General features: G+C 35.9%; 5 protein-coding genes across 5 annotated transcripts; 3 read left to right on the top strand and 2 right to left on the bottom strand.

The window, feature by feature from the left end:
* The first annotated feature begins 30,131 nt into the window (after positions 1–30,131).
* Positions 30,132–41,117, top strand: LOC124383790 (soluble guanylate cyclase 88E-like). Its single transcript, XM_046846095.1, has 17 exons — positions 30,132–30,178; positions 31,726–31,866; positions 32,774–32,906; positions 33,105–33,279; positions 33,667–33,758; positions 33,876–34,133; positions 34,753–34,894; positions 35,603–35,728; positions 35,918–36,038; positions 36,346–36,475; positions 36,945–37,091; positions 37,329–37,475; positions 38,421–38,577; positions 39,888–39,961; positions 40,186–40,275; positions 40,462–40,580; positions 40,754–41,117. Exons 1-17 carry the CDS (start codon positions 30,132–30,134, stop codon positions 41,115–41,117), a joined length of 2,463 nt encoding a protein of 820 aa, XP_046702051.1.
* A 3,415-nt stretch (positions 41,118–44,532) lies between these two features.
* On the top strand, positions 44,533–50,778 carry tnfaip8l2b (tumor necrosis factor, alpha-induced protein 8-like 2b). The gene is made up of 3 exons (XM_046846991.1): positions 44,533–44,810; positions 47,586–47,902; positions 49,632–50,778. Exons 2-3 carry the CDS (start codon positions 47,588–47,590, stop codon positions 49,872–49,874), a joined length of 558 nt encoding a protein of 185 aa, XP_046702947.1. The 5' UTR covers positions 44,533–44,810; positions 47,586–47,587; the 3' UTR covers positions 49,875–50,778.
* A 127-nt stretch (positions 50,779–50,905) lies between these two features.
* lysmd1 (LysM, putative peptidoglycan-binding, domain containing 1) lies at positions 50,906–54,388 on the bottom strand. Its single transcript, XM_046846990.1, has 3 exons — positions 54,209–54,388; positions 53,824–54,119; positions 50,906–52,692 (listed from the first exon to the last, which is right to left on the bottom strand). Exons 1-3 carry the CDS (start codon positions 54,386–54,388, stop codon positions 52,539–52,541), a joined length of 630 nt encoding a protein of 209 aa, XP_046702946.1. The 3' UTR covers positions 50,906–52,538.
* Positions 54,389–54,828: 440 nt separating this feature from the next.
* Positions 54,829–57,871, top strand: scnm1 (sodium channel modifier 1). The gene is made up of 8 exons (XM_046846989.1): positions 54,829–55,005; positions 55,517–55,587; positions 56,314–56,402; positions 56,495–56,586; positions 56,676–56,776; positions 56,975–57,090; positions 57,189–57,312; positions 57,500–57,871. Exons 1-8 carry the CDS (start codon positions 54,955–54,957, stop codon positions 57,609–57,611), a joined length of 756 nt encoding a protein of 251 aa, XP_046702945.1. The 5' UTR covers positions 54,829–54,954; the 3' UTR covers positions 57,612–57,871.
* Positions 57,872–59,118: 1,247 nt separating this feature from the next.
* tmod4 (tropomodulin 4 (muscle)) lies at positions 59,119–67,869 on the bottom strand. Its single transcript, XM_046846987.1, has 10 exons — positions 67,753–67,869; positions 63,909–64,071; positions 63,478–63,634; positions 63,276–63,398; positions 61,302–61,394; positions 61,038–61,168; positions 60,438–60,545; positions 59,877–60,020; positions 59,640–59,784; positions 59,119–59,334 (listed from the first exon to the last, which is right to left on the bottom strand). Exons 2-10 carry the CDS (start codon positions 64,014–64,016, stop codon positions 59,312–59,314), a joined length of 1,032 nt encoding a protein of 343 aa, XP_046702943.1. The 5' UTR covers positions 64,017–64,071; positions 67,753–67,869; the 3' UTR covers positions 59,119–59,311.
* Between the last annotated feature and the right edge of the window lie 4,220 nt (positions 67,870–72,089).

Genomic DNA, 72,089 nt, shown 5'->3' with positions numbered 1-72,089 from the left:
TTAGCTACAGTTCTAAAGTATGTTTTTGTCTGTCACTGCTCACAGTAGTTAAAATTGACGGCTGTAAAGCTCAAACAGGACGCTGTCTGTTCATTGTGTAAAGGATATGATTGGCAGTTTGGTACTGTTTTTCCTCCCATCAGCACTCTAATATCTTCTTCATCTCATGCTCTTCTTTCTCTCTCTCTCTCTCTCTCTCTCTGTCTCTCTCTCTCTCTCACTCTCTCTCTTAAACACACACACACACACACACACACACACACACACACACACACACACACACACACAACACACACACACCTTGGACAAGAATAAAATCTGTCCTGCTCTGTTCGTTTAGCAGCTGGAGGTTAAAGGATTTAGATAACATATAAACATGCCTTTATTTGCATGCATGAGTATACATCTAAATTAATTTGTATTCAGCAGAACAAATCACAGCTACATGTTAGCTCAGAACATATACAAACAAAATGATGTGCACTCTCAATTTAAAAAAGCATTTAAGAATCATATATAAATATATTTATGGTTATTTAGGTATATTTCACATATAAAACATAAGATCAATTAAATGAAAATTAAAACGGAAATAAAAGTTTACTGGGACACGTTAATTTTTTGTCATTTAATATGCATACAGTATATTTATTTTACATTTACATACAGCACATAATGCTTTTTGACTTAAGAATATGAAATAAAGTGTTCTTATGAACAAAGATACTATATGCTATATGTAAAATGCAAGTATGCAGACATTAGAAAAATGACCCGTGTTTCCTTGATAAAAACATCCATCTTCTCTGCAGATTCAGTTTCATGCCTAATGAGATTAAAATCTCCTCCGCTCAATTCATGTTTCCTTTGATGAAGCGTAATGCCTCAGTGCCGACTGCAGAAAAACATTCCCATATGATCTTGCTCTTACCCCTATGGGTGTAGTGTTTTTTGGCTCATATGTCTTACCCTGCTTTCTCCGGTTGAATTATAAAGTTGAATTATTGCCAGAGTTTATTTTTTTTTCTTTTTCATCTGACCAGAGTGCATTATTCAAAAAGAATTTTAATGTGTGTAAATGCTTTTAGGCTCACACCTCTGTGCTTCTTCTGTACTGCAGGAGAATTGCATGGCATGTAGGAACAGAAACTGTGGTGCAGCTCATTCTTTATTGTCGTCCATGTTCCCTGTTGTTACTCCTTCTTGCTTGTCAAAAATTAGAAGTACATAGTAAAAAGTTTTCCTGTATCAGGTTGATATTTGCACGGAAGTATGTGAAATAGCAAAAAAGTGTCCATTTATTGCAATAATTGAATTTACTACATATTCTCATAATGCTTAATAAGAAGTTGAACACATAGAGCGAAGAATTAAAGTCATCTCATTGAATTTTCTCTTCAGTGCACCACAAAGATTTAATCTGGTTTAGGTCAGAGTACTAGGATGGTCATATCAATAGGCGTAGATCCCCAACCACAAACCAGTTGTAACTTTTTGTCAGAGGCAGCCAGATGCTTATTTCAAATTTCCAGATACATCATGGAGTCCATGATGCCATACATGCTGCCAAAACAGTCCCATTAACTTACTAAACACAACCCCAAAACATTGATGATGTCTCTACCATACTTAACTTCTATTTAAGTTTTTCTTTTAATGCCAAATGCATCTTGAGTTTTGTTTGCCAAAAAAACTCTATTTTGACAGACGAGCCAAAGTTCTAGTAGTGTTTAATGAACTTTAGGTGCTTACATTTATGGTGAGATAAAAGAACATATTCTGCTGGCACATGTTCCAAATAGTTTATTGGCACAGTGATTGCATCTAATTGTAGATTTGGAGGCACATTGACCCCCAAAATGCTACTATCTTCTGCCAATCTTCAACCGTGATCCTTGGAGAGAAAATCTTTTTTGCCGTCGCCCATCCTCCTCACTGTGCGTGGGACGTACTTCCACTTGCATTCCATTCCTTGCGGGTTTATTAAAGAAATGGTTATTTTAAACTTCTCAATTATTGCCCTAACAGAGGATATATATGTGAGAAATTCCTTAAAAATGTAATGAAATTAATAATCCATCTTATACTGAGCACAGCTCTTGACCCCATAAAGTTTTATTGCCATTAATATTTGATTTGATTACAGATATTATCATCTGTAATTACAAACTGTTTATGGTAGCTTGAGTCTCAATTGGTTTGCTAATTGAATGACTGTGTAGCATTATAAAGAGACTAAATAAGAATGGAGTAATTTAATGTCACACTCCATCAGTAGCTGACATTAAGGACATGGCAAGAGCCAGTGACTTGGTGAGTAAATAGTGCCAGATTTTATGAAAACACATAAACAACTGTTCTCTTTATTACTAAAAATATGCAGCTTAAGGAGAGTTTTATGAGCCAGTGGTATCTCTGGTGCCACAGTAGCATTGGGTTTATCTCAAGAACACTTTCCCCAGAGCACAGATGCATGGTTACCTTTCTTTTTATTGTCAGATGGGGTGGACATTCTTCACATGGCTCTCTTTGATGCTTGAGTTCTTTGGTAGAGAGCACCAGTGCCAATGAAGTCTGTGTCTATTCCTACCTCTTCTGGAAGGAAAGGATTTAACAGACATAATAGGAGAACAGCAGGAATAGACTGCCTTCACTTTTAATGAGGAAAAAAATAGGCTTCTCAAATCAGATTCCCCGGATTTGGGCTGAGGAGGAGGCCTGTCCTAGATGATAGCAAGAGAAAAAAAAAGTTTCCTGTCTGTAGAAGGTTGAAGCTCAGGTGGAGATGGAGAGGTCAGAAATAGCACAGACTTGATCTTGCACTCAGAGACAAATGGAGATCTTTTTATGTCAGTTCTGCATTATCTCTCAATTTCAGAGAACTTTTCTCTCATTCTTGCATTTCTTGCATCTTTTGAATTCCCATCCTTCTTTAATCTTGCTCTATTTTCTGCTCTTTGGAACATGCTGTCACTTATGTGTCACTTATTTTCTGCTCCAGCTATTGACATAGGCTGCCATGATCTATAATTTATAGGTGAGCAAGTTGTGTAGTATATGTATTTCTGATAAATTCTGAGAAACTGGAATAGCAAAACAACTCTAAGATGGAAATACTGAGAGAATACACTTAAACATGAACTGATAATAAATGCTCTAGATTCAATAAATATGCTGCACTTTGTTCATTATATCTGATTATCTGCAGAAAGACAAACAGTGTATTTCTGTTCATGCCTGACTTCCTACACTAGATTTTTTTTACATCCACAGTATGACAGATTGTTCATTTCAGGCAATTATGTTTTACAAAGTACAGAGAGGTGCTTTCATTAGGCTACTGAGGAGCAGCGCTGTAAATTACAGCCCATTTGAATCCCATCATTACGGAAACACACTGTCCTGCTTCTGGTCAGCTGTTCCTGGAATCAGTGTTTGATAAGCAACACAGGCTACAAATTGAAGCAAAGAGAGACATGAATCAGCGTATCATTAGTCTCACAAAAGCACCACTAAGCTTTTGTTAACATGAAATAATAGAACATGTGGATAATGTTTTAGTTCTGCAAAATTGTATTTCCTAAAATATTTGAAGGACTAAATCCAGGCCCCTGCGATTGCTCTTAATTTCTCAAGAATGCCCTTTGCAATAGAAATTAGTAATGTAGTTTAAGCCATATTGTACACTGAGATTACCTTCAGACACAAACAACATTTTGCACATTGCACCTCCTTGGTTCATCTGCCTTCCTGCTTTCTGTTAGCAGTCAGGCACAAGTCTTTGTTTGAGGTTATGAGGCTTTTAAACGAATTGTATAAATACAACTAACTGCCCTAACTTTACTGACAAATTAAGTGAATAACATTTAATTATCTTTTTACAGTGACACTAGACTACAAGTGTAAACAGTAAGTTTCAAAGTTAGTGTGTCAGAAGCAGGAAAAATGGGCAAATGTTATTGACTTTGATATTGGCCGAATTGTGGCGCTAAATGACTGGGTCAGAGCAGTAGGTAGGTCTGTGAGGTGTTCCCATATGCAATGATTAGTATCTGCAATAAAAACTGGTAAACTGAACAACAGGTTAATTGGCACCCAAGATTATCTGAGGCACATGTGGAAACCATGCCTCAGCAGGCCAGAGCAAATAAGAATTGTTTCAAAGTATGAAGTACAATATCAGTGTGAGAATTGTTAAATATCCTTGAGCATTTGTTAAGCATTAGTCACAATAATAATACTTGTGTGACCTAGAACATTTCTATCTTTGTCTTCTTCTATCTCACACCTAAAACTGTAGCCTTTTGGTATGTGTTCATCTGCACGTACCCCCTTGGGTGGTTCCTGTTTTTTGTGGCTTCTTCTTTTAACGTATAACATGATCATATATAGAGTTGTCATGTTCAACTGTCTCTTCTGTTCGTACACACACTGACTTTCCCCTTCGTTGTGGTATATATTCATGTATGACACAATAAAACTTTGGAACTTCACTCTGAAAGCTGACTCGTGTGTTTAATTGAGATTTTCCCAAACTTTTGTATGAGAGCAGAGATCGAGAGGAGAGGCTGAATTCGAGAGCATCCTGTCCAGGCGACAGAGGACATAAGAATTCCTTACAATCAGTAACCCACTTGTTTCTTCTTTTACGTAATATGCGTATTTAACATAACACTAACATACCCTCATATGCCGTACATTAAACATTCTAGCACATGTTGCTAAGTAGCTACATTGTATTCACCTGCAGGCATTGATTAAAACTCTATTTAGCTAGGCTGTATTTCTTTAGAACCCAAAAATGTCAGATTTCACTAAAGTCACATTTGACAAAGCTTTAAAACTTTATTTACAAACAAATACATAAATAAATATAAATTCCATGAACAAATCCTCATTTCATTTAAAGAAATGCAATGCTAAAAGAAAAAAACTCCCATGTCTGGTGTGCTTGTTGATAAGAAAAAAATGTAATAAGCTCAAAACCCCACCAGGATATCCGAGCGTCTTTGAATAGCCCACCTGCTCCAGGGTGCCTTTTATATACAAACATATCCAAACTGAAGGACTAATGAGCAGACAAACATCCACTTCTTTGTGAATTCACATTTACAAGGTACACAACGACACGTAATCTTATTCATTACCCACAATTTAGTTCCTCTTACTGTGAGTGCAAATGCTTGCTATTTTTGTTATTGCTTATATTACTCAGCATATTATACTTGATATAATTATTCACCGTTTGGATTTTGAATATTTTAAATGCAAATCAAACATTAATGTTGTTTTTCAACAAACATTTGCACTCCAGTCAAACTTGGGTTTGAGTGAACAGACATGTCAAAGGTATATTAAAATTAATAAAGAATTTCAGAAATAAGGAAAGTGTTAATGGAATTTTTGTTTGCTTGTATCAATTTTGAGCATCAGCAGATTTGTATAATACAAGAGCGAGTCTATTGTAACATGAATGTAGTTTCTCCCTGGTTCTCCTACCTTGTTACATCCAATTTCATTCGAACAAATCTGTGGAAGTGAGAGAATGCATAAAATAAAAAGTAAATGAAAAATAACACTATAAAAGAAAAGGGGATTAGATCTTCGTCTACTTGAAAGGTCTAAGGCAGACTGAAATCAGAGTTGCAGGGCCATCTTCATATTTACATATTTACTCTAAAATAAATTTTATATATATATATATATATATATATATATATATATATATATATATATATATATATATATATATATAACAAAAAAAAACATAAACAATGATAGTACTGTTATGCATTTTTTCCACAGTTTCATACTGCTTCTGGATGAAGACAGAACTTTCAACAGACTAGTTGACAGATGCACCAGTTTCCATCATTCTTCAAATGAGCACCTGTCCCTGAACAATTCATTGCACATCTCAGCTAAAAAAATAATAAAATAGCAGACATGTTTCTTAAACCTCTCATTGAGACACCCAAGTTACATAAAATTTTATATTGTTTCAACATAATAAACCATCAATGAACTGACCCACAACTGAACCACTGATGCAATATGTGCAAACATAGAGTAAATGCTTAATGTTTAAAAATACTCCGAGAGCAATCATGTGCCAAAAAATACCATTTTAATTGTCTGAAATGACTAATGAAAACCCACGCAAACTAATAACATGTAGGGGAAATAACTGAGCAATAACTAAAATCTGATGAACAGTAGTTTTGAGGTCCAGAAAGCAATCTAGTTAAATGCTTGTTTAGCATCTGCCAGAGTCAAAGTACACATTTAAGCCAAAGTACACACTTAAACTGTGAGCAGCAGTCATCCAGAAATATTCTAGGAGGCAAGTATTGAATCGAAAAGACCATTTTCCCCAGAATGGCAAACCAGAAGAGATTTCAGTAGGCTAACAACCCTAAAGCATTGCATGACACGCAGTGGCAGAAGGTCTTTTGAAGCCATAGGCCAAACATGGATTAGTCCAGATTGTTGGTTTTTCAAATGTACCAGTATGTCAGAAGAAGTGCTGGCATGAGGTGTAAGGCCTCTGCCTATGTCTTCAGGGATGGAATAGATTTCAGCCATGATGCAGTGGTTGTGGAGAGAATTATAAGTGTTGTGAAATCTAAACAGAATTTGATTCATAATTATGTAGTTTATACATATTATTAAGATAAACAGCAGTAAAGCATTGTTTTTTCATGCAAATAGGTTTAAAATGCACAGAATGCAAAAACACCAGTGCATATTTAATTTCAACATTCACTGTGTTGTACAAATGACTAGTAATATCCAAAAGCATTTAATTATGTGTGATGTTCAAATCAGCATGGAATTTACAGGATCTTTTCACAAATACGAATATGCCTAAAACACAAGGAAAAAGACAGGTTAATAGAATTCTCCTTTTGGGAGTGATTTATATACACCTAAGAATCGTTTTTGGCAGGCCATGAAACCTAATTTTATTCATCTTGCTTTAGGCACAATGTCAGTTTAATAACATCTTTACAAGGAGCTCAGAGGACAAACCCATCTTCTCTAATGCCAAATATGCCGAGGACATATAAAAAGATGAAATGAGCATGGTGTTTGACTATTTCGAGAGACTTATCAAACAAATTATTTTAACCAATGTTATGTTGACTCAGGTATGAAATGAAACTTAATTCTACGTCATTCTAAATAATCACTAATTTCTAAAATCACATTTGTGATTTGTGACTTCACATCATACTTTTCACTGTGCAATCGTAAAATAAAATGTGTTTGATTTTTGCATTTTTTCTGGTTAACAATAAAATGTAAAGATAAACAAAACAACAAAACAATATTAATGCTGACTGATTGCACAGCTGTCTCAGTTGTTACTCAATCCACATGAGATGAGGCACAAAGTTATTACCTGCATGAATATGAGCATACTTCACAGCAAGAATAGTATCAACTTTTAATTTTCTTTTGATTATATTAATCTATCTAACATGAAATTGAAATAGAAGGCACTATAAAACAGACAGAAAGTGTTGGCTCTCAGCATCTTTTATTGTGTTTTGATGAGGGATGATTTAAAACCCCTGAAGTGCTAGACCCTGGTTACTGTGCTTTGCCTGGATTTTGTCAGCTGGTAGAAAAACAACTCTCTCTAGAGAAGTAGTTAAAGCCTCATGCTGTATGTCTCACAGAAACAGAGGAAAATTGGAGCTAAAGATGTTTGTTTTTGTTTTCCTACAGTAAAAATAAATAAATAAATAAATAAAATTATATATAATCCCCTAAAATATAATGTAATCCCCTGCTTCACTGCGATTCAAATTTCGCACCCCCAGTTTATCACAAAATTGCGTTTGCCACATAACTAATTTGTTTCGCTGATTTTCCCGGTCTCTCGTGGATTGACCAAAAACTTATTGGGGATTGTTTTTATTGAGATAGATAGATAGATAGATAGATAGATAGATAGATAGATAGATAGATAGATAGATAGATAGATAGATAGATAGATAGATAGATAGATAGATAGATAGATAGATAGATAGATAGATAGATAGATAGATAGATAGAAAGATAACATATATATATGCTCTAAATAATGATGTGCTGTTATTAATTATAGCCTAAGTAAAAAACTACTTACTCTTCTTGAGTGCACCTCTATGAAAAGATGGAGGCCATGTGAGCCTTCAGAAGAGGACCTGTATATGATTTTCATTCAGCTGACTATTCTAACTTGTTATACTGTATATTTCATACACATTTACACAGTAATACAACCCTAAAGAAGATGCATTAAGAAAGCGGCTATGTGAGGTATTGTGTTCTTCACTCAACAACAGCAACAGATTCTACGATGCTTATACTGCAAAAAAGGAAGCAATCATGTATCATTTCAGTTAATATATTTTACACTTGCTAGACTCCCAGTTAGACAGGAGGACCATCCGAGACCTTGAACCCAGCGTTCCTAGATTCCACCACATCCCAACTAGAATAAAGCAGTTACTGAAGCTAAATTAATAGAAAGTGCAGGTGAGTAACTGGGTTGGGCTTTGACAGGACATCAATATTCTATATTACAAAAAAATATATATACAACTATTTTCGTTTATATGCAGCAATTCAGCCAAGCTACTAGCATCCTTCCGAATGAGCTGTATATGTTAGCTAATAGACTTTGCTTTTGTTCATTTCCAACGACATGCTGGTATATGTATGCTTCACATCAATGTTTTTCATAAAGTATTAAAATGAGTACCACAGCACACAGCACTCTAATACAAAGAAGAAAAAATGAATGACTCTTTAAAATGGGTTTTGCATTTAAAAGTAGGTTTAAAACATGTATTTGTCATTTCATCATTTTTGACACCCAAACAAAAAATACATATACTGTATGTATATGCATATAAGATGCTTTAAAACTACATCTTTAGTAATTTTGTCATTGTAACATTAACATTAAATTTGAGAAAAAAACATAAGAGCACTTTAGAGCACAGTGTTTAGAAGAGTAAATGTGTTGTCCTTGTAGCCTGACAGCACAAGAGACAGAGGAGAAGGAAAAGGTTGAAACAGATAAATTCTACCTAGGTTTAAGGTTAACAGCCTGTCACTGCCACATTCTTATCAGATCACCTGCGATCGATAGTGGCGTCAACCTTAAACACAAATACATTCATCTCCCTTCAGCAGCACTCAGATCTTAGGTTATCTCGGGTTATCTGTGTGTAGAAACAGCTGATGTATCATTTCATTTTTTTTTTTTTTTTTGATAACATCAGCAGGCAAGATCGTAGAAAATTGTAAAATGGATGTATTTGTATGGATTAAAACAAAACAAAACAAAAAATATACAGACAACTTTTTTGTGTAATCTTAAAAAAATGTGTAATGATTCCAATCAGAGATCTTTTTTATATCTATTTTTATATTCCTTATAAATAAATCACATAGGATATTTTTGTTATTTTATAAATTCTTTCACTCTATTTTAAAATGATGCATAAGGCTCATCCTAGATCTCAGGATATTAATACTGAATCTTTATACAGTAAACTAAATAAAAAATATCTTTACAGAATTATTGATATATAATCTATACAATAAAGTACATTAAATTGGGTTAATTCAATCATTCAAAGGTGAACCATAAATCCAGTGTTACCTAATGTAATTTTTAATACAATATCATTTTACAGATAAACATTTTATGCAGCACTGCACACTATAAATTTCCACTACATTTGATGGCCCCTGCTCCACTGTCTTTTAAAGGGCACCATCATGAAGGTCAGCTTAGCTCTTACCATTTCCATGGGTGTGTGATCATCTATCTTTTTACTGATAATACCGTGAATTGATGGAAAGGTTGGAGACAATTGTACAGAGAAAACTAGAGCATTTGTAGCTGCTGCTAAAAACCTGTCTGTATGCGGCTCCAGAACATCAATTGCTCACAGTTAAACACAGTGCCAGGAAATGGATGTAGTGGTAAAGTTATTGTTTTGCGTCTTCTGGATATAGCATCTTTGTTGCATATGATATTAAAAAGTAAGAAAATAAACAAGCAACCTTTTATTGCTGCCTCCAGCATTTTAATATAGCAATTGTCTCAGACAAAATGAACACTAAGGAGATCTGGATGTTTTTTTTTACCTAAATGTAGGAGTTTTATGTAAAACTATACTGTTCTTGCATTTGGCTTGCACAATAAGGTGTAATGAAAGCTACCAATAAAGCATTACTGTAATATGTCCCCTTTCACCCTTTCAGAATCGTACATAAGTAAACTATTTAAGTGCTAGTAATATATTGTCAGATTTATGGAAGTGATGTACAATAAAGCAAGTCTTAGTTGGAAAAGACAGCAGCTCGTCTGTTTCTGGAGGGCAGTTCTGCAAACACAAACAGTCGAATGATGCATAAGCACTGTAAACTCTGAGCAAGTGCAATTATGATATCATTCTTTCTATAAAGAAAGCGATATGGACGGACGGACGGACAGACAGACAGAGATAGATAGATAGATAGATAGATAGATAGATAGATAGATAGATAGATAGATAGATAGATAGATAGATAGATAGATAGATAGATAGATAGATAGATAGATCGACCGATTGATCGATCTAGCCCAATGCCCACCCTCCTCCTATCCAGCTGGGCTTGGGATCATCCATGGGGTTGTACTTTTATCCCCATTCCCACAATGAATTGTGAAGATGTGAGAATTCATGAACTTTGCAGTAACAAATCCTGAACATCTGTAAACAAAGACATTTTCCATTTTTTTAATTTATATGGCAATTATTATCATATCCATCACAGTGAATCATATGTAAGGTTTATTATACACCAATCGGGCATAATATTATGACCACCGACAGTTGAAGTGAATAACACTGATTATCTGATTATTATTATTAGAATGCAGTGGCGGGTGGTCAGGGCCAGCAAAGCCTTCTCTGCTGGTCTAAACACTATCAGAAACACTGACCTACATTTACAACCTAAATTCTTATATTTGTTCCATGAAATTGTATTAATTTATTCACAACAGTTTATTCTCTTCATTTCGTAGTGTTTCTCTTGGCTACACTGCTTCCAGTACGTGTATGTGGATGTTAGATTTTTTTGTCCAATCAGATTTCAGCCTTTATGTGCTGCCATGTCAATCTAATCTGCCCAGGGTCTTCAAAATCTGTTCTGCTGGCCCTTTTAACATAGAGAATATTATGAATGTGTCTGTTTCTTTAACCAATCAGATTTCATATTCGCCTCACAGGGGCAGCTAGCTAGCCCAGAATAGCATCAGCATTTTTCTGTCCTCTGATTGGTTGGTCAGAGGGAAACTGTTACAGCCAAGTTCTGGCAATACACATGTGTAGCGATCTGCACACATGAACACATCAGAGTTAGACTTTTTATGTCTACAGAGGAAGATACATTGACTTGGTCTTGGACATACTTAAAAATACATTTAGAAGAAAAGCTAGACATCGTGAGGAGGTCAGACAACCCCGAAGCTAGCTAGCTTGTCTCAGCCCGGGAAAAGGTTTGTTCTCCACTTCTAGATCACTGAATACGAGTAGTACCACTGGCTTACAGCCTCTGAGGAGCGGTGCAAATTATGAGTCTGGTGAGTAGATTGCATTTTTATATACACTTTAATGTTTTTGTCATGTTTTTAGACAAATATTGATTCTGAACTGCTCCAGATGATGTAGGTGCACAGTTGTGGTGGTAGTGTAGAGGTTTGTAGTCTTAACTGGGTTTCTTGCTTTCATCATCATGGTACCTGTTATATATTAGGCAACAACTGGACATTTTGTTCTCAAAGTTGATGTGTAAGAAGGAAAAATGGCTTCGGGATTTGTGCGAGTTCGACAAGAGACAAATTGTGATGACTAGACGACTTTGGGGTGTTCCCGGTCTGCAGTGGTCAGTGGTCAGAGAAGGTGGCCTGGTCTGATGAATCACATTTTCTTTTACATCACACGGATGGGTGGGTGCATTTGCGTCACTTATCTGGAGAACACATAGCACCATGATGCACTAATGCAAGGCAGTGTAATGCTTTGGAAAATGTTGTGATGGGAAACCTTTGGTCTGGTTATCCATGTGGATGTTATTTTGACATGTACCACCTCCCTAAGCATTGTTTTTCAAAATGAAACTAAATTCTTAAATTCTTTTAAGTTCCAAGACATAACATGTGTGCACCCAAAGAAACACACAACCATGCACATCTGCTGTCAAAAAGGTAAAATCCACTACCAGGCTGCATGTTAGCTAAAGAGTCTTAGCTGTCCCTGAAGTGATAAGAGCAGATGGTGCTAGAAAAAATGATGGAGATCAACTGGAGGGTCTAAAGGGAGCTGTAGGAGAAAGCATCAAGTATTGATATGTAAGTTAAACTAGGTTTGCAGAAGGCTATGTCTGTTTACTTCCAAATCGATTCACTTCAAACTCATGCTAGAGAGTCACGTTGACAGGGAAAAAAAGGTAGGAAAAAATGGAAAGAGTTTTAAATATTAACCAAAAAATCGCATTACAAACAACCTCTGTAATGAATTGAATTTTCCACTGAGCATTGGAATAATGGATTGATATTGATTACATATGTCTGGTTTAAGAGGATGTCCTGGGTGTGCTGTTTAATATGACAGTTTCTTGAGGTTAGAAATTTCAAACGTTATGATTTTTTGCCTCAGGATATTCCTTTGGTTCTCTTTTTTTGGTACGAGCAGAATATGCATAGTCAAATAATTACAGGTGACTTTTTTATTGCATTAAGTTGAAACATAATTAAGGCATCAAATTTGGCTCTGTTCTAGAATGAATCTTGCTGTCATTAAAAAAAAAAAATCAAGGCATTGTTTTTGTAATATTATGTTTTGAGCCAGGGTTGTTCCCAGGCAAATAATGTCAACTCTATCTCATCTAATGATTTTGAGAGCTGTGAATGCAAAATGAATTATTTTCTCCTGGGGCAGCTTATTTTTAATAAAAGCCTCACCGTTTTTCTATCTGTATTTACATAGATACAAGTAAAGAATATATAATATAGAATGGAAAGACAATAAAAGAGAACATAATTATTCATAGCTTGTAGGGTTTTAGATGTGAATTCTTATTTGCAATATTCAACAATTCAATTTAAACACGTTTTAGTACTGCAGTAATCCCATAACTTTGATCATTAACTTGAAAAATGGAATAGCTTTTATGTTTTTTTTTTTTATTATTATTATTTATGCTATTTGTAAAATGGGGTCAGGCACTGGGTTTAGCTGTTTATCTGTGTGTTAGAGTTTATTTGCAAAAGCTAGATTTACATGAATAGATTTAAAATCTTTAAATCAGAAAACAGATTATAAACCAATGTTTTGGAAATAAGGATTTAGAGATGATCACAATAGTAGAAACGTACCAGGAGATAATCTCAGGCAGAAAAACCCCACATAGAACTAGAAATAAGGACAGGAATCATGAACAGGCAAATTTACCAATTAAGATGTTCTTGGGCACTGAAGCATCATTTTAAAGGGACTTTAGTGAATTCATTTCTTGATGTTTTCCAAATGTATTATAATGAGTCTGGTTATACAGAACAGTGATTACATAGGAAATTATCCTTAATTATAACAATTATTATTGCACATGAATTGCACATCACCTGCTTAAATGTTGATGTTTTATTAAATCACCTCACGTCTTAGTTTTAAAAAAAGAAAGTCATATTATTGGGAAGCACTTGCTGCTGCTGAAGATGGCTCATTTGAACAGCCTTTAAGATACATGGGGTTACTATAGAGGGTTAAACTCATGAATAATCATGAATATGGATTTGGATTATAATTAACATTAACAGTTTGATACAATGGTTTAGGGCTCGATTCCCCATCAGGACACAGATTATATCAATGATGGAACTAAAATGAATGGACATTCGTTGTCACCCAATCATGCTTATTCTTAAGAGTTCTTCCTCATACCATCTCAGAAGGCTTTCCTTGCCTATCACTCCACTGGCTTCCTCATTAGGAATAAAACTTATTGGGGCAAAATAATATTTGTAATCTAATCATTTCAGCTTTGGGACAGTGTTAATTAGTAAAACCACTACAGACACTGCCCACCTTACTAACGAGTTACGTTCAGAACAATCGTTCATACAATGAATTTGTTGGTAAGTTGTTACTGCATAGCTCCTAATGAGGTAAGAGCTATAAATACAATCAAATAAACAATAAAATATACTAAAACAAATCGAATTATTTAATCAATATTTTGTATTAAGTAATAAAAAAAATAATACAAATTAATAATAATAAAAAAAAAATTCACTTAAAAAATGTATTCGCTCTAGTCCAGTGCACTCGTTACGGTCGATGACTAGCTAGTGGCTAGTGGCTCTTCTCCATTTTAAATTTTTTCGACTCCGAACAATTTTACTTTATAAACTTCACTGCCATCTCTCCTAAACACCTCCATGCTTCTACTGGTATTTCATCTGGGACAGACGACTTTCCATTCCTAATCCTCTTAATAGGTGCAGGTACACTTGGAACCAGGAAGTATAATCAGGACTTCAAGAACGGCTCAGTATTTTAGAAACGATTATTACCTGTGGCTAGGAAAGGTACTGGTTTAAACTGGAATGACACTGATATTTTTATACTGTTACATGTGATAAACAATCTATATTCTATATTGTTTGCTACTATTTTATTCATTTTACATAAATGATAAAACCTCCTAACCATGTCCTCATTGCCTTAAAACACATAGGTAGCATCTTACATGTAGAATCGCTGGGCTATAGTGGTCAATGTTGTGGAGAAGTGCTTTTATGTTCCTTGGCAGACCACAGTTATAGCCAAACACAATCCATATTAAATGTGATTAAAGGAATTTACACACTGGAAATATAGTACAAAGTATCTCCACAGACTTAATGAGTATAACACTAGTTGTTTGAAATTCAGAAAAATTGGTCCTTTGAGGGCTTTTTACTGAAGAAAATTACCACAACCATCTTTAACTAAGACAAAACCTCTATGTTGATTACTTAAGAGGAATACTGCTCTGTCTGTCTCAAGAGTTATTACAAGGACACTCAGCTTTATGAAGTATAGAATAAAGATGCTGTTTCTCTCAAATTCCACTATAGACAAAGTAATCTCAGTATGACTGCAGTGGAGAGTCGGAAAGAAAAAAAAAACAGCCAAAAGTGTAATTTACTAAAAGGACCTTTATATAAAATAAGACCTATGAGGATCTTTTATATTTCCTACTTTTCCCATAGAAGACAGTTTCTACAGAGGATGGATCATTCCAGAGCGTTAACAGGTAGATTAGTAAAAGTACTTGTACCATATGTTTTAGCTGCCTTGAGCAGAAGACAGGTGTTGCAGGGGATGTGGGAAGACAAAATAACGTGGTTATAACCTTGTCAGGTGATGTAGACAGCAGACTATTCTCAGAACATCTTCCAAACACACAATTATAGAAACACCTACACATACAGAATTGGTGAGTGTCAGCATGAACATCCAGAAGTGTAATTCAACCAAACTCAAAACAAAGACTTCCTGCAGTGAACTGAGAAATCCATGCTACATGCTGTTCACGTTCTGTGCCAGCACATTAAGCATTAGCAGTAATATCCCATCTTTTAAATGGACGAGAGAAGTGCAGACATCTTGAAGAGAGCTTCAATGTACACGAGAGTCCAAAGAGAAGACACAATGCAGCTCAGAATCAGAGGTAGCATAAATTGGCCCATTTATCTCAATAAATTCAACACTCAGGCTAATAGAGAGAAAAAAGGAGGAACATAAAAGTACAGGAAAAAGTTGCTTTAAATCACATACAATAGTTGATTGTAAATCGGTGTTAATTCCACATAAAAATCTTTAAATACTAACTAACAAATTTTTATTTCTATTTTATAATGGCAACTCTAATGATGCAAAATAGTTGGGCACTAACCGTTATCTATCCGAAAAAAAGGTAAATTTGGTAGAAATTTAGAACCTGTCTAAAGATATTAAAGATAAAAACTAGATTAAGGACACTTCTCTATAATTCAAACAATCATCTCTACCTTTTTTCCAGCTTCTCTCATATATTTTCTTTATTTTATTTGCTTTTATATGTTTTACTGTTTTTTTCTCTCCAGCAGGATCTCTTTAACAATAGCAGAAGTGTTATTACATCAGAGGATGGCTAGATTCCAAAAATGCAGGCAACAGAAAAGCAAATTTCTTTGTAAAATGGTGGACTTACACAACAGATAAATTATTAAACACTGCTTTATTGAAACACATTGCTCTACACTAAATCACACACAAGTTTCAGCTCCATTTTACAGTGATTACAGTGATTACAGTAAAGTACTGCAAAAGTCTATCCATATACATAGTAAACATGCTATAGATGATGATGTGCTATTCTTTTCTTGTGTGATTGTTTACTTTTTGTTTTACATTTGCTAGAAAATGCTGTCAGGTTTGGTGGGGATTTATAAAAGAAAAAAATAATAAATTCTACGTAAAATAAAAGCTCTACCTAGTGCCCCTGGATGCCATCAATCAAGTTGTCCTCATGATATTTTGGCCTTCAAGGGGTCCATAACTGAGCAATTTTTTACAAACTGACAGAAATACAACAAGGTTAAGTGCAAAATGATGCCAAATTCAGTTTGGAGAATTAGATTTCAGAATATCAGAGAGGTGCAGGTTAATCCAGGGAGTATTACCATCTCACAGTTTTAGGGTCTCTAGTTAAATTCTTGCTTAGTTTAGTGTCTCTGTTTGTTCTCTCTGCATCCATGTGGGTTTTCTTTAGGTTTACAGATTTTCTCCCGCCTCCCAATAAACAACCCCAACATGTGAAAGTGTGTGATTGTATGTGTATGTGGTGCCCTGCAAAGGACTAGTGTCTCATCCCCACCTTAGACAGAGTGCTTGATCTGGATTCTAATATAAGGTGCTCAATGAAGATAAATATATATGGATTTCTTACATTGAAAAAAATGTGACTGCAATATAAGTATCAAATAGCCACAGTGAAAATGTCCCAGATTTTTTTCATATGCATTGTTCAAACAAGATTCAATATAAAAACAATCAGGCCATTAAAAAGATAATCAAGACACTTGGTTAAGGCAAAGAAGAGACAAAACATTGCAAGGTCATACATGAAAAACCTATCAACAAAACACAGCAATAACTCAAAAGCTTGGTAGGCAAACTGTAACACTAAAGTCTATATGCATTTTATATCCATTAAATGTATGGCCTCTAGTTGTCTGGAGGAGGAGTGTAAGAGCTTGCTTTTACAAATACTGTATGATCTAATAAATTCAGTTTGTAGTTGTTCAAAAGAAACATATTTTTGCTCGAGGGTTGTATCCACTTATTTGTGAGAACTGAAATTAAATGTACATTTTTTTTGTCATTAGAGTTTGTGTCCAAAGTGTTACATTGTACATTTTTAGCAACTCATTAGAGCATATTCATTAAGTATTTCAAAGATCACTGACTTAAACTACACTGCCAATAGTACTACTTACCAATCATTGCAATTGTGAGGCACATTTTTTTTTTTGGTTGCTGCAGCAGATGGTGGTATCAAAATAGCATAGACAGCTAATGTGTCACTACCACAACTTCAGTTACACCAGCATCGCCTGTGTATAAAAAAACCTTAACTATTTGCCTTTTTATATTTCTAGTGTTTTCACACTTTGTATTGATTAACTGAAAATGTACATTTATGATTAATCTTATCGTGGTCATTTCATTAATAAAATTTCAGCCTACTTTAAGAAAGATTTGATTGAATATTTAACCAATGGTTAAATATGTTATTTATATTAAAAAAAATTTTAGATAGTCAACAGGACAAAAGGAATGTGGATTTCAGGGTTTCATTTCCTTAGAGATCCCAAAATGATGAAGTTATGCAATTTTGCAGTTTTATATTTTTACTACTATGTTAGATGTTGAATATTCCTAACATTATTGAATTTTCTGATCACTGTATGATGTCTTATGAGGAGTGATGTTTGTTAAGATTACTGGGAATAAAAAGTCATAAATCTATCACATCATTCTACTTGCAGCATAATATATTTTACTATGTGATAAATACTACTTCCAGTAGTGTACCTGCCATATAAGTTAAGACATCAGTTGTGGTAAGAGGTAGTTGTGGTAAGAGTAGAGAGCAGGTTGAGAAGAGCCTGGAGAGGTGGAGGTATGTGCTGGAGAGAAGGGGAATAAAAGTCAGTAGGAGTAAGACAGAGTACATGTGTGTGAATTAAAGGGAGTGGTGTGGAGTGGTGCGGTTGCAGGGAGAAGAGGTGGAGAAGGTGGAGGAGTTCAGGTACCTGGGGTCAACATTGCAAAGTAATGGAGAGTGTGTTAGAGAAGTGAAGAAAAGAGTGCAGGCAGGGTGGAGTGGGTGGAGAAGAGTGACAGGAGTGATTTGTGATAGAAGAGTATCTGCAAGAGTGAAAGGGAAAGTTTACAGGACTGTGGTGAGACCTGCAATGTTGTATGGTTTAGAGACAGTGGCATTAAGTAAAAGACACGAGGTGGAGCTGGAGGTAGCAGAGCTGAAGAAGTTGAGGTTTTGTTGGGAGTGATGATGATGGACAGGATTAGAAATGAGTTTATTAGAGGGACAGCACATGTAGGATGTTTTGGAGACAAGGTGAGGGAGGCTCCATTGAGATGGTTTGGACATGTGCAGAGGAAGGTCATGGGGAATATCGGTAGGAGAATGCTAAGGATGGAGCCACCAGAAGGGAGGAAAAGAGGAAGAACAGGTAGTTGGTTTTAAAGAGATGTAGAGGACAGGGGGGTTATGGAGACGGATGATCCACTGTGGCGACCCCTAATGGGAGAAGCTGAAAAAGAAGAAGAAATGGTTGCAGCAGTTACAAAGAAATTCGATTAGGTTTTTAATTTCTTTATATATATGTTTTACAATTAAAATAAATCTGAGTGTGTGTTCTAATATAAACATTTTTGGTTTAAAGAAAAAAAATACATAAACCAACATAAAAACCTGATCACTGTTGATGAGAGAAAACAAGCCATTTTGATGCTGAGATGATAGGGTAAAATTTACCAGAGCCTTTGCAACAAGTATTGGGCATAACCATTACAACAATTTGGACAGTCCCAAAAAAAAAGAAAACACTACCAAAGAACAGACTTTGAACAAGTAGGCCAAGGACAACAGCAGCAGTTCCTGACAGAAACATTAGCGATTTGTGAAGAAAAAAACATGTTCATCTGATTTTTACTGATATAAACCACTTATTTGTAGCAAAAATAAAAAAGCCAGACTGAAAATAGACGTCCTGTCATATTAATATAATGGCTGTCAAAGGATTTAAATATTTTATGCTTAATGGCACGATTGTCATGAGTTAATTGCAAGCTAATTGCACATTTTTTATCTGTTCTAAATGTACCTTAAATAAATACTTTTCATGTTTTAATACTCTAATCAACATAGGCATGGACAAATATGAATGCTTTATGCAAATGTATGTTTATTATTAGTGAAACCATACTCAACATAAAGCATGAAGACAAAATGTCCTTGAAAATTGTTTTTAATTAATTATGGTGTTTTAAGTTAGGTAAATCATCAGGACACCAAACAGAACCTTTGCTATGTTTCCACACGGACGGTTAAGGAGGTGATACCGGAGAAATTGTACCGCTTCTAACTTTTATATGGATTAGATAATCAGAGAATATTTGTTTTCGATGTGAATTGGTTTATTTAAAAGTAGACATTTCAGACTTTTTATTTATATATTTATTATGTCTGTGCAAGTAGAAAGTACTCACAGAGATTCAGGTTGTTTTATTTATGAGTCAGTCTATGAAGAGATACAAAAGCAGGCAGAGAGCGCACCTGGTATATTTTCTTTATTTTACAAAAGCACAGCGTTTTGTTGTTATTGTGAGTGTATACAAGTAAAAGTAGATCCTTTACAGATTTGAATGATGTATTGCTCTTGAATTACTCTACCTTTTTTGATCGTACAAATAAGTCCGTTCGGATTATGTTGGGGGAAAAAATGCCACAAAACGCGGCGGCGTTAACCCAGAAGGTTAATTGTGCTATGTAAACATTTAATGAAAATGGTTAAACAGAAATTATCTGCATTAATCACGCATTAATAAAATTAGTGCCGTTAAAGTGAATTTGCGTTATTAACGCGTTAAATTTGATATATGTAATTAATATACCTAATTAATATATCAATACAAAACAAATTTCTAATTTTGTTACCTAATGAAGGTACACAAACTGAACATCCACTATATAGAACATAAGCAGAGCAAAGATGATGACAATAAGAATGTCTCTGTTTTTAGTCATGTTTACAACAGACTCCCTCTGTCTTATCCGTTAGCCAGACTACTTGTTGCTTTCTGTCTTGCTCATTGGTAAGCTAGTCTACATTTGTGATGTGAGAGCCAGGAAATGATACACCAGTCGTAGATTGAAAAAGCCACGCAATGACAGGAAATAGGTTAATGGGCTGAAAACTATGGAAGCCTGTTTCTGCCACTGAATAACTTTCTTTCGGCTTCTCCCGTTAGGGGTCGCCACAGCAGACCATCCGCATGTTTTGATTTGGCACATGTTTTTACGCTGGATGCCCTTCCTAACACAACTCTCCCCATTTATCCGGGCTTGGAACAGGCACTAAGGCTTGTGCAACCTTAATGGCTGGGGTTGGTTCCCTGACCGGGGAGGGAACCCGGGCTGCAGCGGTGAGAGCGCCGCATCCTAACCACAAGACCACCAGGGAACCTTGTTTCTGCCACTGAATAAAAAAAAAATGTTTATTGCTTTTTATCTATATATATTTATTGATATAAAGTTGCAATTGTGAAAAAAAGTTAGAATTGCAAGACATAAACTTGCAATTGAGAGTTATAAATTCAGAATTCTGACTTTTTTCTTGCACTTGCGAGTTTATAACTCATTTGCAACACTCTCTGGCAAAGCACATAATAGGCTTCTATATCTATTATATTATACGCAAATCATAAAACAGTTCATATGACCATACCTTGTCTTCAGGAAAATGGCATACAAAGCTCTGTTTACAATAATAAACAGTAACTCCATTGTTCTGTAAGAATCACATGTCATGGTTTCCTATGGTGCTTTGCCAGAAAGAGTCCAAAAAATATAAATTAAAGAAAAGTACTGATACCAAAAAAATTTAACGAAGTATTTGTATTTCCTAACTCTGGGGTGTGTGTGTGTGTGCTGTGGGCTGGAACTGGTAAATGATTAGAAGTACACTGTGATCTGTAGATCTGTGCATCCATACTTCAAATTTAAAGATTAAAGAGCTAAATGCATTTTTATATTTATTCCAAGTTATTCAAGTTAGTTAATTTTATTTTGCCTGACTTGACAAAGAGTCAAAGAAAGCTATTAAAACTACTTTGCACTTGGCTCCAAAATGTCTTATTGGCTTTGTCATTTGTTATACTGCATAATCAATGTTCTTTTTTATCCTGCTACTTGTGAACATGCTCTAAATCTCCAAAAGCATGGCTGTACATTCTATAGCCCTAGTCTCTGTGTCTCCTACTCTAATCTGCATTACCAACACCTGGAACCTTCACAACTCCTGCATATAATGCATTTACACTATATGGACAAAATATTTGCCTTATTTTGAACTAGGAGACCCAAACCAGTTCCAGCATGACAATGTCCCTGTGCAGAAAGCAAACTCCATAAAGATATGGTTTACATGGGACAGCAGCTGCAACAGAGCTCTGAACTCAACCCTATTGAACATCTTTGAGACGAATCAGAATGCTGACTACACCCCCAAGCTTCCTTACCCTACATCAGTACCTGACTTTAATAATGCCCATGTGGCTAAATGAGCACAAATCTCCACAAGCACACTCCAAAATCCAGTGAATTAACTCCCCTGTAAAGTGGAGGGTTTCTTTTTTAATATAAAAGAAAAAACGGAGACTAAATGTGGAACGAGGTGTTCAAAAAGCACATAAGAATTTTATCACCAGGCAGTCACAGAATATGCACAGAAATATATCATCATTTATCGTTATCGTTTATCATTATAAACACATTTGTGTTTATAACTACGCCTCAGAATGATAGTCAAATGGTAATTTATAAGGATAGACTACAGAGTTTCTAATGTAGCACATTTGTGCCCTTGTGAGAAACCTCATCCCACTATAACATTAAGCCACAAAGTTAAGCCATTATAACTATAACCTGCAGTGTTCTCGTCTCACTTTGCATGCTTAGGGATATCTTTCGAACCTGGTTATTGTCTTCATTTCCTGTTGACATGTTTAACAGTGAGGTGATTTTGGTCAAGCAGAAGAGATATATGACAGCTTTAGGCAGATTTTTTTTTACTTAATTTTATCAGTGTTTCATCATACTTGCGCGATCGTATTTCCGAAAATCTTCCATGTCACGTCTGCACACTAATTAATCCTGACACTCGTTTTACTGACAGCATATAGTGCCTCAGTCAGCATTTGTGGTGCAGCAGGTGGCAGGGCTTAGAATAAGTATCTTGTGCAATAGTCAGAGCATCAAAGTGTATTGCACCCCTGTTGAGTGCATTATGCATGCATAAATAGAAATGTCTGTTCTGTAACACTAATACTAATCGAACATGTAATGTTATCAACCCAAATGCATGAATTACTGATTTGTCCAACCGGGTAACATTCAAATCATGAAAAACAAAGCAGAGAGCCTGCATTTCTAGGAGACAGTTTTTTTTCTGGAGAATCTGATGACCAGTGATGTGTAAATATCAGTCAGTGTCTTTTTATTATAATTACAGACCAGGTTAGCTCCTCTCAACTTGTGAACTCAACACTTTGCAATTGAACCTATTATTTACAGCATGAAAATTACTTTTGATGCATGTATGCAAATGCTATGTCCATGTAGACACATGCCTGAATTTGCACACAAGAATACAGGTAGCAACAACGATGCATAATGACTCTACTTATCCCAGTACGAGCACACACTTTTGATTCATCTAGTGGTTTTGTGTGCTATGATCCTCCTGCTCCCTTTCCTCAAATATTTCTGCAAGGACTCTCTGACCTTCATGAAAATTACTATACACTGAAACAAACACACACACACACACACACACACACACATAAACACTTCCTCTTTTTCTCTGTCTCACACAAATGAACACTCATAGCAGGGAAATAATGAGCTTGTGCACTGAGAAAGCCTCCTCTGGCACACTGAAGGCTGAGACACCTTACCACATACTGTACCTAATTACTGCTGTACTCAACTCAATTCACCTCTTTTAAAGCAGAACTAGTAATGGGCTATTAGAGCTAACAAAAGGACAGAACAACAAGACTGCGATTATAATGGAACAATGTGCCAGGCAGTTGCTATCAACATCGACATAGCATAAGTAGCAAAGGCCTTTTAAATGGACAGCCATTTATTTCACCAAAATAAAAAATTTAATTAAAAATGACAGCTGTACCATGGTTTTATTTTATTTTAATTTCAACATGAACATATTCAAAAACTATATGCTGGATGAATTTACTTCTTCTGAATAGTATATAATGGTTCTCTCATACATGCTAGTTATGAGTTATGACTTAGCACATACATGAAATTTCATATAAAATCTTAATAGTCATATATGTACATACCACTTTCATTTAGTCATAAGACAGCATTTCGCACATAGCGAAATGCTGTGAGGCTGTGAATAAATGAAAGTGGTATGTACATATATGACTATTAAGATTATATAAAATCTTAATAGTCATATATGTACATACCACTTTCATTTATTCATAAGACAGCATTTCGCACATAGCGAAATGCTGTGAGGCTGTGAATACTCCCACAAGGTGCAGCAGCTTATTTCACAGCTATGAAAACTCGCACACCACATCATCACATTAAAATTCACACATCACCAAACTTTAACATCAAAGGTCTGTTCCATCCCTTTTTTTTTGCTGCCTGAAGCTTCCCTAGGCATCTCTCCCTAAGTGAAAATGCAGATGCAGTTTCCTGAATAATCTCATCATATTAGTAACACCTCTAGCATTGTGACTTGTGGATTGTGCGGTCATACATCACATGCAGCGAACAGGTTGTAGAAAAGACAATTTATATGTATTATTATTATTATTATTATTATGTGTTATTGGGCTAATAACTACTGGTGCTTTTGTGATATATATATAGATTAAATGCCCTCAGTGTAGCATGAGGGTGGTAGCATCAGGATATGGGGCTGCTTCTCTGCAAATAATACTGTGGCATTATATTTATCGAATGAAACATTTATGGAGCAATGCACCGTCAGAGGAGAATTTAATCTCATCGGCCAAGAGCTAGGGAAAAGGGGAGAAGATGGGTGTTTCATCAAGACAATGACCCCAAAACTACAGCTTAAATAACTCATGAAGGCTTTGCACGACCTGGTCTTGACTCCACTGACTGGAAATTGTGAGTCCAATAGAGAGACTCCCCACAACCTTGGGGAATTGAAGACTGCCAAGAAAAAAATAGGACTGAAACTGAACCACAGTCTGGCAAAAAACACAGTTTGTAGATTTAAAATAGATTGTCTGGAAGCTACCAACAGCTTGGAAGGAAAGTATTATGGTTGGAAATTAGTCTGAATAATTTTTGAACATCTACTTAATGCTTACAAAAACATACTTTTTTCATATTTACAATTACAAAGTTTTAAGTCATTGTCTGTAAATATGAAGTGAATATATGCATTGTGAGCAGTAAATACGTGTTTTTTTAAAACACTTTTGTTTAATAAGTAAGAATATTATTGGGTAATTTATGTAAAGTGCATCTGTTGCTTAGTACAAATCCAAATATTATTTGTGCTCTTAACATAACATACATGTATAGTCACATTAAGCTAATAATTTACTAATATAATTACGAACTTTCACCGGTTAAAAAAAAACACATTTGTGTGTGTGTGTGTGTGTGTGTGTGTGTGTGTGTGTGTGTGTGTGTGTGTGTGTGTGTCTGTAGATAAGCATTTAAAACTCTGGTATGTTTAACCCCATTATCAATATCCCTAGCACACAGAGGCAGGACATGGTGAGTTTGTCTAGTTTAGCTTTTATATATAGTTAAGTGCATTTGCAAAGCTGAAAATAAAAAATTTGAGACCTGGCAACAAACTCACCCTGCACAAGCAGTTTAAGCATGTACTGCTTACTATAAGCAAACTACAGATTAACCAACCAAATACCTAATAAAAAATGTAGAGAGCAAAAGTGTGTACTTGTATATAGTGTTTGGTGAGAATCCAGGCTTTATGTTTAGCATATTCCAGCAAACATAATGTGGTTATGTATAGTAGTTTGCTGGAATGTTAATGTGGATGGCATATTGATTGAATATAGTGTGAGTATGGTAGTTTGCTGGAATGAGGGTGTGTATGGTAAATGTATTTCAGAAGGAGTGTTTGCTTATAGTGTTAAGTCACACTGTACAAAGGTTTTCTAAAGCTGTAGCATTTCACTTGAGTCGGTCGGTGCCAATTTAGCTAATTTATCAATTTATCTAAGCAATAGTTGCATTTCATGTATCAATAGATTGTATATGTGCTAAGAACGACAGACAGAAAGAAAGAGTAAGCAGTTGAGAGAATCTATCCTGGGCACATGTTGTTAGGATTCAGTCCATGTCCTGCCTCTGTGTGCAGGGTAAAGTCAATAAGAAAAGAAGTATCATGGGATTCTACAATAAAATTGTTGCACATTGTGGAGCAGGAGAGTGAGAGATGGAGAAATGGCAGAGGATACACACTGGTATTAACTATTCATCGATGGCATACAATGGCTCCAACTATAGCTTGTTCAGAAGATTTCCATTTCTGCATGATGTGAATCATCTGTGGCATTGTGCATTCACTTTCCCATTAAACAACTTGCTCTGTGAAACCTCCTGAGATTGGCACAAGCAGGAACCATGATCTGAAATATTCTCAGAACTTGTATTTATCCTTTAAATGTATGCGGTCACTAAAAAAAATTTACATTTATGTGTTAAGTCAGTGTTAAAATATATATATTATATGAAATTGTTTTTTTTTACTTACTATCTAATGTTTCTATATATATGTAAGATATCTATACATTAATATATTGTGTAACACCATTTATGTTACACTAAAGTACAAAACAATATATAAGAAACCTGATATGGAGTTATAAAATTAGTTACTATGAGAAACTAATGGCATATAGATTTTAATATAGAATTTGTTAATGGGACTTTCCAACATTGATACACTCCTAGAGTAATTTGAAGAGGTCAGTCTTTGCTGTTCGATGTAGTTCCGCCAAATGCATAAATGTTAATGCCGGGGAATGAAATTATTTAAGCTCTTCCTTGAATAGAAGCAAACAATTCAAATAAGATATATTTAACATGCTATAAGCTTATTATTGTTCCGAATAACATAACAATATGAATATAATGGAGCCAAAATCAACCTGATCAAATTACATACACTACACCTGATTTGCTGCCTAAAGCACAAATGCAGATGTTGCGCATGCACCTTACAGTTGCAAAAAAAAAACCAAACAAAAAAACCTTAAAAGTGGCAAGTCGGAGGAATAATTCCTACAATACTTCCTGCAATACAGAATCAGTGACAAGAAAGATGTGGATAAAAATTTTTGGTAAGATATTTTCTATATTAATAAATGAATTAACCTTTACCATCAAATGTTTTTATGATTTAATGGGTCTTGATTTAAAAATTATAAAAGTTTTTGCTGTGACTGCAGATATAGGCCAATTTTAATCATTATAAGATGATCAACTGACTACATGCATCATGTTTTACAGATTAAGGGTTTATGGTCTCTTGTTTTCTCTCTGTATTTTTTATTTTTTTTTACTTTTAGGTGTATGAGTTTTGGGAGTGACATTATTCCTACATTTTTTACTAAAATTTGGGACAATCACTCAAATGCACCATTTCAAGTTACAGATCAGGAGAAAGTGCAAAATAATTTTTAACGTTCCAATGTCAGTTTTTTTATATTATGTTTAAGGTTAAATTTGGTTCCTTGTTGATCCCTGATACTTGTAGAAACACAGGGTTTTAAACAGGAGCTTTAATTTAAGTTCTGCATTACAGTATGTCCTGTTGCTTGCTTTTATCTTTTTAACTTTTGAAGCAATTGTAAACCAACAATAAATGTTTGAAAATAAAACATGTTTTGACCATTAATTTAATAGATCAAATATTAAATATACATATATTGTGTGTGTGTGTGTGTGTGTGTGTGTGTGTGTGGGTGTGTGTGTGTGTTTGAATTATAAATACAAGGATAAACATCCTTTACCCATATATGAACATGTATTCTTCTGTATGTTATATATGTGTATTTGTAAAAAATATTTGTTACAACCATAAAACCACCATTTTTGTAATATTTTGAAATATATGTGGCATATTTGTACAAGTATCTGACATATATTTCTATAACAGTGAAATCCAAACATGAATATTTATGCAATATATGTGCTTTGCATATATTGCTATATATCAGATTTCATTATCGGTACACACACACACACACACACACACACACACACACACACACACACACACACACAATCTACATAATCTACATAATTTACATTAACAATTTATACCACTAATCTCTAACTAATGTTGGGGGTCCTTCGCTATTATATTATAGATTTACAACTTCTAGAGAAAAGCAATGGAATGGAAATAATTCAAGTTCTTTTTTTTATTGAATTATTAATAAATAGGCATTACAACACAAAAATACAAAGGTAAGCAAATTATCCTTCCCCTATATGAACTTCAGCCATTAACGGTACCACTTAGCTATTTATTTGACCACATTCAGAGCCTTTGTTAATATGAATGTTCCTTGTATATGACTTTATTCTGGTTTTCCTGCCTTGGATATCCCTTTGTTCTGGTGTTTTTCCCATTCTCTATGTGCCAAACTCAATCCTGTATTATTGACCTCGTTTCTGGGTCTGGATTTCAGATTTGTTCTCCCTAAAGCCTATTTCGTGGACACTGCTGAACTGTTTACAGTTGCTATTTTTTGTGTGTCTCATTAAACGTTTCTCACATGGATCATCAGCATACCATATATTCTCCTTTGCAACAAAAACATTACAGAAAATGTTAAAATTTTCATCGATTATCACACAATATACCATAAAATACATTAGTTGCAACTAATTCTCATTTATTGAATGTATTCAATTCATACAACATTTATGTATTTGAGTTTCATTTTTTGATCATTTGAACTATTACATATTTGCTACAAATATGAGGTTAAATATTTCCCAACTCATGCATGTTGTAGAAAGCAATTGTAGTTTTGGCGCTACTTCTGTAGTGCAATGTTCTAAATGTAAACTCTGTTAATTAATCATTTTGCTTGTGTGTACCACTTTGTTGGAGTGGTTCGCATTTCATAGCTCCATAGCAGCGAGAGCCTACATTATCAGCTCTGAATAGCTTGCTGACTTGTGACATTTCTGATAAATAGTAGTTCATATGGCAATTTAATTAGCTAGTCACAATTCCTATTTATAGTTCACATAACATTCTACTGACACTGTTTACTATGGTTTATTTTTGTATTTTTTTTATTTCACATTTCATCTTAAAATCTAGAAAGAATGCCAGTCTTTAAATTCATTCCCTACAAATTTTGACATACAGTCTAAATTTCATTTTGAATTTTTTTCATGTTAACCATGTTTCAACCTGATTAAAATAAATGACACCTGTATTAACCCTGCTCACCTTGGCTAAATTGACCAATTAATCTCACACTGAAATCTGTGTCAGGTCCTCATAAGTACACTGAGCTGCAGAGTCAACCTACATGATGCTCTGGTTTAGAAAGTGACATAACAACTTAGTAATCTTTCAAAACAACAAAATAAAGAGCTCTGATATACAGTTATTTGGTTTCAATATAACTTTAGCAATTTAATTTTTTTAAGTGCATTTGGTGTTCGAAAATATCAGCGCCAAAGACTCTGATAACCTAACATTAGATGTTTACCATTTCATACCCTTTGAACACTTCTTTAGATTCCCGTATGACTAGCTTTGGTCTGAGCAACATTTCTTTTTGGCATTGTTGCACTGGAAAATTGGCTCAACTTCCAATGTGTTCCCCAAAGATCTTTTGGATCTCAGATACGCAGGGTATAGAGTGAAAAGAATTTGCATTTCATGGTCAGCATCTAGATCAATGTTAACATTCTCACACTACTATTCTCACACTGAGGATTCTATGCACGGAACAAATACATTATTCAAGCTGGTGTTAAAGCTTGCTTCTTACATTTTGTCAAAAAATAGTGTTCAAACTTAAAGGATGTGAGTCTTTTTAACAGACTACACAGACAAAATGATTGCATTCAGCTCAGTAGCAAGCCCCAGGGCAGACAGAGATTGTACCATCAAAATGCGTCATAATTGTCTTCCCTTCCCAAGTATAAAAGGGGAAAAATCATAATTTTGAAGGCAATCTGTGTTCAACAGTTTCAAGGATATTATTTATAAACACAACCAATCAGTGTCATTTATCTTTATCGAAAAAATAATGCATGGCTTCAGTAAAATGTTTGAGGGCATTGACTTTAGACTTATAAGCATTTTCTCCACCCACACACAGAAAGCAAGCAGTCTGTACACGCACACGCACATAACCACTCACACACATTGCATCTAGTTTCCCAAGTGTTCTTGATTTGCCTCACAAACAGAGTCACGGAGGATTTTTCAGCACAAAAGCAGAGACTGTAATGAAGGATTAGTTGAAAGGACGGAAATTGAAACTAGGCATGCATAAATTGTGTGCATACATTTACAGGGCAAAAGGCAAGTCGTGAAGATCTACTTATTGAGCTGTTCTAATAAAGACTATAAAAAAAAATAGAATAGCTAAAATCCACTAGTCAGTCAGAGTTGAATGTATGCCTGTGACTGAGGAGCTGCGACCGCAATGGTCCTCTTGTTGTGCTGTAGAGAAACTAGAGGACAGAGGAGAAGGTGAGCTGATGACATGCCAGGAACAAAGGAAACAAAGCACTGCAATTATCAGAGCAGCTCTCAGAAGGAAAAAAAAAAACCCACACAAACAAACATGTCTCACACCTCTCTCATCTGTTTTTAGATGACCACTAATTGCCTTGTCAAGCTATTTAGGTCCTTCATAAGACAAAAGTGCAGTTGTTGTGCTTCACATAAGCCAGCTTATAAACATACATTAACTACATGTATTATAAGAGAAAAAAATGTGATGGCATTTATTTCCTTAAGTTGTAAAACAAATCTGTAACATACTATTCAATTAAGAAGGGAAAAAATACGTGTCATCTTACAAAGAGGATTGAGTGTTTTATATTTATTAGTCCTTTTTAGCTATAGTTTTAGTGTGGCAACAGTGCCCCCTAAACCATTTTCATGGTATTACACAGAGAGAATCATAGCAAAAGCTGCAGAGCATAAAACGTGCTTTGTTGTTCTGAGATATTTCTTTTCCAAGCATATTAAATCCTTTACTAGCATCTTTTGTCATTACAACCCATCAAATACAACCTTAAAAGAAATATGTAAAAAATAGTATAATTCTTTTTTTTTTTTTATTTCTGCATGTTGTCTCTGTATCTCTCCATTTGGGTTTTCCCTGGATTCTCCTGTTTCCTCACACCATCCATGAACATCTCAAATCCTAATAAATAGCCCACAGGTGTGAATAAACGTGCGAGTATGAGTGTGTGCACTATGCTCTGTGATAGACAGGCATCCCATTCAGGGTGCATAACCTACGTTTATGGCAGTGTTCCTGGATAGGCACTGGCTTCATCACAGCCCTATCTAGGTTAAAACAATTACTAATGATTAGAATAAATGCAATGGTCAGGTATTTTTCAGTTTCTTGAACACAAAATAAAATGTTTGATTGATTTGTTAAAGTGATTCGGAGCAGAGTGTCAGCATTAGAACAGAATTGCCTTAAAAATGGAAATAAAATGGCTTTCAAGAAAAATAAATGGTGTCCTAGATATTCAGTAGATGAGTTCACCCATCATTCCTCTTTCAGTCATTAAGTCAAGGATTTAATTAAAAAGTGTAAAAATATCAGCTAGCCATATCTTTATATAATGAGGTCTTGGGTGTAATGATTTTCCGCACCTGCCAAAAACACACCTCAGCTCTCCTGTTTGGGTCTGTTTTAGTCCATGATTTCTTTTGTCCTGACAGAGGAGTGTGTGAAGTGCTTCAAGTGCCAGGAACAGGTGTTGGGCAGAGTGAGAGAGAGAGAGAGAGAGAGAGGCCAGTTTGCTTAGCCTGGACCAGTCGTAATCTCCCAGTGCACTGAACTGAGGAACTGCAGGTAAGCAACACCTATAGACTATCCTCTGTCGCTTATATGGTTTAGTAATAAGGGATAAGGGCGTCTGCTAAAGGACGCAAATGTAAATGTTAATGTAATAATCAATTTTGTATTTTCTTCATCGCACTAATAAATGTATGAGTTTTGAAAAACACGTGCAAAATTAAAAGGTCTCTAATATTTGCCCCCACTCTGTTAGTGGTGGCAGAGGTCAGGAGGTTCTAAACCCTCTGAAGATGTATGGCCTGTATCTGGAAGCAGTAAATGACTACATTAATGAGTCCTACGGAGAGGATGTTTGGAGGCTTATCGAGGCCAGAGCAGAGATTCCTCACCTCAAGTTTGTACGCCACCAAATGTATAAGTATGTTTACTGTTTATTGATCAGTTTCACTAAAGCAAGAATAAGCAGTCTTAAGTATTTGTATTATATTATATGGTGTATATAATGAATGGCAAGTTGTAAAACTATTTCTTGAATATCTATAACTAACATAATATTCATAGTAAAATATGAATAGTTAAGAAAACCCAGAGATCAGTAATGTAATAAAGAGTATAAATAACTCTTTATAACATTAAACTTCCTTCAGTCACTTCTGAGCAGTTTTCCCCCAATCCTCTTGGATGTAATATTTGGGTCCAAATTCTTAGTGACATATCTTTTATAGCTTAGATTTTATGGTTTCTGCTGCTTTCTTCAAATCAGCTCTCTGTTTTATTTTGTTATGTTCCAAATATGTCTTTTTGCAGGATGTGAGCACATTTCATTTTTAAGATGCTGGAATTGTAGCTTTCTGAGTTTCACTATCCAAAATAAAGCAGTAAGTGGTAGCTCAGTGATTAAGGTGGTGGGTTACTGATCGGAAGGTTGGGGGTTTAAGTCCCGGTATCTCCAAGCTGTCACTCTTGGGCCCTTGAGCAAGGCCCTTAACCCTCTGCCCTCTAGGGGTGCTGTATCAAGGCTGACCCTGCACACTGACCCCAGCTTCCGAGTATGCTGGGATATGCGAAGAAAATAATTATGCTGTGCTGTAATGTATATGTAACAAGTAAAGGCTATTCTATTATTTTACCAGATACTTTCGCATAACTCATATGTACTACATGCATGTAAACTTGCATGTGGTACCAGTTGCTTTAATGAGTGGTAAAACATTTAGAATATCACAGTATATAATTATAAACTCACAGTATAAATTAACCAGATTGTTACACACCTTTAAATAGGAATCTTTTTGTTCTAGTGACAATCTGATCCTTCGTCTGGCTAAAGCAGCAGGAGAGGTCCTGGGAAAGACACACGACGAGCTGATGTATGCCTTTGGAGTCTACATGGTCAAACGAATAGGAAATTATGGATATGAAAGGATTCTTAAGGTAACTTTGGTGCAGTCAGTAGACAAGCCTTTAAATAAAATCCATCTTAAAAACATGCACTTTTAAATAGAAATAAAAGTTTAAATTGAAAAATATTTACTAATACATTAGCTACATTCAAATTGTCTAATTAAATATTAGACTGAAGTAGTCCGTACCCTCTTATTTCACCTCTGCACCTGTTTCTGTGTGTTTCAGGTGTTGGGTCGTAATGTACGAGACTTCATCAATGAGCTGGATAACTTGCACGAGTACTTTCGCTTTTCATTCCCCAAAGTGCAACCGCCCAGCTTCTGTGTGGAAGAAGAATGTGAGACAAGTCTGACGCTGCATTATCGCTCCACCAGAAAGGGTTTCACTCAGTTTGTCAAAGGTAATCATTTACTTAAGCGGAGACTGGGTGTGAAAATTAATGCAGTGTTTTGGTATCCTGCATGAAAAACATGTTTGTGGACCAACTAGGGACCAAAAAAATGATCATGTAAATGAAATGCAAGGTGAAGATGAGAAAAGTGGAGCCGTTGCTGATAGCTATGTTGTCAATGTACCAACCAAATATTGAACTTAAAAATGCAAATAGTTTTATAACTTCCTTTTTTACAGTTGGAACAATAAGAGCATCATTTCCCAAATTGTGCAAAATGAAATAACTTAATTTTTATTTTCAAATTCACATGCATGTTTAGACAATAATTCCATTTATTTTTGTAATTATATTGTTTATGATATTAGTCTGAACTTTTGCTGTGTATTTCTATAGGACAACTTTCTCAAGTGGGCCGTCAATTTTACAACACGGACATCGAGGTGGAGATTTTGTCTAAAGAGGAAACAGAGAAAATGACATATGTGGTAAAAGAAAAATCAGGACATGAACATGTGAAAGATGTTTGAAACCTGAGAATGTACGAGCTGAGAATGTAATCTGTCTGACAGATTTCTCTATTTTCATCCCCAATACATCTGTAGGTGTACAAGATGAACTTTGACAACGCTGCATTTAAGCACCGCATGCCCCAGCAGAAAACAGCACCTGGTTATGAAAAGCTTCCAATGAAAAGGGGCATCTTCTTTGACATGTTCCCCTTTAGTGTGATCTTCCGTAGAGACATGACTATGTACCGCATTGGAGATGGCCTGAAGGAAGTGTTCTCAGATCTGCAAGGCAAAAAGGTCAATGAGGAATTCACTCTGGTTCGGCCCATGTTGGAGTTTAGCTGGGACAATGTAAGTAGGTGCAGCAGTTATGTGTGTGTTTGTGTTGTTTTTTTTTCTAAAGAGCAGACACGTTTTATTCAATAATGTAAAATGTGCCAAAGGGATATTTAGTGATTTATGAATTCTCAGCTTTTAATGTATGAACAGACTCAAGAGGCACAGTAATGAAAGATAACAACGGCGTTCAAAACATTCAAAACAAAATACATTATTGATAGGAGACATTCTGTTCGAATGTCAGTGCAAAATATTATATGAGAAAAGGCACTTAACTTCTCAGACACCACTAAGACATTTTCACTTATTGATTCAGAGATGGTCCATAGAAATTGGAGGTGGAATTGAATTTACATCTCATTTTCAATCTTCCTATGATACGAAACATTAATATAAAAAAAGGAATCAAGGTAGAAGGTGGCTTTATTACAATAATCAGGTAACACCATTGGCTTTGGGGTCATAAGAGAACCCCTGAAGGGTAGAGACGTGTAGATTATTGGAGCTGTCTTTTCATACAAACTGTAGAGAAATACTGTAAGGCTACACAGAGTTCTGTCTGGCAACTGGCATGCACACCATTCTGAGTGTAAAATGAGCAGCAAAATACACTCTATGTGTATCTCTTCAGATATACACTCACCTCAACAATGTGTTTGAGCTGCTGTCAAAAGCAGTTGTAGAGAGCAAGCAGAAGGTCAACATCCCTAAACTCAGCAAAGAAGAGCCAGAGGAGAAAGAAGAAAGTGAAAAGTCAAAGAAGGAAGAACGAGGTACCAATATGCTGTTGGTTTGCTATAGTCTGAATGGCGCATAATTAATATTCTGCAAAAAAAAACAAAAAAAAAAACCCACAGCCATATTTTTACACATTTCATCAAACTAGTCTTGACTTGTCTGTGGTCAGATGAACAAACACTACAAAGAACAGTTAGAAATCGGACGAAATGTTCATTATTTTGCAATATTTAAAAGCTGTGTGAGAGTTGATTAAATGCATTTTCACTTGATATGAGTACTTTGCTTGCTTAATATTTTCCATTATGTTGATTCTGTATAACCCATTCAAATGGTAATACATTTATTCCCAATACACATAGTGCTCATTAACACTTTTTAAGGTCTAATACCCAACTGTGATTAAATAATCATTGTACATTGCATTGTGTATAAAGCTATTATATAATAACAGTTATTATTAGTGGGTAATGTCTGCCATGTGAAGTCGGATTTAGTTCTATTTCTCTATATAGCTAGCATATATGTTGGGAATAGAATATGATTTCTCCAGGATGAATACATAAAGTGCACATATACAACAAAGCAATGAATATACAGAACAGAACAGGACAATTAAGACACAGAACATAAGCTGTAAAGTGTATCAGAACGGATATTATTCATGCATTTACACTGGACATCTGTCAGCTAATCAGAATTTCAGTCGAATAATAAATTACTGTGCCAATGTGCTCCTGCAGATGTCAAGGCAATGGATGAGATGAAAGGAGCCGATCAGGAGTACAGCAGCACTCTGACCCAGTATAACAGCTCAGCAAGCTCTGGAGGAGAAGACATTGAACTGCTTGCCTTTCAGACTGTCACTGGTTAGATGTGTTATTTATAGACCATCTCACAACCACTCTGATCAGTACTGAACCATGCTAACCTTCTGAAGGAATAGAGGGTCATTTTCCATGCCAGATGCCATACATACACAACATTTAAGCTACAGTTTAGATTAGATAACACTTGTGTTTCTGACTATTTGAGGCTCTCTTCTCTTTTGTATTTAGGTAAATGCAGTGAAACTATATTTGAAGACATGCGAGAGCCACCTAAAAAGCCTCTCCATCTGAAGGGCCAGATGAAATACGTGCCTCAGTGGGATTCACTCATCTTCCTTGGCACACCCATGTAAGCTCTAATTGAATATGCCATGCTTGTAATATGGCAACATGGCCTGGCCTGGTACAAAATGTCATGCTTCCTGTTTAATTGATACACTTGAAGCGAAATAGAGCAGTCAACAGCCAGTCTGAACAAATGAGAACCAAAGCACTAAGGCTTTAGCATTACACAGTTTACCAACTATTTTAATTTACTTGTCAAGATCTGTTTGATTAAACATACCATAAAGTCATAAATAAACAAGCGTCTATGTATCAAACAGTGCTACAAATGATTTGATGCTACATTAAAACCTATCCAATTTCCGTTTTAGTATTGAGACGGTGGAGGACATGATTAAAATGGGCGTTTATGTCAATGACCTCAACCTGCATGATTCTAGCAGAGAGCTCATTCTGGCAGGAACTCAGCAATCAGCCGAGCTGCAGCTGGCTCTGGACCAGGTACACACACCATGCTCTCATGTGTGGTAGCACTTAGCATTTACTAACAACCTGCTGCAAAACGGTGTATATTAGCAAGTGAAACTACCTCGAGAGTGCAAATTGTTCAAATACTTTTTATTATGCTATTATTATACAAACAAATTAATATGGCAGTTTTTATATAAGCCAGGTTTGAGAATATTAGCAATTAGCTTTGATGGGTTTTTTTTTAAACAAGCACCTGTAAATAGCACCATCTGCCAATAGAGAAACATAATGTTAATGTAAGAAAGGCCTGAACAACTTTGCCTTTTCCTATATTTGACACTATATGTCACATATTAAAATGTTTTTTTTTTTTTTGCAAAATATGGTACACTGTTAACTACCAGAGTATGTATAAGTGAATAATAAATAAATAATAACATTCTAGGGTTGTGATTTTGCAGCAAAGTTTACAATAAAAAATGTTTTGCTGCTTATACAGGAGCAACAGAAATATGCTCAGCTGCAAGAGATCATTAAGAAACTGGACGAGGAGAAGAAGAGAGGCGACTCTCTGTTATACGCTATGATACCAAAAGCTGTAGCTGACCGACTGCGCAAAGGCATCACAGCACTAGAGACCTGTCAAGTACATATTCACACACATATATACACACACTCACACATAGTGTCTGTCCAGCTAATTAGTTGGCTGACCTTTGCATCATTTACATAACAGGCTTTTGTCCCTTGCCTGCATAATGTCCTCATCATCTACTCCGTCTAAATAAACATTATCTCTGATAAGCTAAAAAAATGTATGTTATTATAATCCTGCTACTTGTAGTTTGTGCCTGATTTTTGTCTTGTGGCTCTTTTTATCCAGGTTTTCCCGGATGTGACCATCCTGTTCAGTGATGTGGTAAAATTTAATGAAATCTGTATCCACATCACCCCCATGCAGGTGGTGGACATGCTCAATGAGATCTACATCGTTTTTGACACACTCAGTGAGAAACACAATGTCTACAAGGTAACAAAATTTACATTTCTCATGTAGGTCATTAAAAAAAATGAATCAAATGAATAGTGACAAGGCTTTCTAGTTTCTTCATTGTTTATGATTTTAGTGGTAGCTCAGTGTTTAAGTCATTGGGCTTTGGACCCGCTGGGCCCTTGAGCAAGTCCCTTAGCTGTTCAGTTAGATAAATGAGATCAATTGGCAAAATTATAAGTTACTTTAGATAAGGGTGTCTTCCAAATGCCATAAATGTAAATATAATATCCAATATCTAATAAACAGAGCTTAGTTTTAACCATAAACATATTTTTAACTAACTAGTTTAGAAATCATATTTAGGTTTTGAGCTGGGTGGTATGCTGGCACAGCAAGAACTGATGGTACCTTATAGCTACAGGGTTCAGAGAGCAATTCTGAGCACAGGATACTGTCTGTGTGGCATTTCAGACTCACTATATCAATATAAATTTCCTCAAGGTCCAGCAGTTCCCCAGCAACATCCTCTAAAACACACCAGCAGATATATTAGTGACTCCATGCCAGTAGGTATATTTGTGTTTCTATGCCAATAGATAGAGTGGTGACTCTATGCCAGTAGATAGATTGGTGTCTCTATGACATTAGGTAGACTGATGCCAGAAGATAGATTGGTGAGTCTATTTCATTAGATAAATTTGTGACTCTATGCCATTAGGTAGACTGGTGACTTTATTCCAGAAGATAGATTAGTGAGTCTATGCTAATGGGTGGATTGGTAACTCTGGTGTCCTGCATTGTGCCTTGTGCTTTTAGGATATACCAGATATATATCCAGATATACCATGACTAGAATAAAGCAAGGATCTACCATGACTCCAGTTCAACCATAACTATGGAAGATGAATAGATGAATGATCGAGTGAATAAGTCTGGGTTTATGAGAATAACCAGGACACTGTGATGTGAACTATTTCCCAGGTGGAGACCATAAGAGATGCTTACATGGTGGTGGCTGGTGTGCCTAATAAGACCACATTTCATGCTCACCATATTTGTGACATGGCTCTAGATATGCTGAGCTCAATCGATCACCTCAAAGACCCCTCAACCGGGGATAACATTCAGATTCGTGTTGGTAGGTGCACCATGACCACTGAGATTTAAAATGCACTGTACTCATTTCAGAAATGTTAAGCATTACACCTGATATTTTACAATAAAATGTAATGTAATTATTTTTTTATTACTGTTGCAACATTAGGATATTTTAATTCTCTGTCATTCTACCAGTGGCAGGCCGTGCACTTGGTACCTGGGCCTTCAGTGGGGACTTACCAGACTTAATCCACCTCTTAATACCACCACTATCACATCGCAATTATAAAAACCATCAATACTATACAAAATTGCAAAATAACAGCGCGTGGCATTACAGATAGAGAGAGTCATTTGACATATTAAGGGTGAATACTATTTTACTAAAGCAAGAAACCCAGTTAAGACAACTCCAAACCTCTACACTACAACCGCAACTGTGTACCTACATTATTTGGAGCAGTTCACAATCAATATTTGTCTAATAACATGACAAAAACAAAAATTTTAATAAAATACAACCTACTCACCAGAGACGCAGACTCATACGAGACTGATCATATTCACTGGTCTAGAAGTGGAGAGCAAACCCTTTCCCGGGCTGAGACAATCTAGCTAGCTTTGGGGTTGGCCGACCTCCTCACAATGTCTAGCTTTTCTTTAAAATGGATTTTTAAGTATGTCCAAGACCAAATCAATTTCTCTTCCTCTGTCGACATAAAAAAGTCTAACTCTGATGTGTTCATGTGTGCAGATCGCTACACACATGTATTGCCAGTCGAAGTTGTCTGTAAAAGTCTTTGAACCATTTGACCAACCAATCAGAGGACAGAAAAATGCTGACGTTTTTCTGGGCCAGCTACCTGTCCCTGTGAGGCGAATATGAAATCTGATTGGTTAAAGAAACAGACTCATTCATAATATTCTCTATGTTAAAAGAGCCAGCAGAACAGATATTGAAGGCCCTAGGCAGATTAGATTGACATGGCAGCACATAGAGGCTGAAATCTGATGGGACAAAAAAAACCTAACATTTCTACTGAAAGCAGTGCAGCCAAGAGAAACGCTACGAAATGAAGAGTATAAACTGTTGGGAATAAATTAATACAATTTCATGGAACAAATATAAGAATTAGGTTGTAAATGTAGGTCAGTGTTTCTGATAGTGTTTAGACCAGCAGAGAAGGCTTTGCTGGCCCTGACCACCCGCCACTGCATTCTACCATATTTAATGTCACTGTCATGTCATTGGGCTTTTTTTTTTTTTTTAATCAAATACACGTTGAAAATGTGCAGTTTAAAAATAAACTAAGATGAGTGTATCATAATTGTATTTTTTGTTTCTTACAGGAATCCACTCTGGAATGGTGGTGGCAGGGGTAGTGGGACTAAAGATGCCACGCTACTGTCTGTTTGGTGACACGGTGAACACTGCCTCTCGCATGGAGTCCAATGGTGTGGTAAGAGATGATCTAATGATGTCTCTGCTACCATAAATATTTCTTCTTTATTAATTATGAGACAAGCCAGCAGGAGGCAGCATAGCAGGTCTCAGTACAAACAAAGGATTAAGAACGTTAATCACATTCATTTGAACTGGGAGTTATAAAAAGACATCTTGTTTATCAGTGTCTTCCTCTGTGATTAGGGCATGCAAATCCACATTAGCCAGACCACCAAGGACCATCTGGAACATGAGCCATATATCATTGAAGAAAGGGGCAAAATATTCGTAAAGGTACATATTACCCTATCATCTCATCCAATCTATTGAGCATAGAGTGTATTCCTAATGGATATTGAGTATGTGGCTTTCACACATCATTAATAAATTAATGAGTTTTTAGATTTCTTTCGTTTTGAGTATATAAAACAAAAAAATATTATATTATTTTTATATTAATATATATATTTATAATTGAAGGGGAAGGGCTACATGAAGACATACTGGCTAAAAGGGAAGAAGGACCTGTCTTTTAAAACCCCAGCTGAGCTCCGGTACAGCAGTGAGCAGAAAGACTCTGAGGATCGAAGTTCTAATGGGTAAGCAGGGTTTTAATACTAAAGTTAAATATTTTCAATACAACAGTAACTAAATATACACTACAATAATCATAAAAGCAAACCAAAGAGCATGATGCTATTATTAGACCTTGAACAAGGTATATGACTGTGTGCCCTCTCTTTCCTTTTCACTGGTGAATGCTTTTGGGCAGTTCGACTTGCACCAATACCAAGCGCTTTAACTCCAACCTAAACATCTCCAACGAAGAGCAGGCAGAGGTGAAGCCCACCCCTGCAGACCTACCCTCTGACACACTCCCACCACTAGAGGGCACCACAGACTCCACTGTGGCCACTAATGAACCTCATGACAAAGAGAAGGTTAAAAAGTCAAAGAACAACAAAGGAGGCAAGGCAGAAAATGCCTGGGCTAATTCACGAGAGAGTTCTCCACCTGCTGATAGCCAGAAGAAGACAGGCCCAGTGCTCAATAACAAAAAGCATAGCTTCAGGAACCAGTACGCACGGCTTCCGGCCAACCTGCCCATGCGCAGTGCAGCCTGCACCCTTCTGTGAAAATCTGCTGCAATCAATCATTCAACCTGTAACTTAAACTAGACTCCTAGACTCCTAGAACTCCTAAAATCCCTGTTTCACTGACTGAACAAAATCTAGCATCATAACTACATTATTACCGAACATTAAAAGTACTGAATTTCAGTGCTTCATGTGAGATGGATGTATATGGCAGCGATTTATACTGTGTTTATTACTATTGCCATAGCAGCATTTCTTACATAACTGACACCTGACTACACAACCAGAGAAAGCGTTAGAGTAGCACATTTGCATGTATTTTTATGATTGCCAAACTCTTCGTCTAACAGGTCGCATAAATGGAAACCAAATTTCGTGCTAGTACAGAGCTTGTGAGCTTGAGCTTGTGGTTTCTGTAAGAGGAACAAATACAGTATGTTCAAATCTTAAAAAATTCTAACTGAATCCACAGGATATTAATACCACAAGCTGTGCTACTTTCATGAATCAAATGTTAGAAAACCTTATGCTTCTACTGTCAGGAGAAGAAAGGCTTACTTTTAGACAAAGTTTCAGACGTTTAGCCTCATGATTTCAATTCTAAAATGAAGGGCTGCTTTCTTTAGCTCTCAAGGGTGGGGCACATTTCAGTGTCTGAGCAACTCATTTATGTAAACACTAGTAGGATTTCAGTGGATTAATTTCATTAGCATTTATTTATGTACAGTTTCATCTCGAATTCATCGATGTTTTCGTAATGACACTAGTGTAGTAAAATTGCATCAAATGTGTATTGTTTTGTCTTTGCTTTGTCACAGACAATCATGAATGTTTAACTGCTTCTAATCAAAGACATTTATTGAACAATGTTGTGCATAATTTTTTCATTAATACAAACATAAATTTTAACATTACATAACATTAATGACTAAAGCGGCTTTACACATACTGTACAGAAAAGTGTTAAGTGCAGTATACAACTGACACAAATATATGTGAATGTTTTAAGCATGTACATACACACAAACACATACATATAATCTGTGATTACTGCAAATTCTACAAGAAAAAAAAATAGTTTTGTGCTATTTTCTCTAGTCAAATAAAAGTCTTAAAAAAAACAAAATGAACAAAAAAGTAAAGCATAGCATGTATTTGTAATTCAACAAGAATAAATTTTATAGCTGCCATACATTGGCCTTGTTGACCTACATTTTGTGACCATTTACACTCTTCAAAGCTTAAAAATATGTAGAGGTAAGCAAAACCCGATCAAGATATAACTCAGTTTCACCAAGAAAACATCCATGCAGACATGTCAGATGTCACTCTACGATAAAGAGGAAGTCATCAGGAAACCCAGCAAGCGACACTTCCTGTCTGTTGTCATGGAGACAAACCTAATTCCGCAGTTGCCCTGACTCTCCCTGCACGGTTCTTCTGTTTCTGAGACACAGAGTATTTTTTATCTCAGAGAAGAGAGTTAAACAACAATTGCTCACTCTTGTCCACATTTACAGCTACACTAAAATAACATAGTTTGCAATGATGTAGACAATTGATTGACACTTTTTAAAAAGAGAATTGATTTTTTTTAAACAATCCCTCAGGAAATAATAAGCCTTTCAGCCTTGCTCTGATTTAAACTGGATTATTATGCTTTCGGTTCTTTTTGTCCTTTTAATCGTATCCCTAAACATAAATAATAAGTTCTTAATCTTAATATGACCATAATAGTGTATTTTCTTCTTTCTGCATCCTCAAAAGGCCCATTTAAGTCTAAAGATAATGGTTTTTTTTTAAGGAGCTGTTTTCACATCTGTGTGTTTGGTGATCTGACAGAGATTGTAAGAACACCTGAATGACAAGAGTTTGAAACAGAAATGCAGTCTAAATTGAACCACAGTTTTAGAAGTCACTGCTCTCTGCAGTTGTGCAGCACTAATCAAGAAATTTTAAATTGTATTTAAGTTGACCTCAAAGTCTGCAAACAATTTCTAGCTAATGACCAAAGCCACTCAGCTGCATGAAGATTTTAATAGAGATTGATTCTAGTCCAGATGGTTGTAATTCAGATAACAGACAGATAAACATTCATCTTTGGACTTCGTCCAGGCTGTACTACTATGTCCACACAGACAGATTTATATATATATATTCATGTTTTATATTTATATATATATATATATATATATATATATATATATATATATATATATATATATATATATATATAGTACAGACCAAAAGTTTGGACACACCTTCTCATTCAAAGAGTTTTCTTTATTTTCATGACTATGAAAATTGTAGAGTCACACTGGAGGCATCAAGGGCTATTTGACCAAGAAGGAGAGTGATGGGGTGCTGTGCCAGATGACCTGGCCTCCACAGTCACCGGACCTGAACCCAATCGAGATGGTTTAGGGGTGAGCTGGACCGCAGAGTGAAGGCAAAAGGGCCAACAAGTGCCAAGCATCTCTTGGGGAACTGTCAAGACTGTTGGAAGACCATTTCAGGTGACTACCTCTTAAAGCTCATCAAGAGAATGCCAAGAGTGTGCAAAGCAGTAATCAAAGCAAAAGGTGGCTACTTTGAAGAACCTACAATATGACATATTTTCAGTTGTTTCACACTTTTTTGTTATGTATATAATATATATATATATATATATATATATATATATATATATATATATATATATATATATATATATACACACACACACATACATACGTGTATGTATATAAATACTAGCATTTAAAATATGCAGTACCTATTGTGTTATAAAATTTTAGTTCAGGTTAGAAATAATTTTTAACCACAAGGTCCAACTTTCAAGTTTCCAAAATGGGTTGTAAAAGAGGAGCAGTTCTGTGTTGTTCATTAACCATGTCAAACAATGTAGCACACCTCTGCAAACTGTTTTTTCAAAGTGTTAGACCTTCCATCATATTTCTGTGAACTGTAAAAAAACCCAGCATTCATTTAGAATAAAGGATTATGGTATTAATATAAGAATATAAACATCTGTGAATGATTTTGTTGATGACGTTGTTCTTGTTGTTAAAGATTAACTGGAGTCATGTCCCAAGTTTTTTGGAGTCATGTCCAAAGTATTACAATCTATCAAGTTTTTACGGTAGCACTGTATCAAACCCAGTTGCCAAACAGCCAGTTCTCAGGGGACATGAACATGAGTCAGATTGCAGCAGCAGTGCTGTTGAGGCTGGCTGCATTCCAATAATAGTGATAGCAAAAAAAAAAAAAAAGAGTAAATCCCTCCCTGTTGAAATGGCCCACATCCCAGGATTACTGCTAAATTCTTTACAGGGGTTTCACTTGTTAGGACACGCTGTTGCTCTGTCAGCAATGAGTTGAGTGAGAGAGAAGGGCGGTCGGAAGTGAGTATCTGTGTGTGTCTCTGTGTGTGTGTGTGTGTGTGTGTCGAAAGAGAGAGACAGAAAGAGAGAGAAGCAGACAGAAACAAGCACACTTAGGGGTGTGTCTTAGACAATTAGTTCCTCAAGGAAGTACAACGCAGATTATCTTGAAACAGTGTGTCGAGCAGATCAGAGATTTTCTTTACAAGTTTTTGTGTGCTTCCATCTGTATGTTGTTTTTTTGCTTTTGTTTTTTTTCCTAAACAACCTGGATGTTGATCACCTGAGCCACACACACAAGGAGGACCGAGATTTGACAGAGAGGAGGGTAGGAAAGAAAATAAAACAGCAGGTAAGATCCCTCTGTTACTGACCTATGCCCTCAGCTCACCAAACACTGTGCAGTTACATAGTGACAGGTGTGAGATTGCAGATTTTGTAAACTAACCGGAATAGAAAACAAACACATCTTTCTGAGCAGTTTCTCTTAATCTAAAAGAGAAAACAAGCTGGTGTTATTTTCAGCAGCTGGAGCAGCTGGCTCTTGTACAAATTCTTGCCGTTATCTTTCCCACCCCTCTGTTGAAGTGTTTGTATGGAATTTATCTTGTGTTCAAGCTGGAACAGGTATCATGTCCTTTTCTAATCGTGTTAGGGCCGATTAGAAAAGATACAGCCACTTGTTGCAGTTACAAAAGCAAATTTGAAACACTGGAGTTTCTCTGTCAAACACTGACTTAATTAAGCAGAGATGTTCACTACTTTTCACTACGTTTAATTTGAAGTAGCCGTTGCCAGAAAAAAAAAAACTACAGGGCCTCTGCCATCAGAACTGACTCACTGTCTTGTGAAATTTTGAAAAAAGCTAATGATTGGCAACTCTTCTCTGCTGCCTAACAGAACAAGGTTTCACTTCCTTTATGAACAACCGCATACATTCCTCAGTCATCTTATGAAAAACAACTACAGCGCTGAACAGGGCGTAAAGAATATGGCACACACACGTAAAAAGATGTGGAGAATCTGTGCTTGCCATGGCACAAAGAAAGCATTCCCCACATCCACGTCCTGTCTCTGTTACCTGGAAAAATATGAGCAGTAAAATACATGAGAATCTGTTATCAACCATGTGCACGAGGGACATTTTTCACTGGTGTGCTCGCACATTTGCATAAAGAAATCACCAAAAAGCCCGTAACGTTTTGTCAGGTTAGTCACTATGAAATCTACGACAGTATGTTTTCTTGTTTTGAATCAAAACTTTGTACAATACTACAATCTTACACATACCATATATGAGCAAATCTTTTAGGTGGATTGCCAACAGTTGTAGAAAGTATATTTATTTACAGAACAGTTATACAGTCTTTGGACTTAATACTCAATACCGTATGCACATCACAACAATAAATGAGAAAGCTTCTAACTGTGTGTGTATAATATAAGAGTTATTGTGAAATGCATGGCAGGTTGCCTGTTCTGTTTGAATGAGAACATTTGCTTGTTAGTGACATCAGCCTGATCACCAGCTGACATTTCCTCAGTTACAGGTTATGACCTGTCCTTTGGCTGCTTTCTAATGAGATGGTTAGTGTTGCTGCCTCATACACAAGCAAGTAGACACTTTACATCCATCCAAGCTCCAGGCCTTGCCTCTTTAGATGCACCGGCACACTCAGCCCTAGGCTACATGCTACAGTCATCTAAAGAATGATAAATATTTACCTTGCTTGTAGATAATTCTCCAATCACGGTTCTCCTTAAGTCATCCATGTGGCTCAGATTTTCACTTTAGTACTAAATATATAATCAGTGCTTATAAAGGTATTATTAAAGGAAAGTAATAAAAAATGTTGATACTATTAAATTGGAAAGCTGTTGAATCTAAAAGTATATTAGGCAAAATTATTCATACCATATGAATGTTGAACAGTAAAATTCTTAAATGCTAACATGAACATTTTCTCATCAGGCAGTCCAAAGTTTGATCAGGTCTGTTACTAAACAATGAAAACTCTATAAGGAATGCTATCATAACAGATTGCTGCATTCCAAAGTCATCAGTGTTAAACCATGAAACTGGACAAAGCAACTTGTGACTGAAAATCTGATTATATTTGAATATAACAGTGAGTTAGGTATCAATCTTTCTTTTATTTTAAAAGGGAACAATGAGAGCAGCAGATGTGTTCCCACTAACACAACAAAATATATTATTCTTTAGCATTTTAGCAATATATTTCTGCTAAGCTCATGAGGTGTATCACCAGCATGATAGCGCTCGTTATTTTTTGGATCAGACTGTCGAATTCACATTAATCACACGAGAAAATAAGAGAGTCATACTGTGTAAAATTAAGTAACAACTACTTAGTTTACAACACAAAAGGGGATCAGAAACAGTAAAGCATAGTAGTAAGATATTGTTCCTCTTGTCACTGAGAACTGCTTGGTGTAGGTTTAGATTCTGGAGTTCCTGTTTTTATGCCCAATCTGGAGATGCATGTGGAAACTTGCGAACTATGCAATCACCTTTTCCTTCATACCTGCCTTTGCTTGCTTAGTCAGTTTGCAAGAAGCACAACGACTAAAACAGGAAGTGTATTCTGCTTGTGCCTGGGAGTTTTAATAGATTATCTAGACTAATCCATGGCAGTCTATATGAAATGACATACTGTTTTGCTATTGAGAAAAATAAATGAGATCTAGTCAGACATAGCCTTTAGTTTGTTTACATGACATGTTAGTTCTGATGAAGTCCTTTAGGATACAATTTCCCCTCCCTCAAGGTTTTTTTTCTACAGCCCTAAGGGTGTATCCCTAAAGGATAGTAACACAATACACAAACTCACAAGAAACAGAGGATGTGGTATTGTGGGTCGATTGCAATATAAACGAACAGCAAGTCTTTTGCAGGTATAAATATTTTATTTTGTGTAGCTTCAGAATAGCTTTGTAAAATAAAACTCACTCTGTATGTATTCATGTACATATTTAAATGCACATGAATACATATTATGCTTATTTCATTCAAATAATCTATTTTTAAAGAGAAAACTAAACTTGAGCAATCCGTTTCAAAATATATTGCTAACTTGTATCTTTTTTCTCCCTTCACTTTTACAAGAAATGGATTTTAGCTCCAAAGACTTGGCTATGAAAGCCCAGAAGAAAATTCTCAGCAACATGGCAAACAAGTCAGTTGTGCAGATGTTCATCGATGACACAAGCAGTGAGATCCTGGACGAGCTGTACCGTGTCTCAAAGGAGTACACAGGGAACAGCATAGAGGCCAAAAAAGTGATTAAGGACCTGGTTAAAATCGTTGTGAAGGTTGCCGTGCTTTTTAAGCACAACCGTTTCAGCGAGGAGGAGCTTCGTATAGCCCAGAACTTCAAGAAGAAATTACACCAGGGAGCCATGACAGCCATCAGTTTCTATGAGGTAAACCACACACATTTAGAAACAAAACATGACATATATCATAAATGTCATTCCATATTTGTAGCCATAGTTTGCAACTGTAAAAAGACAATCACTATTGAACCTCAATGCTTTAAATGACAAGGCTCTGTGGACAAAATGGGAGCAATTCTGGGTATAACAGGCCAAGATTTGGAAATTTGGAAGTAGAAGGTACAATTTCACAAGTACCATAATGCATTCCAAACACTTAGTCAACAGTGTGTGTAATAAAAATATAGCTTCTAAAGCAGATGAAAGACTATATAACCTGGATCATATTTAACACAGTTACATGCATGTGAGTTCAAAAGATAGTAACAGATTTCTTAAACCACATGGCAAATGAATCTACATTTCATCATTATGGTGTGAAAAGAGTAGTTGATAAATTTCGCATTCTGTGGTTACTTCATTTCGTGTGCCTTTTCTGTAGCTGTTACTAATAGAAGCCACCTTGGCCCAATGCAAGTACATACATGTAATGCACAATCAATAGCATTATTATTTCTCTACAGACAACTTTCCACTACTCATTCCAAATCAGTTATGACACAATGTGCACAGTAACTGTGTAGGCTCTTGTCTAAGAGATTAGCATATGAGTATGTCATGGGAAGAATATTGGGTTTACACCTCCTCAGCATGTATACAGCAGGTATGAAAAAACAATCCTAGCATTCAACATTCAACTAGTTTACTCAGACAAAATCTGATAGTATTGTTGGCAAATATTGTGAATTTACTGTTATTCATTAAAAATACATTAAAGTTACCCTACCAAGTACGAATATACTGTACTGAGCTTTTCAACTTGTTTAGGACAGGGCAGAATGTTACCATCAGCAGTAATATAGCATTGGTGTAGCATTTTAATTGTTGTATTAAAAGTTCATTCAGGTCAATACTCCAAATTTTAACAATTCTGCTAAGTATTTTAAAATAAATGTTGAGCCATGTACTGCATTACTAAGCTTTTCGCCTGTCACTTTGCCACTGGACAGCTTAACCACAAAGAGGAAGAATTGAACATGAATGCTCATGCAAACCGACATGTACATACACTACGAATTGTGGTTGAAAAATTGAAAGCAAAATCAACACAATAATGTTAATTATATGGATCATTTTTCTGAAACAAAAAACAAAAACAAAAAAAAAAACAGCAGTGGTCATCAAGTACAGGATTCAGGCAATGTGTCAATAATATTTAGCTTTTTTGTGAAAAGTAGAAGCATTTTAAAAGAATCATTTGGCAAGAATGATCCTAATATAAAACTCTAGATAAACCGATTCTAAAGAGAGGATGAAAAACAAAAGTGGATTATAGGTTGCTCTTTAGTTTTTTCACTGAAAGCTAATCATTAGCATAATTCAAACCTCTGAGTTAACTGTGACACTTGTCTCATACTGCAAGACTGAAGCTCATGGTTTGCTTTGGAAATGCAATAAATATTAAATCATTTGTCTCCTATTTTAATTGCAAACCATATTATTCGCCAAATCAATGTTTTTGCATATCTGCATTACACTAAGTATTAGTGGTTAATGACTTTTACTCTTGAGCCTTATGGTTCTTGTGCAGCTCTACCGATGTTACACCTGAGCATGAATTCAAAAGATTGCAAAACCAGAGCTCTACAGCTAAATCGGAGCTCTTCTACAGGATTTCGCCCCCATGCTTGTAACGTCTCTGCCATGTCTGTTTCAGGTGGAGTTCACCTTCGACAAGGCCGTGATGTCGGAAATCCTTACTTCATGCAGAGACATGATGCTCAAGCTTGTAGCCGCTCATCTCACGCCGAAATCCCACGGACGCATCAACCATGTCTTCAACCATTACTCCGACCCTGATCTTCTCACTCAGCTTTACAATCCGAAAGATCCCTTCAAGACCCACCTCACTAAAATCTGCACTGGACTCAACAAACTGATCGAAGAGGGCAAGTTATGAGAGTGTGATTCAAGAGGGACTCTGAACAGTATTTCTTTAAAGAGACCAACAGTCTCTCAGTGCGGGACTGGAACTCACTGATGGCAGGCTCTTTGCTCAAGTGGTTGTACATTAAGACATTTCACAGAGAAATACAGCTTGGTTTTAACGGTAAAACATATCAGCAACATTGTTTCGATGTGAAAGATTTGTGGATTGGGGAACTTTATAAATGAGCACTATATTCACATCCACTTTTTTCAAGGTTACGCCTCAGAAAAGCTTTGTGAATGTGTTCCAATATAAAAAAGGCACAATAATGAAACGTTATGTGCAGTGAAAGTAACATTCAAAATTAAATTCATTTTTCCAATAATAACCACCTCTAAATTAAAAAATATATAAACACCATGTATTTGTAAATAATTGTTTTTGTATCTGAAAACAGAATTTAAGCTCTAAGTATTCAACAGTTGATGATGCAGTCATTAATGAAATGTTGCACTGCTGAGTTTCTTTTTATTAAGGTGAATAAATATATTTGAAAAATTGCACTCTGAAAAAAAAAAACATGCAACCATCACAGAGGCCAGGGGCTACAGTAGTACATCTCTTCACTGCCACCTGGTGTAACTTTGTAGTAATGGAAACCATGTCTGTCAGTGTACTAATGCTTACAGTGCATGGACGATCCTCAAATACATGTTTTTCTTGACCGAGTTTTACATGACCATATGAGCTCATAACCGTCATTAAAGTCCATGTTACTTAAAAAAAAACGTAAATACTTGAAGAAAATGCGACCTGTCTGGTGAGCCTACCCAATATTTCAAACCACTCAAAGAGATTCATCTCTGGTCCTACATACTGTGTATTCATTCAAAAAGAATCGTGGTTGTAAATAAACCTCTTGTTTTAATAGTAAGTTTGTGTGTCCTACAAATACAGATTTCTTCCTAAAAGAATTTGTTAACTGTTAAGAAAAGGGCAATACCTTATTATTTCTCATGGGATATAAGATCACAAGTTAGCACATGAACACAACAGACAAATTCAAACATGTATAGAACTGTATTTATTCTCAGGTAATAATATGCATCTGCTGAAACGATGTCATACATATTGTTCACATTTTATGCACAGTACGCATATACCCATACAAAAAAAAGATTGAGCAATTCATTCAAACTATTATATAAATAAATATGACACCATTATTTGATTAGATAGCAGATACAAATTCAGACATGAATAAGAGAAACACTATTCTGTTTTTTGGAGAAAGGTTCACTGGGCATCTTGTCAAAATTAAATGTGTGTATTAGAATCCAGCAAGACAACACAGGTTAGTCAAACAGAAGGATTTGAAGAAGGATTATTCATGTGGCTAAAGGTGACTAAGATATAATGACTACATTCTTGAACATTCAAGAACATGCCACAGTCCTGACCATTGTTCTGGTTAATGTCAAAATGATGTAAATTAGTTTAGTAGTTTATTTATATTTCAGAACTATAGAAGCAAATACATTTGTTGAGAATATTGTGGGCATGTCTAAATTAAAAATGTAAAATAATAACTGTGCAGATTTAAAACAACCCCATAGACAGCTTGCAAATCAAAAGTGTCAGAGCCATAGAGTCAGAATTCATAAACGGTGCTGGCATTTCTGCCTCATTTCCATGAGTTTCTGTGGGATTATATTATCCTTTATCATTTCCTCAAGGAATTATTTGGTAAAGACAGCTTTAAACTAATTCAAGTTTAGCCCACACCTAATTTGGTATAAATTGAAATACAAATGAGGATATTTGGGGTAGTAAACAGATAAAGACATGCCATTGTGTTAATACAAACACTAGACTGACTCCACTTGTGCACATGGCACAGCTTTTCATGACCAGTCTTCACTACTGGCTACAAAAAACAAAACAAAAAAAACCCCATTCTTTTCAAACCTACATGCCTGCTAAATACCAAGCACAATTGTCAAGTTATGTTTAAAAAAAAACAAAAAACAGTAACAAACAGAGGCTTTGAGTACATTCTAAAAATGAGTGCTGAATCACAGTGACAAAAGGCAAGAATACTGCATCCAGGCTATGTTTAGTTACACCACTGATGATGACTTTAACAAGGTGTTTCAGAAAGGATTACACAATAAACTGGAGCACTAATGGCCATTTTTTTTTGCATAAACCGGGCTAACTGAACAATCCTGCTTAATGAAATAATCCACTGACAGTGTAGCAGCTACATGAGCATGTCAGAATATGAGTATCTCATACAACAATGTAAAAGAAATCAAGTTACGTTTGTAAACTGCCCATTAAAGATTATATAAAACGTGGTTTAGACAATTACTTTATTGTGCAGATCATATAGCTTTTATTTGCCTTGATTTCTAAACTATTTTAATTCTGATCTAAAGCACATTGGCTCGTGCTCATCTGTGTTCTGTAAACAATTAGATTAGGATGCCAACATGGCAAATGACCTGAGGCCAGATGGCAGTGCACATTAGTTTCACGACACATCGTTTGTCATGTGATCACAGATCTTTAGTCTTTTTTCCAGTGAAATCAGTTCGCTATACATGCAACCATCATTTTTCATTTGCTCCTATGGATGTAAACACTTTACACTAATCAGGCAGCAACAGCAGGTCTGTTAAAAAGGCAGCATCAAAGCTGAAAAATCTCATCCTCTCTGTCCCTCAGTTTCTTGGTATGTTTGGTGATGGTGAGTGGCACAGCACCCAACATGGCCTGCTGACTGGCCCGAGAAGAGCTGCAGGAATCCTGTCTGCTGTCCTCGACCTGTTTTGTTAAAGAAAACCTTTACAAAAAAAAAGGAAAAAAAGAAAATGTCAATAGGTTCGATACTCAGTTATATATATTAAACTTGCATTAAATGAGTTTAAATGACTTTTTAAATTTGCACGACATAAATATTTCAGGCATTCTCACTTCTATTCAAAGGAACCTGTCCTGCTCCACGAACACCCAAGACTTGCTCTCTATGATTTTTATCAAGGACTCCAGGGATCAGGTGTAATTGGAGCAAATAGAATTTGACACTATGCAGCTCTGGAGTTGAGAAAGTGAAAATGGTGCGTTGTACCACAAAATTAACTAATTAAACAATGACAGTGGATATCATACAGCATAAATATAATGTTATACACAAATATCAGAATATGTAATAGGTGTTAATAATTTACATATTTAAAAAGCATGAGATATTGAAATCCTGCTAATGCTCACTTTCCTCTTTATAGCCCATGAATTGAAAACTTCACTATATGGCTGAAAGTATAAACTATGGCTGAAACAACTGTTCCCAACATACTCAACTGTTGGAGAATACAATTGTACAGTATACCTTATATGCTGTAGGTTTTAGATTTCACTTGGGCCTAGCCTAAACCCATTACAGCCCTGACCTCAACCCCAATGAACAATTTTTGTGATGGACTGAAGTCTCAGCTGCACTCCAGACCTCCTCACCCAACCCTACTAATGTTGACAAATCCCCCCAATCACGCACTAGTGACAAAAGTTCATGGAAAGAGTGTAGTCCAATATAACAGCTGAGAGAGGATGAGTTTAAAATGGGATGTTTAATAAGCACATTTGGGTATGTTGGTTAAATGTGTGCATTCTTTTGGCCATGTACTCCGAGTACCTATAATGCAAAATAATAACTTTTAGTGCATTAGGTGTCATAAATGTCTTTCTGTTGTTGCAAGGTTCAAAAACAGCTAAAATGGTATATGTTAAGATTTTGTAAAGTTCATTTGTTTTCTTTTTTTTTTAATCTTACATACATTCTAATAACTTCTTCACATCTCAACTCTAAATGTGCCAGATTGCTTTGTCCATTCTTCCTAACTTACAAGTTGCTCTGCTTTCATCAGATCAAGTCTGGAGACCAAGAGCTTAATTAATAACGTTTTGGTTTGCTTACTGATTGTCTCCTTCTTGACACGTCTTTATGGCTGCTTGTTTCGACTGCTTAATCAAGCTATCCATCCTTTTCAGGTAGTCTGATGGAGAAATGTCTGCTGTCACTTCCGGATTTTCTGAGGCTGTTTGGTCATTCTTGACAGGGACTTGTTGATGCTGATGGCTTGATTCCTCTTCACGCAATTCGTTCTCGTTAGTAAATGACAGCGATTCTGTAAGAACGGGGATGGAGAGGACCTTCTTCAGGAATATTGAATCGTTGGTGTACAGCCTGTTTGCCCTTTTGATTAGCTCCATCTGCAAAGAGGTTGAAAGGTGAAAAAGTCTAGAGCAAACCATGTATTAACCACGCTGTAGTATAAACAAGTGATGGCGCTTCAGCTTACAGACACGCCGTATTTTAGTGACAATCCCTGCAGAGTCTCTCCCGGCTGGACTTTGTGCTCGACTCGTTTTTGTCGGACCGGTGAGACAGACGACGTCACCAAGCTGCCGTAAGACTTGGCGCGCTGTCCACGGAGGAGGCCGTGTGCTCCACTCACCACAGACGTCTGGTCCGCGGACATGATGACTTCTTTCAGCAGGCACAAAGATGGCTAACACGCTGGTTAATGCGTAGCGGCCTATGTGTTGAAGTTCTCCTGCTAGCGGACACTTTAACAACACATTCGGCTCCAGACTTAACGTTAGGTTGAGCACCGAATAACCTACATGGCGGACATTTCAATAGTTTCTATAACAGTAACTCTCGAAGCGTCTTTGAAAACATGACACCGAACCACAGAACCAACCACACGGCTCTGCACTGTCAGCTGAGCGCTGCTACATATCACCTCCACCCTCTCAATACAAGCTAACAACTTTAGCCTAGGTTTGAAGTCACATTCTTTGAATAATATTTTAGGAAAATAATGCTATATATATATTATAGTATATAATGTAAGCTAATGCAGCTTTCCAATTGTCATGATTTTATAGAGAACGTGTTAAATGAACTTTTTCCCCGCATAGACAAATCCTAGCCAGCGTAATCTTCCTGTGTTGCCATGGCTGCCTCAAGAACCTCCCACTTATCCCATAATTCCGCTTCACAAACAGGAAGTGCTCCGGTAACCGTGCGAGTTTAATAAACATGTCGTTCAAAAGAGAGGGTGATGATTGCAGTCAACTCAATGTCTTAAAGGTAAATAAATACTTTTCAGAATAAAATAAGGAATCAAACAAGAAAGCGCGTGCATTATTTATCTTGTAAGACAGCGTTGTTATATATAGATCGTGTTTTATTTATATATATTTATACACATGTATATGTATGTATGTATATATATATATATATATATATATATATATATATATATATATATATACCATTTATACATATATTTTATATTTATTTGTTATTCACATCTGCACTTTTCAGTTTGCACAATGCTACAATTTGCACTTCTGATAAATGCCAAACTGCAGTGTGTTGTTTTTGTGTACTTGTACTATTCAATGACAATAAAGTTCCGTCTCTTTGTCTGTCTGTATCCCTTTACAATGGTTTAAATTCTATATTGCATATACTTCTTTATATATAACAGTTCTACTGTAGGCAGCTTGCTTACTGGCTAACATATATTACTAGTGAGCACAGTTATGGATGAGATGGTGTGGACTATAACTGTAAGAACTTATGGTTGTGGTTGTAGAAACGGCGTGTTGAGGACTTGCTGTCCAACTACATTCCTGAGGACGAGGCCACTTTGCTAAAAAATGGGAGGTGAGGTTACTGCATATCCACGATGTCCACATATACTGGTGAAAAGCTTTTTTTGTGGCCTACGTGATGCTCAAAGTTTACACAAATTCTAAATGTACAGAGCATCGAGAGTATCTTTATTAATTTTGTTAGGGAATTCTGATCTTCCATCAGGTTTAAAATAGAGATACTTTTGTTTATTCTTCATTTCCTGAAAATTACTACTACTTGTCTACAATTACAGCATCTTCAAGCAGTTTTATCATGGGTTACTTGGAGCTTTACAGACATCCATCATTAGACAATTTTATGTAGAGGTGGTCTTTAGGATGGTTTTGTGTCCTTTAGCATTAGGATTTCCCACTGGAACTAAGAGGCCCAGACCTGATGCAGCATGACAGTGCTCCTGTGTAAAAAATTAAGACTTCGTTTGCTATGGCTGGAGAAGAAGAACTTGACTGGGTAGCACAGAGCCCTGACCACAACTCTTCTCAACAAATTTTAGTTGAATTGAAATGTTGACTGCACCCCAGGCTTCCTCACCCAACAGTGCCTGATCCCAGATTTAGTCCAGTTCTGCTGTTACAATATCTTCCACTCTTCTGAGAAGGCTTTTTACTAAATTTTGGAATTGTGGCAGCCGTTTGTGGAAGACCCATACATGTGATGCTCAGCCTGTAGAAATACTTTTGTCCATATAGTGAACATTAACACACACACCCCCCGCCCCCCATCTGTATTGTGTAGGTATAGCTGTTTGGTGTGTTCACATCGTCCCATTTTCGACACGGTCGATATGCTGACAGTACACAGAAAAGGGAAGCGGCATCTCGAAGGTGGGATTCCTTCTTCATTTTGTTTAAAAAATTATAATTTCTGCTGTTGTTTTGGTTAGGTTTTTAATCCTCTCTGGTCCTGCTCTGTCCAGGTTTAAAATGGTTTTATGGCAAAAAATCTCGGCTACAAAATGAAATTGATAAAAGGCGACATCAGGTATATGTGAATGAAGATGACCGGCAGGTAAATACAAATACAATTTTCTTTTAATAGGTGCTACATTAGGAAGTGTTATTCTGAGTTCACATCAGCTTATTATATTATGCTCATAGGAAACAGGCAGCTCTGCTCCATTACTAACACAGACACGAAAAATTACTCACCATGCCTTGCTGAGAAATACACCCTATAGCAGCTGCCATAAAAAGGCCAGGTAATGTTCAAACAATTTACCCTTTTTTTAAAAATCCAATCGCAATTTTCGACATAAGTAGTGTAAAAGTTTATGTTGTATATTGTATTAATGCATTTTATTGAAACTTACAAAAATAATGTCTCAGGCCTTTTATATATATATACAATTTATTTTTTTTATTTTTTGTATTTATACATTTTTGTGTTTTTTTTTAAGTCAAAGATCTGAAAAACCAGCGTCTCCACTGAACCAAGACTGCAGCAGCAACCATGGTGTTTTCACAGCTACAACCAAAATCAGCACAGATACCACACCTGGTCATAGTAAAATATGTAAGTCTAATTCTTTTCATGGAAACATTTAGATGTAATAATTCATACATTCTCTGCAGAATATACATTGTAATAATTGTACTGATTGTGCTGTTCAGCAAGCCAGTACCAGATTGAGACACAGTTGAAGAAAACGAAAACGAAAGCTGCTAATCCTGCTGAGTCTGAGCCTGTCACAGAGCAGAGACGAAGAGAACTAGACCACTACCTCAAATTAAAAAGGTATTATTCAGGGTCATTGCACATAGTGTTGGTAGTACATATGAGGTGTTTATAGCAGTTTTTGCAGTTTTTAATTATTATTTTTTAATGAACATTATAGGCAGTAGCACTTTTGTTTGTCTGAAACCTTAAATCACCTCAAGCTGTATTTGCCTGGTTCATATACTTTTTTCATTTTTTGCATTAGCCACGGATGGCTGCAGGACCCCAGTGGGAAATGGATAAAAGATGAAAATGTGGAGTTTGACTCAGATGAGGAAGAACCAGTTTCACTGCTTCCTACAAACAAGACTTTATAGACTATGCTGGAATTTTTTGGCCAGAAATGGTGTTTTCTGGACTGTCTGCTTCCTCAAAACAACCTTCCTGTTTAGTGTTAAAGCTTCAAGCTGAGATAATGCAGAAAAGCAAAAAGGACCACAGAAAGAACTGCTGACCAGTCAGGAAACTAGTTTCCCCCCCCACAAAGAGTTTCTCCCCCAAGAATGTGTCTTGGCATCTTGCTTTCAAAACTATCATACCAAATTGGTTGCTTTGTATTAAAAACAGATAACACTGACTTGATATATTTTTCATCATTTGTATTGCTAGTATTTAGACTTGCACCATGAAAGAGGTCACAGATGTGAAATAGATTCATACATGTAATAAGAGCTCATAAGTCACAGATCTGGATCCTGTTTCAAAATGCCAGAGTGGGGATCGGATTGTGTAGTGTCACTACTGTCCTTAAATTTACATCATGATGCCCTAGCAGAGGTAATATTTATAATTAGAAACTAATTATAAATATTTTTTTTGAAACAATAAGTAAACACTGACTTATTTTAGAAGTAGGACATTTTTAGGCAGTCACCTTGTAACATTGGTTCTAAAGTCAAAATATTGTTAATGGAGGTTTTAAAGCTTGACTAAATGGCCTGCGTTTTTGGATGAGAAAATGGCCGTGTCTGTAACCTTAAGTCATTAAAAAAAAAGAGACTTAAGAAATCAGCAGCTGTTCAGAAGGTGGGACAGGTTTTTTTTTCCCAACAGTACACCCCCTTTCCTCTTGACCTGGTATGAAGCTATATTTGGAGCTGAGTAACCAAATGACTAGGGACTGACTTTCATAGGTATAAATAGGCAAGTGGCAGAGGATAACCAAAGTGTTACTGTGGGAAATTGAAAAGATCCGACTGTACAGAAGTCAAATGTTTAAACAGTAACTAGCTCTGAATTTATTACACAATGGTTCACTTAACACTAGGAAAGCTGTTCTGTTCAGTTAATCATGTGACTGAACTGAAGGCTGAAACAATTTTGTCATTATATTCCTAATCAATATTAAGTTGTTTTTAAACTCGAGTAGTACTGCTCAGGCTCATCAGTGTGGATAAATGGACTGTCGGATCAAGTAAACTATGCGGTGCCATTTAGTTTAATTAAGCATGTTAGATGAATAAATTACATTAAACTATGTTGATAGTGAAACATTTAATGACAAAATACACCAGGCTTGCTAATTTGAACTAATTTGGGTAAACGCTTATATAAAATGCAGAAAGTGAACCTAATTAGGAATTAATGAGGGATGGCATTGGCTCTAACAGTGTTCTGAGACGCTTGTTTTACACACAGTTTTATGATCTCAATTTAACAAAACTGAAGCCTGATTAGACAATGAAAAAGATAATGTTTATTTCAAATATGTACAGATCTTTTTGTTAGAAGCACCATATTAAAAAATAAAATAAAATAAAAAATGGCTCAAGAAGTAGTGTTTTTTTTTGTTTTGTTTTTACAAGTTTTACAAACTCTGACATGTTGGTAGCACATGATTTTTATTAAGTGAGGACACATTTGGCTTGATGAAACCCAGTGTATACATACACAGAGCAAGGCTGGCGTTAATGATATCCACAATGAATGAATAAATAGGTGAGGCGTAGCAGGCTAGTCTGTTTTACCATCATGACTTCTTTGCAGTGCTCCGACAGAGACCATCACAGCCTTGAGCTCATCTCAGTCTCTGCTGCCGGACTAAATATGGGAAAACAAAATGAATTAAACAAAGGTGACATACCCTGATTTACTTTTTATATGAATTTTCAAACATTTTTAATCTTTATGCTAATTAATACCAGAGGTTTCTGCATATTAGTTATGGGAAGCCAATTAACTGAGGCTCCTTCAGTACCAGATATTCAAATGTAATATTTAAGGTCTTACTCTTGATTTAAAATGTAATACAGCAGCAATTATTGCACCTTTAAGTCATGTTAGGCTTCTAGCACTTTTGTGTCTGTCTGCTGTAAATAGCCTACTTAAAGTGATTCTGCACTCACAGCAGTCATTGTTTCTAGTGATGGCCATAGCTGCTCTGGCTCGAGGACCCTGCTGGGTGAAGTGGTAGCCAATCTTTAGGATGCTCGAGTTGTTTTCCAACATAGCAGCAATCTCCATCTCTACTGAATCTCCCAGTTTCTGTCTCTGTAGAAAGGCAAGCAGAATCACAATTAAAACCGGGAAAAAGCACAACCAGCTATTTTTAAATGGATCATTAGCTGGTTGAGCATTCTAACCTGGTTATCTATCTTGATTTCAGCTAGGGTAGTGTTTTCAGACAGGGCTTTAATTATGGCCATCATTCCTTCAGCAGTGATGAAGTTAGACTCGATGTTCAGGCTTTCCAGTGTAGTGTTCTCTCTTAACATTTCTGCTACAGCCTGGTTGGTTAGGACAGAAAGATCTTGATCAAATTTAGACTCTATTTAAGTAAATTTACTGAAAAGATCAAAACATTAATAGCTTTCTATACAATTTTAAATCCAAAAATCTCCACAAGCACACTATACATGGAACACATTCTCAGAAGAGTGAAGGTTATTATAACAGCAAATGAAAACTAAATGTGGGGGGGACAAACATATTATCTATATAGTGCAGTTCTGAAAAATACAGGTTTCCAATTTGACACAGCTTTCGGACAACTTAGTCAGACATCAAGCCAAAGGAGGGAAGAAAACACAATATCATCCTTTTTTATTTATTTTGTTTTGGCTGTTTGTCACAATTCAGCCATAATCTCATGCATTACAACTGCACTAAACACATGCATTATAAATGTGACTTGGATTACTCACGTAAGCCACAGGATCATTGCTGCGTGTAGCCGCAATACTTAAGCTCAGTACGTTAGTGTTTTTCTTCATGCCATGAAAGATCTCCTTCAGTGTTGGGATGGGAATGTCCTAAAGGATAAAGCAACGATTATGGTAATTGTTCACTGACAATAGATATCTGGCAAGTACAGCAAAAAGCTGAAAGTGTACCACAAGGAACAATGCATAAAAAAAAAATTATATATATATATATATAAAAGGCGATTTGTATTTTTCATATTAAATATTATTTGTATGATATGTTCTGTATGTATTTGTATGTATATGTATTATACACTAAACATTATTTTGTTAATAATCAGTTAACTTACTTATTCTTTTATTTTTGTGGCTTATTTTACTCAGTTTGTTTTAATATTATACTTTTATATGTGATGTACTGTGATATATTAAAACTCAGAGTTTTTATAAACTAACAGTTTTACCCAGGAGTGCTTAAAAAATAATTAAAAGAAGTTTAAACCTATAAATAAAATGTAGGTTAAAAAGCACTGAGGCAGTAGCATCAGTTTATTTGTGACATAACTTATTTAAGCAATGTCTTATCACGGTTTAAATTACCGGGATGTTGTTAAAGTTGACCTCTGTCAGGCTGTTGTCGTTCTTCTGGATCCTTTCCAATGTGTCTTCAACATCTGTGTCATTGGGTGGTTCATCAGGGTAGATCTTATACACATCAGGTTTTACAACGCCTGTAACAGGATGCAGGGCAGACCACAATACAGAATTAAAGAAAGACGAGATCATTATCTAAGTATAATTATAATGATCTTATAATATATGTAAGTATAATTAAACAAATGTTCATGTGAGAGGAGTACATACTATTGATGCCTTCTGTGTTGGCAATTTTTCCAGTTGCACCAAGAGCATCGTAATACTGCTTATTACTCATTAGTGTGTACATTCCCAGGATGGCTGCAAAGATGCAAATGCAAGTGGTTAAATCAGGCACGAATTGTTTTCACATATTGGTCTTGTTTTTGAATGTATAAACACCATGTGAAAAGTTCACACAGACACTGAAAACTTTACCATACAGTAAGTTGCTTAAAGGATATGATTGAGAAAATATGTTAGGGATGACTGTATTGCCTATCATCACCAACAGGTGGAAGTATTTTCTAAGAAAACAATGACCTTTTTTCCACTACAGATGGTGATAAAATGTTTTTTTTTGAAAATGTTGCGTTTGTGAGACTGCATTTCCCACATTGCTGTGCTATTTATCTATTCACACTTCGATAGTGAAAAATTGATCGTAGATCAAATTTGGTAAAGGTTGATTTGATTTGGTTTGTCCAGCAACACTGTACTGCAACTGGGATAAGAAGGCTTTTTTAGGCACAATGACAGATGGACAGCTGCTTATGAGCCCAATTTTCTGCCTTTATGTATGACTTCTGCTCTCTATAATAATCCCACCAACAACAGCAGTTATTAATGTCAAAGACAATAAGACTGGATGCTTTTTTACATATAAACAGCACCCCTCCCTCCCCAACACACACACACACACACACACACACACACACACACACACACATACACACACACACACAAACACTCACACCCTGCTGCCCATCAACTATTGAAATGTGGATTTCCATTCAAAAACACAGACTGCGGAATGCCATAGCTGTAAAGGAGTTTTAATCCCAAATTGGATGGGTTCCAGTTTAATGGCTGTACCACAGTAAGCTTCATCCAGAAAAATGCTAAAAGCATTGTCTACCACCACAGCACAAAGTAAAAACTTTTAATTGTCTTTTAATAAATTATATTATATTATATAATGATTCGATTTACACAAATTTGTGCTTTTGCTTTCATCATGGAGCCAATTATGGCGCATCAAGGAACAAATATTTTTGCCCTACTGTTACTGTATGTTACTAGTCTGTGTTATTTATTTGTTCACACTAAAGAATGTTATTTTCTGTTAGACACCAAACAGGTAGGTGTATTTTAGATTACTTGTGACAGTAGCTAATTACTTCATCATTTTACTTAGCATGATATAATTTGTGGCAAAAACATTTATCCACATATAGCCACTACTTTATGTTCCATTTATGTTCTGGATACAACTGGACAGTTTTCGGGAAACTAAGCTTCTGTCTGTTACTTCACACTGCCTTTAAACAACACTTTGTTGTTTTCCCATATGGCTGTGTAAGTACCTTCAACCTACAGGCTCTTCTCAGTATCACAAACCTACCAACCCCCCTTTCTACATGTGTTAATGCTAATACCAGTGGCCCTTGGCCAGCTTATTTTAGTGACCTGCTGAGCTATGGGAATCAGATACTGTGGGATATGGCCCAAGCTCAGTCACATCTGTAATGCACAGTGAGCCATAGGACTATCACTCTGTTAGACACTGTTACTATTTCTCTTTTTTTTTCCCCAAGTCATTTATACTACTGAAAAACCGTCACTGTTGGATTGTTATGACAATATATGCTGTACAGTAAGCCGTTACTGTAACGTACAGTTAATATAGTGTAGGTATTCAGGTTGTGTAATCTCAGTTAATTTAATAACATAGTAAATGAGCTTTTTAGTCAAGATGACATATTTCACTCACTGAATAGCATGTAGTTCTGTGTGTTAGCTGATTTGCTATATTTTAAGTAACTGGTTTAGTCTCTGGATTTTTTCTGAGGGTAGGCACAGTGGATTCTGGACAGAGGTTAAATAAAAGCTTTAATATAGTAATATAGTGACAGCTTTGGTCTATCTGTCAACATATCAGAGTGGCTTTTTTCTGAGAATTACTCATGCCATTCCACCCACCTGCAATATCACACATCTCAGCATCAGTTGCATTTTTCAGAGCTTCTTCCAACTCAGGCTCCAGAGTTATCTGCTCCTCTTCTGGGATTCTTCCTGCTCCAGGTTTGGGAATAAATTTCTTCCCTAGAAAAAGACTGGGATTCAGTTTGAAAGAACAAAACCATATGTTATCCCTTCCTTACTGAAGCAGAAGCTTAATTACCTTTCTTCTCCCCTGTGAAGGGCACAAGGTCTTCTCTATCCTGATGTTCCAAAGCTTGTTTCTCCAGGTGATCAAGCAGAGAACTGCGGTCAAATGGACCTGTTGGACTCTTCTTGGTCTGATCACGTTGACGGAAGCCAGCTGGGAGCATTGCATTCTGAAACATGACCAATGTATATTTAATCATCTAATCGAGCAGATCTTATCATAACTAAATCTAAAATAGTGCCAAGACAAACCACATAAGTTTTAGTCTTTCCACCCAGTATGCTTTTAATTTATGCACCATAATAATGAATGTTTTGCATTTTTGAATTGTGTCACAGTACAAATTCCTGTTTTTTTTCATGTGTGAACACTTGTGTAGGTGGGGTAAATTTAGCTGAGCTACAAGATGGGGAATGTTTATTAATGTGCAATCTCTTCTTTACCTCAGGGTCCATCTCCTGCAGTTCATATTCGAGCTGGTCCAGCTCCTCTGCACTAAGCCCCTTGAGGATAGCATCCTCATCAATGTCCCGGGGGTCGCTCTTTGACATGTTGGCGGCTTGATCTAACTCTTACAGAACAGCACCAGCCCAGAGACAGAGAGCTCTGGCAAGAGAAAGAAATGTTTTAAAGTATTCACTGAAAGTTCATTACTCAGACACAAGCATGATATCCAACACAAAATATGGCAGGCAGAGCTAAAACCCATCAAAGTGAATAATCTGCTGATAAACAGTCTGTGTGCCTTTACAATTTTCTCTAAACAACAGTTTCAATGGGGAGCACACTTTGTTTTTTCCAGAATGTGCAGACTAGACTGCTTTCATATTTAAATGAAACTAACTGAATGAAAAAAATGAATGTAAACTGGTCTACATTAATAATATTAAGGTTTTCTAGCATGTCATGCCATAAAGGACTGTATGAAAGCACTCTTAGATGACAGCATTTAGATCTGTAAACAATGACTGAAACATTCATAATGTAACATTGTATGTTTAAAGATAATGGGAGAGATGTTATTTTTTTTATAAGCCATTATTTTTTCTTTTCAATGCTACGACAAAACATAAACTTTTGAAATCAATTAAAAAAGACCAACTAGAGAGACAAAAGAGTTTGGCAGGGTGGCACAGTGGGTTGTGTTGCTGCCTCACAGTTTAAGGACCTGGGTTCGAGCAAAGCTCAGGTTACTGTCTGTGCTTCTTTGGGTTCTCAGAAACAGGCCAGTAGGTGCATTAGCTAAGATAAATTGCCTCTAGGTGTTAATAAGCATGTGTTTGAGAGAGAGAGAGAGAGAGAGAGAGAGAGAGAGAGAGAGAGAGAGAGAGAGTGTGTGTGTTTGTGTGTGTGTAATGTGAAGCAATGTAATAGACTGCCATAACAGCTAGGCTGTATTCTTTCCTAAAGCTCTATTTTCTTAAGATCACACCACAATGCCTCTGACTGAGATAAAGCAGATATTGAAAGTGAGTGAGCAAAAGATAAGAAATAATTAGTTTCTTGCAATATGTATTAAATTCCCTTAATCATTTCGATACTTGGCCATACTGTAAGCATAACATTTAATTGTGAACGTTGAACTGCGAAAGAGAGAGAGAGAGAGAGAGAGAGAGAGAGAGAGAGATCTTTGCTATTCTTAGAGGCAGAATGGCAGGCCTAAGTTTTGAGTTACAGTGGTGAAGAGTGGATAGAGACATGCCTCCACATTTATCAGCAGATTACATTCACATCTACGCAACCCTCAACCAAGTGCTGAGCAGAACTGTGGTACTGATATGAAACATCATACAAAGCCACAGTTTCACATCACCACACCCAAAAGACCATGCATGGGGCACCATGGACTGGAGCTTTTAAATTCTATTATACAAGAAGGATTTGCATGGATTCAGCTCTCCCAGAACTCAAGTTATCACTCTACAATTCAGATGTTGTGAAAAATATCCTGTGAATTATCAGTGACTGATAATTATATGCAAGAACAAGTAAACAATATGTGTGTGCCTTATACCATACATGATAGCTTACATAACATTTTCTTAGCAGTTTTTTAAACTAAGCTTAATCCTGTAATATTAGAAAATACACTTGTGATGCATCCATATAAACTGTAATATAGATAATTATTTTGTGTACACATCATTTGAGCCTTTTGGCAAAGATGCTAAATCTGACACAGTTAACTAACATACGTAACTGCTCTGTCTCCTACAACACATTAATTAGTCATATAATACACAATTTTGTTGTGCTTTCAGCTAAAGCACTTAATTTGACAGCACTTCTAAATCCTAATACTGAACAAATAACTTAAATGTCAAAGCAACTATGAAAGAGTTGAGATATTTAAATGGTTGAGAGACTCTTTGTGGAGGCAACAATAATTTCTTGCAGGAGAAAAAGTATATATAACAATAACTGTTACATTATTACTCCCCAGTTACTTTCCTTAAAGAGATACATGCCTATTATGTATAAAAACTTTTACTATTTCACATGAAACTTCCCCAATCTCATTTACTTATTTGACTTTGGTTTGTCATTAGATTAATTAGAGATGGAATTATAAATAGGAAGAAAGAAGGTCAAACACGGTCAGTCTCACCAGCCAGGTGACATCTTTATGAGCTCTTCACATTTCTAAAGCAAGCTGCCTGCTTAATGCACCTGTCTGCAGAACTCCCAAAACACATCAACTCCACTTCTGACAATATTAAAGCATGGTAGAACAGCATGTTCCACCTGTTCAACCAGCTGGTAATGCTGTGGTTTTAAATGAGATCTTTCCACAAGGAATCTCTGCATCTCAAAGCTGCCATAATGGAACTCATGCTTTCAATATGTAATGTGATCTGCATTGTGACAACAGGTAGATTTCAGAAATTAATGTAAGGAATTCCTATGTATAAAGGTTTAGGAACTTCTTAATGTTTTGTTAAAGGGTAACACTATGAGTTTAAATTCAGTTCTGTTGGGTAAATGACCAGGATTAACAATAAACATGGTATAAACACACTGTAAAGTGTCAAATGTCTCAAGCAGAAGTCAATTATTATTACTATTTCTCCATCGTCGACAGAAAAATGTTAGAAAAGATCAGACACCATGAATAAATAAAGCTGAATTCCATACGGACATTTTTCTTTTTTTTAATATCTAAGCAATCCAAGCAACTGCCTGATCAGAATAGCAGCACAAAAGCTACCAAGGGCATGCTCTTTTAGTGTTGAGTCTCAGAAACCCAAAACTGTCTGTCTGCTGTTACATGGGTGAATGTCAAGACACTGGCACACAGCAATATCACTCAAGGGGGGAAAACACTTAAGCTCAGTCACTAACTAACCAAAAAAAAATCTATATACAACTGATCACTAACACCTTTAGCTTCATATATTTATGAATTTCAAAACTATGTTTCTAAGTAATTAATGACAAGGCAATACTACAACTCTTTAAGTGTGCTTGTGGGTGCAGAAGTGTTGAGGTCGCGCTCCAGCAGAGGCATTAAAGAGATTTCACACTATTTGTGGGTTCAGCTCTTTCCCGTCTCACCACCCAAGTGTAAAATTCCAAATCAACCCCAGCTTAATTTTAGCTTCATAAGTCATCTCCTTCTAACAACATAAATCTTACTGCCAACCTTCACTTCAGTCTTCGGGTTAACCCTAGAGACCCACTTTTAACTATTTCAGCTTGATACTGCATAAGTCTAACTTGTGTTACTGCCTAATAGGCAAATAATTATGAATAAAACTGCATGCTACAGGAAACTTGTGCACACTAGCTACAAAACCTTAAAAGTCAAGTTGATCCAGAGCTTTCCTACTGTAACTTAGCTGGTCAAACTGGGGGATGTCATTCGTCGTGTTAACAATGGCCACAGTAAATATATTCACATCTGCCTTCATGAAGTGCTGGTTGCATGAATTACAAAAAAAGTAACATACTGCATAGCAGTGTAAGTTTATTACCACACAAATTACACACTTGATGGGTACTTTCATTAACATTAAATATACAAATTAAATGAATCTAATCTGAGTATTAGTGTAGTATAGTGTATATTAGACTGGTATAACAATTACAAATACAGATTACTCAGAATCAATTGACAGAAAGTTTAATTTGATGCTGGAAGTGCAGTGCATCCAAATCAATGAGTGTAATTATTAAGGAAACTTCAGACAAAAGCGCACACACACATAAATTAAAAAAATAAAAATAAATAAAAATAAAAACTTTGGCCCTGGTTAGTGCAAAATCAAAAGTTTGACTGATACGTACCTGCACTCAGAGTCAGTGCTGGATCCTGGTGAGCAGAGCCAGCACTGGAAACCAGAGAGCTGCAGTACATTTCCCCACTTTCTCCCACCCCCAGTGTGCTCAACCCACCCAACCCCCCTTCTTTTTCTGTGCCTAGTTTCTTGGTAATGATGAAACAGTCATACTGCCACACACTTGCATAATTGTATTTTTTGTTTATTTAATATTATGCACAAGAGTGAAAACCAGCAAGACAGAAAGACACACAGAGAGAGAGAGAGACAGAGAGAGAGAGAGAGAGAGAGAGAGAGAGAGAGAGAGAGTAATTAGACAGATCATGTATTTCACTATCAACTTAACATTGGGTGACATTTTAAAACAAGAAATCACACTCTCTAGTGGTGGAATTGTAAAGCACATGCTAATGTAGTTTGACTGACAAGACCATAGTTACAAAATTGTACTTGTGGAGGTTGGCAGTAGACTGTAGATATTTGGTTTTAAGATCAAAAGTTGAATATGATAAGAGACTCAATTTTTAAGCGATTATAGGTACAGATACAAGAAGTATAGAGACTGAAAGGTTTTAAAGTTAATTCAAATAAATAACAATATTTGGTTGTATATCTCTAGTTTGCAACAACTGTATACAGTTTGCAAATCATTTAGACCACCAAACTGTTGGTTTCTTCTTTTTAGTGTTGTTTTCCCAGGCTTTTCCAACAGGTTCATTCAGTTGTTTATTTGGTTTGTTTCCTCTTTAGGAGGTGATATGCTGACCATGTGGGTAAAGGTTTGGTAATTGACATGGCCAGTTTAAAACCTTCCAATTTTTCCCCTAATAAAAACATTTGTTGAGTTCCGAGTATGTTTTGATAGGTGTGTTTTTTGGTCTTGTTGCATGATGAATTTGTTTGTAAATCATTTGGATGCATTTCTATGTAAACTGGCAGATTGTTTTTGTAGAGCCCAAATTCTGTTGCTTCTATCATAAATGACATAATCAATAAGGTTAATGGCTTATGCATGGCTAAGCAGCCATGCAAGCCCAAACAATGCCACTACCTTAGCTATGTTTCCACAGATTAGCTTATATGTATTGATCATATGTGGATAATTTCCTTTTCCACACTTTGGCCTTTCCATCATTTTGGTAGCGGTTAATTTTGTTTTCAGAACCTTTTGGGACTTTTGTATTTCTTCAGCTGGTGGATTGTAAAACCTTTTTCCTGTCCTGTGGAGGTTGTTGGTTATGTTAGCTTTTTTACTTTCATCAATGGTTGCTGCTTTCCTTGGCCAATCAATGATGTGTCTGCTGCTTAGTACTGTACACAAGTGGCTTCATTCCATTTCAGGACATTTCAGATTGTTATATTGGTTAATATGCCCACTGTTTGTGCAATGAATTTGACTGATTTTCCATCATTTATATCTTCAAAATGGCTGGATTGTCTCAAGCCATTGTCATCCTTTACAGGTGAAACTGAAGGGTAAAACCAAACACAGATGTTGACTTTTTTGTTTGTTTGTTTAAACAATCAATCTAACAGGGAACACCTGGATAACAGAAAACAGTGTCAGTCACCTAAAAATTAGAGGGATCATAGAAATGTTTTATTTTATTAAACACATCTAAAGACTAACAAATAAATGCTTATATTCCACATGTTGTGCTTATATATATCTTGTGATCTCAAACACAAATGTCTTTATTTAACCTCCAATAGTTTTGCAGGGGACTGTATATACTGTAAACAAAAAACAGGTGGCAAATCAGTGTCCAAGGTCACTGGAGATCACCTTCATCAGCCTGAGAAACATTTATATACTGGTAGAAAGACAGAAAGAGTGTGATCTTCCAAAATAATAATGTATGCTAAAAAATAAAATTATTGTGATGGTACATGCAATTACCAGATCTCAAACCCGAATTAAATGGGGGATTTAAAAATGTTGTCATCAGTCAATCACAAAAGCACAAGTCCAAAGCAACTGGATTTGAAAATATATATCTTCTACTGCAGGAAACTGATGTTTAATTGTAGGGAAGCATTTTCAACTATAGGGAACCAGTGAACCCTCAAAGAACAAATCTTATTTGTCTGCATATGTTTTTGATCAAATGACCATTCGATACTTGTTTATTATTAGCAAAATGAAGAGTACATTCATTTCATTTCCAGTCAAAGAGTCTTACATGCAGTTAAAATTTGATGGTAAATGTTGAGTTATATTTTAAATATTAACAGATTTAATCTCATTTGAGTGATATATCAGTGCAGTGTACAACTAACACAGAAGAAGTAATATCATTAACAGTCCCTCCCTGCTGCTCTTTCCCAAACATATACAAAGCAAGCATGGGGCAGAATGGTTGTTGTCCTAATAGGCTTTAGCTAACAAGGTACAGTAATAGCCGCATGTCGACAAAATGGGCAACTAAATGCATTAGCCCAGTTTTGTGCAACACAATCAACGTAAATCTAAGCAGCCAGCAGAGGGCGGAAGTGGCGCACAGTGAGATCAGGAAAATAAGCTGCTCAGAATGCCCAGGTTGAGGACATTTCACTGCCTGCACCTAATAATGCATCAAGGACTTGCCTGAGGGAAGGAGGAAATAAAATTTCAAAAAAGATAAGGAAAAGGAAAAGAAAGAAAGAAACTTGGAAGTAAAGAGATCAGAGTAAATGTAGGCATGACTAAAAATAATTTAAGATGCAGAAATCTTAAATCTTAAAGTTAAAAACAAGAGTTTTATGTTATGGGAGCAAGTTTAGTAAAACAAAAGGTACATTTGTTTGTCTATGCCAGTCTGGTGGTTAATTTGCTTCTTCCTGGTGCAGTTGTTTGTGCCACACCTGGAGCTAATCATTCTAGTGGTGTATTGAGAGCGTGCATGCTTTAGTAGTTTAGTATTTGGCAGTGGTGGACAGTAATGAAGTTAATGTAATTCGTTACTGTACTTAAGTAGATTTTTTTGCGTATCTGTGTTTACTCAAGTATTTCCGTTTGCGGAGACTTTTACTTTCACTTCACTACATTTCAAAGTGAAATATCTTATTTTTACTCAACGACATTTCGCAAAACCAGTCGCTCCTTTATAGTGGATAAAAACTATACTGGTCAAGCGCGCGACAAGCCACCAATCAGTGCAGAGCACGCGCTCTGATTTAAACATGTTTTGATGGCGTGGCATCTTGTGCGCACTCACCGCCCGGAGAACTTCACTCACTCTTACCCTCAGATAGGAGAGGCGGGGATTGGGTGACGTCATGTCAGTAAGGAGAACTGAATCCAAATTAAAATTATGGATGACAAAAAAGGTCTAAATCCCCAAGCTAAAAAAAAATTGAGGAAAGAAGTACGGGGAAACATGCAAAAGATAAACGTGTGTATGCAGCTCATCTCGTTACAAGAAGGTAGTAAATGTATTTTCTAAAATAGGCTAATAACTGAATAGCACTTAGGTTATGCTGTGATGTCTGCTATGCTTTTACTCATAGAGCAATAATATTTCTTTTAGCTGCATAATATTATAATTTATTGTATGTCGTTTATCAGAATGTGTGTAGCAACAAAACAATCACAGCCTAACTAGTCTAGTTGTTGGATTGTAGTTAAACAGCACTTATTGATTTGGTTACCTTTAATTAAGGTGATGTCAGAAAGGTTTTCTGTGATTCTACTGAATTGGTCATGAATTGACTTCAGTAAGGGGAATCTCCAGTGCAGATTAAAAGGCTAATATATTAAAAAAACACGTATTATAAGTATATAGATGTTGTATGTATCTTATGGCTACAATTAGCCATGAAGTTGTATGGTTCTTGGTTCTGAGAGTTAAATCAATTGTGCACAATAACGTGAAATTAAGTGTGCAATAGCCAAGAATCATCCCTTTTGTAGATTACTGAAAGCAAATGTTGCACAGTATCTATGTTTTAGGGTGACCAGCAAAAACTGCCAGCATACAGTTTGTTGTGTTTTTCACATGTATGTGATGGTTTTACTGGTCAACTAGCACTTGCTAGCTATAAAAACATGCTGGATTCTAACCATCACAGCCTGTTATCCAGCATAAAAGAGCACAAAGCCCAAAAAAAGTTTTTTTCAGAAGGTTGCACTTTTGCAAATTCTGTACCAAACCAGGTTCTGTTTCTCTATTGGTTAGATAAAGCCAACTACGAGGCAACCAATGAGATATTCTGCCTCCTGACCACCAGGAGGAGGCAAATACTTTGTGTTAAATGCTGTGTACACAAGCGTTGAATACAGGAAGTGAACTAAAGTAACCCTGTTCTGGGGATTTACGTCCTTTGTGGTTTTTATATGTACATATAGAGTTAACAAATGGTAAC

Source organism: Silurus meridionalis, chromosome 4 (genome assembly GCF_014805685.1).
Source record: "Silurus meridionalis isolate SWU-2019-XX chromosome 4, ASM1480568v1, whole genome shotgun sequence".
NCBI classification, from domain to species: Eukaryota; Metazoa; Chordata; class Actinopteri; order Siluriformes; family Siluridae; genus Silurus; species Silurus meridionalis.
This window is presented reverse-complemented; position numbering and strand designations above follow the sequence as displayed.

What these genes read in the sequence shown, in the direction of transcription:
- tnfaip8l2b (XM_046846991.1), top strand. Translation starts at nt 47,588, where the DNA reads ATGGATTTTAGCTCCAAAGACTTGGCTATGAAAGCCCAGAAGAAAATT. An exon ending in CAGCCATCAGTTTCTATGAG is followed by an intron (nt 47,903 to 49,631) that starts GTAAACCACACA and finishes TGTCTGTTTCAG; the next exon opens with GTGGAGTTCACCTTCGACAA.
- lysmd1 (XM_046846990.1), bottom strand. Translation starts at nt 54,388, where the DNA reads ATGTCCGCGGACCAGACGTCTGTGGTGAGTGGAGCACACGGCCTCCTC. An exon ending in CACTAAAATACGGCGTGTCT is followed by an intron (nt 54,120 to 54,208) that starts GTAAGCTGAAGC and finishes ACCTCTTTGCAG; the next exon opens with ATGGAGCTAATCAAAAGGGC. An exon ending in TGTCAAGAAGGAGACAATCA is followed by an intron (nt 52,693 to 53,823) that starts GTAAGCAAACCA and finishes TTTTTTGTAAAG; the next exon opens with GTTTTCTTTAACAAAACAGG.
- LOC124383790 (XM_046846095.1), top strand. Translation starts at nt 30,132, where the DNA reads ATGGTCCTCTTGTTGTGCTGTAGAGAAACTAGAGGACAGAGGAGAAG. An exon ending in ATCTTCCTTGGCACACCCAT is followed by an intron (nt 36,039 to 36,345) that starts GTAAGCTCTAAT and finishes TTTCCGTTTTAG; the next exon opens with TATTGAGACGGTGGAGGACA. An exon ending in AGAAACACAATGTCTACAAG is followed by an intron (nt 37,476 to 38,420) that starts GTAACAAAATTT and finishes ACTATTTCCCAG; the next exon opens with GTGGAGACCATAAGAGATGC.
- scnm1 (XM_046846989.1), top strand. Translation starts at nt 54,955, where the DNA reads ATGTCGTTCAAAAGAGAGGGTGATGATTGCAGTCAACTCAATGTCTTA. An exon ending in ACTTTGCTAAAAAATGGGAG is followed by an intron (nt 55,588 to 56,313) that starts GTGAGGTTACTG and finishes TGTATTGTGTAG; the next exon opens with GTATAGCTGTTTGGTGTGTT. An exon ending in CACTACCTCAAATTAAAAAG is followed by an intron (nt 57,313 to 57,499) that starts GTATTATTCAGG and finishes TTTTTGCATTAG; the next exon opens with CCACGGATGGCTGCAGGACC.
- tmod4 (XM_046846987.1), bottom strand. Translation starts at nt 64,016, where the DNA reads ATGTCAAAGAGCGACCCCCGGGACATTGATGAGGATGCTATCCTCAAG. An exon ending in CAACACAGAAGGCATCAATA is followed by an intron (nt 61,169 to 61,301) that starts GTATGTACTCCT and finishes ATCCTGTTACAG; the next exon opens with GCGTTGTAAAACCTGATGTG. An exon ending in TCAACTTTAACAACATCCCG is followed by an intron (nt 60,546 to 61,037) that starts GTAATTTAAACC and finishes TTTATCCTTTAG; the next exon opens with GACATTCCCATCCCAACACT.